The 72,089-nt window shown below is 34.4% G+C and overlaps 4 protein-coding genes and 2 pseudogenes across 17 annotated transcripts; 3 read left to right on the forward strand and 3 right to left on the reverse strand.

The window, feature by feature from the left end:
• Positions 1-17,457: 17,457 nt before the first annotated feature.
• On the reverse strand, positions 17,458-21,134 carry LOC120156498 (ricin-like). The gene is made up of 2 exons (XM_039167809.1): positions 21,009-21,134; positions 17,458-17,925 (listed from the first exon to the last, which is right to left on the reverse strand). Exons 1-2 carry the CDS (start codon positions 21,132-21,134, stop codon positions 17,458-17,460), a joined length of 594 nt encoding a protein of 197 aa, XP_039023740.1.
• Positions 21,135-27,856: 6,722 nt separating this feature from the next.
• LOC120156412 lies at positions 27,857-28,462 on the forward strand (annotated as a pseudogene).
• Positions 28,463-39,564: 11,102 nt separating this feature from the next.
• LOC120156440 (RNA-binding KH domain-containing protein RCF3-like) lies at positions 39,565-43,442 on the reverse strand. Of its 13 annotated transcripts, none has more exons than XR_005519066.1 (8): positions 43,339-43,442; positions 42,494-43,134; positions 41,620-41,982; positions 41,270-41,524; positions 40,897-41,159; positions 40,629-40,678; positions 40,466-40,533; positions 39,838-40,273 (listed from the first exon to the last, which is right to left on the reverse strand). XR_005519066.1 is itself a non-coding variant. In XM_039167759.1 (8 exons), exons 2-7 carry the CDS (start codon positions 43,082-43,084, stop codon positions 40,488-40,490), a joined length of 1,560 nt encoding a protein of 519 aa, XP_039023690.1. In that variant the 5' UTR covers positions 43,085-43,134; positions 43,339-43,442; the 3' UTR covers positions 39,838-40,360; positions 40,466-40,487. The 13 variants fall into 13 exon arrangements, 10 of the variants coding, with proteins under 10 accessions (XP_039023696.1, XP_039023690.1, XP_039023691.1 ...); XR_005519065.1 differs by having other exon boundaries at positions 39,838-40,383; XR_005519064.1 differs by having other exon boundaries at positions 39,838-40,391.
• Positions 43,443-44,794: 1,352 nt separating this feature from the next.
• On the forward strand, positions 44,795-48,730 carry LOC120156441. 2 transcript variants are annotated; one of them, XM_039167766.1, is made up of 4 exons: positions 44,795-44,863; positions 45,425-46,092; positions 47,545-47,585; positions 47,669-48,730. In XM_039167766.1, exons 2-4 carry the CDS (start codon positions 45,705-45,707, stop codon positions 48,539-48,541), a joined length of 1,302 nt encoding a protein of 433 aa, XP_039023697.1. In that variant the 5' UTR covers positions 44,795-44,863; positions 45,425-45,704; the 3' UTR covers positions 48,542-48,730. The 2 variants fall into 2 exon arrangements, with proteins under 2 accessions (XP_039023697.1, XP_039023698.1); XM_039167767.1 differs by lacking the exon at positions 44,795-44,863 and having other exon boundaries at positions 45,177-46,092.
• Positions 48,731-62,120: 13,390 nt separating this feature from the next.
• LOC120156404 (expansin-A10) lies at positions 62,121-63,129 on the forward strand. The gene is made up of 3 exons (XM_039167715.1): positions 62,121-62,289; positions 62,378-62,690; positions 62,796-63,129. Exons 1-3 carry the CDS (start codon positions 62,163-62,165, stop codon positions 63,100-63,102), a joined length of 747 nt encoding a protein of 248 aa, XP_039023646.1. The 5' UTR covers positions 62,121-62,162; the 3' UTR covers positions 63,103-63,129.
• Positions 63,130-64,776: 1,647 nt separating this feature from the next.
• LOC120156411 lies at positions 64,777-68,199 on the reverse strand (annotated as a pseudogene).
• Positions 68,200-72,089: the final 3,890 nt, after the last annotated feature.

The raw sequence follows: 72,089 nt of genomic DNA on the forward strand, positions 1-72,089 counted from the left end.
TCAAAGGTTTGGCATTTGATGCTCAAAGGTTTGGCATTTGATGCTCATAGGTTTGGCATTTGATGCTCAACGGTTTGATGGGGTAGGTTGCATGCTCCTCTACTGGAAGTGTTCTCTGACTCCCAACCTTCGTGATCACACTCGGGTTGTGTGATGACGTATCAAGGAATTTGTGTGAACGCCTCAGTTGCACAATTTTTATATTCGAGCCGCCTTTTCAGGTTTTCAACTCGAACCCTCCTTTGGTTTCAAGACGTTATTCAAGATTTACGTCTTGAACCCCCCTTTGTTATTTTTCTCTTCCATGCATTAATTACATTGTTTTTTACAAACAAAGATTAATCCTGATGGGCGGGATGAAATCTGAAGATAGTCTCTTCTATTTAGAAATTCATGTATGATTAGAAGAGACTTTTAAGGCACGTAATGTAGGCCAGGGTTCATGGTTATGAAAGAAAATGATAAATAGGCCCAAACAAGTGTTTTAGGGTGTTAAACCAAGGATCAATTCATTCTGATGCCTTCAATCATGTCTTGCTCAAAAATGTCTCTCTTTTGATGCTCTATGATCTTCGAGTGAAGTGATTCAGTGATTCGGGAATGTTTTTGCTTTATCAATCTCATAGTTTGAAGCTTGATGTGCCATTTGTCTTTAGGGAATCTTTGCATGTGCTTTTTGTCCCTTTTTCTTTTTGATTTTTGTTCTTTCTTTTTTTCTTTTGTTTCTCTTTTTTCTTTTTTTTTCTTCTTTTGCTTCTTTTCTTTTTTTTCTTGATTGGATCTTCGCACTTGCCATTTGGTCCACCTTTGGATCGATGTCTTCACTCATGTGAGCAGATTTCTTCTACCTTGCCCCCCAGTGTGGAGGGTGATCCTTGGTTAGGGTTGAATCAGAAGAAAAAAAATACTATAGGCTCAAAATGGGACACAAGGGATATATATTTTCTCCTGTTGTGAAGGGATAAAGAAAGAAAGCCATTCATCATTTCATACATGTAAGTCTTCACAGAAGAGGTATCCCCAGGGGGATAGATTTTCAGGATTAGTTCTATTCACATGAAAACAATGTAGTTAATGCATGATAGAATTATTTCGGATGAATTATTTCAGATGAATTCTTCTTCTTTTTTTTCCCCAGATGTCTCAATGTTCAAGCTCCCCGCGAGATGCCCCAAGTTGTGTCTTTAGAATAACGCTCATGTTCAGATGAACAACTCAATGCCTTGGGTTTTAATGGTATTAAAATGTCAATTTTGAGTCCAAAAAGACAGTGGTGTGATTTTATTGACTCAAAGAAAGGTATGGGTGTATCGAAAAGATAAAGGCAATGTTCAAGAATTTGGTCTTTTTGGTAATGACCATGAGTTATTTTGGGTAAAGAATCGATGTATTTTATTCTGGTGTTTGAGACAGGGTAAGAAAGGTCTAATATTGTCATATGCCAAAAATCTGTAATTCTTGAAGAATTAAAAGAATCCTTAATTCATTTAATATTCGAAGGACTAAAGATTAAAATTTGTTAAATTTCTCCACCTTAGAAAGTAGCATAAATTCAATCCTTTAAAAGATTAAGCAAACATGAAAGATCAAAGCCGTGTTCAAACAAAGCAATCCTCTAAGTGCAAATGGTATATGTTATGCCCCCTTCTTCGGCAAGCGCCTTACAATTTTCAGATGAATGTTTGGGGTTTCTTATGTGGCAACTACAAACAGCTTCAACATCGTAGTCCTTAGGATATGGGAATTCTTTTCTTAGATCATCCTGGCAGACTTTGTCCTGAATCAGCTGATCAGGCTCCCACTGTATTGTTTTCAGTTTTTTTTCTTTTGATGTTACAATCTTGCTTCTTTGTGGTGTTATCGAATCCTCCGTGAAGAAATTTCATGTTTATGAAAATGCTTAAAATGAATGTAGATGCAAAATGCAAAATGCAAAAATGCATGAGATGTTCGAGGCATTGATCCAAGAAATGTGCCTGTTATTATGAATAATCCTTATTAGGGACAAAAATGTTTTATCTTTTAAGAGATAAAAATATCCTAACAGTTTCTGATATGTTGACTAGTCTTCTGCTTTCGTCTTTCACCGGTTGAATAACCCGTCGAACCGCTCCGGCCTCTCTAGATGAACCGTGAAAATGTTGAGTTATTTTTTGTACTGGTCCAAGAAGTCTCGAATGACCGTATCTCAAGCATTTACTTTTGTTGAGCCTGTTCCTAACGAATTCTTCATTGGAGCCCTTAACTGATATAAACTATGTGAAGTTCATTAGTCTGTTTCTTGAATTCGCCAACAATGGTCTCCAATTTCAGCTATCATTTTGCCATTTTCGTGTTTAAAGGGACTTCCAAGATACATAACCTTCATCTTGTCCCTGCAACCTCTGCCAGTCAGTTCTTCAAAGATAAGCTTTCATTGTGATTGATGTAAACTGGGTTCATTCTGAATCCTTTATAATGCAGCAAAGTGATACACTCTTCAATTGTGGGCACCACGTCTTTTGGATTGAATGTGACACATAGTCGCCTTGTAGACTATCCTTTGTATTTTCATCTCTTGTATTACAACCCCTTTGTCCATTAATACAAATTATTCGTGTTTAACAAACACGTTTTTGGTGAATCAACACCTCTTTTAAATGATGAAAGTGATGAAAATAAAATAAAATAAAGATGAAAAGAGTTAGTGAGGTGAAAAATAATCAAAAACGATCATAAAAATGAAAATCCTACCCCACATGATATCTACCCGAACATGCTTAGTATTCATACTCGGACATGATCTCTATCTTGCATGCTAATTTCAAACAAATCCTAACCGCATATTTGTCTAGTTTGCATGCTTTGAACAGAAAGTAAAGCATGAAATAATTCTGGCATCCTAGGATTTAAAATGAGGTTTTGGGGTATGCTCTAATTCTTCAAAGTCTCCCGGTTTAGGTGCTAAAAAAATGTACCCGAGTTCTCCTTGCTGGTGCCCCCTTGGGCTTGCCAGACCTTTAGTCCTAAACCCATCACAGGCTTGTGTGGACTAAGTTAAACTCGAGAGGACACATTCCCTTATGTCTATGCGGAGAATAAATTCACACGAAGACATAAGGTATATGAATCCCGAAGGCTACTTGCTAGGCATATGCGGTGAATAAATTCACACGAATGTGTCACTTTCACCCCCACTTAAAACGGGTTCGGAGCTCGGGTTTAGAGCCTTATATGAAAAAAGACTTTAAGGGCTGAAATCATTGAGAAAACGGTTAGTACAACTATTTACTCGAAAAAATATAATCAAAAGTAAGCAATAAGGATCGAAATGTTACCTTAAAATTTAAACTTACCCTTTTTGTTAAAAAGACAACTAAAAAATTACCTTAGCCTGACTCACTTGAGAATCCCCAGTGGAGTCGCCAAGCTGTCGCAACCGTCTTTTTTGGGTCCTGGAATTGGGCTTCGACGTGAAAAATAGATTGGGAGTCGCCACCGATCATTTATTTAAAAATAAATGGGTTGATCGGATACCCTATTTCTTACCTGATCTGCGTCTTACCAGAAATATGTCGGGCTCAGGAGTCGGTTACGGTCAAGGAAGGATTAGCACCCTTGAACCGCACTTTCGGTACTACGTAATTTCCAGTTGTCTTAATTAAGAAAATTGTAATTTTAAATTAAAAGGTAAATTTTGATCATGAATTACTTACCTCTGATTAATTGACAAAAATACCCTTAAAAAGTCATAAGATGTGTTAGAGGAAAAAATGAAAAAATGAAAAAAATGAAGAATAAAAATAAGTAAAATAAATAAAAGGAAAAATAAATAAATAAATAAAATATTAAAATATATATATATATATATATAAATGAGTAAAATAGAAAAATAATAATCATAACAATAATAATAGTAATATGAAAATATAATATAATATAAAAAAACTAAAAACAAAAATAAATAAATATATAAACCAAATATAAAAGTATACATATAATGATAATTGGCTTATAAATAAACTATTAAAAACATACATATATACGTATAATGATAAAATGAAAAAAAAACTAAATAAAGATAATTACAATATATATATATAGTAATAATACGCTTATAAGTAAAATATTTAAAAAAAGAGTATATATATATATATATAAATAATAAATATAGTATTAAAAAATAATCAAATGAATATAAATAAATAAAAAATATATGTATATATAATAATAATATATAGTGTAAAAAAATCAATTGAAAATCATTTAAAAAAACATATGTATATATATTTATATAATGACAATAATGTAAATAATAAATAAATAAAAATATTTATACAATAAATAAAATGACTAATATAAAGAAAAATAAAGATTTGAGCCAAATTTGAAAGACAATTAACGTTGATATTACGCATTAGGGAGATAAAAAATGAACACGACTCAGGGTAGATCTAGGTTCGAAACTTCGAAACCCCACCTATTTTTGGTCATCGGCGCAACCCACGTTTTGGGTTATTCGAACCAAATCTCAAAAAAAAATAGCGTGCACATGCGAGAAATGAATGAATAAAAAAATGCTACATTTTATTTCCTTTTCGAATCGTTTACAATAGCTTTGCCTTTGTATTTTCCGTGTTTTCCTCTGTATTTTTGTCTGTAAATCGTGTGTTACAATAGTGAGTTACAATGGCTATTTATAGTGCTTGTGGATCCTATCTTTAGGAGTTTAAATCATAGTAGAACTCTATCCTATTTTTAGGAGTTTGAATCCTAGCAAAATTCTATCCTATTTTTAGGAGTTTGAATCCTAGTAGGACGAAAAAGTGTGTTGACAATCTCGAAGCTTGTTGTGCCAGTTACGTGGTGCTTGTCGTAGCCCATAGAGCGCCTTCTGTAGTTTACAGATAAGAGGCGTGCCATCAGGATTGTACACCTCAAATCCAGGTGGTTGTGTCATAAACACATCTTCAGTCAGTCCACCGCTGAGAAAAGCGTTGTTAACATCGATTTACCGAAGCAGCCAATTTTTCGAGACAGCCAGTGAAAGGATGATGTTGATCGTAGAGAACCGAACTACAGGGCTAAACGTCTCTTGGAAATCTTGTCCTGGTACCTGTGAGTACCCCTTCGCAACTAGACGTGCTTTGTGCCTTTGAACAGTACCATCAGCATTCATTTTAACTTTGAAGAGCCACTTACATCTTACAGCCTTCCTTCCTACTGGGAGTTGCACTAGAGTCCAGGTACTGTTTTGCTATAGAGCGTTAAACTCATCAAGGACAGCTGCAGACCATTTCTCATATTGAAAAGCTTCATAGACAGTTTCTGGGATGTTCTCATCAAGGTTGCTAAGGAGAACTTTGGGCTTGAAAATACCAACCTTACTGCGTGTGCACATCGGATGCATATTGGTTGTGGTTATCGATTGTGACACCAGAGTTGGCTCAATTACAGGCTGTTCAGGTACAACTGGCTCAGCTACAGGTTGTTTAGATATAACAACCGGCTCAGCTTCAGGCTGTTCAGGTGCACGAGACTCATGACATGTTTCTTCATCAGGAGTCAGGGTTGTAGAAGGAGACATTGATGCTTGTGAAGGAGAGGCATGTTGGTTTTCAGTTGATTGTAGACTCGACCCAGTAGGCATGACGAGATCACGAGAAGCAGTGGGGGTCAATGTAATCCCAGGAGAGGTGTTTGCATGTGAAGAAGCCATAGGTACACGTAACCGTCTCGGCTGCAGAATTACATCTAAAGCAGGCAAATTCTTCTTGGCTGAACCACGAGAGAATTGAAATTCTGCAAAAGGAAATGTTAGTTCATCAAACTTAATATGGCGAGATATGTAAACTCGTCCATCCGCTGCCAGTCACTGGTAGCCTTTATGCTAAGGGCTGTAGCCTAGGAAGGTACACTGCTGGGAACGAAACATGAACTTGTGTTTTTGAAACAACCGGAGAAGTGGAAAGCACTTACAGCCAAACACCTTCATAAAATTATAATCAGGTTGCCTGTTAAACAATCTTTCAAATGGTGAAGTACCTTGCAATACTCGAGTGGGAAGTCTATTAATAAGATAGACTGTCGTGGTCGCAACATAAGACCATAATTTCAATGGTAATGTAGCCTGAGCAAGAAGAACAAGGGCGAGCTCGATCAAATGTTGATGTTTTCGCTCCAGAACCCCATTTTTCTCAGAGGTATATGGGCATGTTACTCGATGCATAATCCCTTCTTTGGCCAGAAGGGTATTTAGGGGTCTGTACTCACCACCCCAATCGCTTTGAATGGCTTTAATAGAGAGGTTAAATTGTGTAGCCACCATACTCCTAAACAACTGGAACGCAGTTAGAAGTTGAGACTTATCTTTTAGCAAGTAGAGCCAAGAATGGCGAGTGCATGCGTCTACAAAGGCAACGTAATATCGAAAACTGTTTGAAGGAGTAGGCGCGGGACCCCACAAATCAGAGAACACAAGTTGAAAGGGTTCAAAATATACAGTCTGCGAGTGTTCAAATGGCAATTTATGGCTTTTCCCAATACAACAAGCCGAGCAAACTTTATTGGTATTAGTTGAAATTTTTACATGTAACTTATTACAAACATCTTTTAGTGTTTGAAGAGAGGGATGCCCCAAGCGTTTGTGCCACAAATCAAGCGCCTCGGAGGTAGTAGCTAAGCTAACACTAGCTTGGTTATTAACCGGATGCCTGCCGTCAGCCAGCTCGAACGAGTAAAGGCCCTCGTTCTGTTTTCCTCGAAGTAGAACACTGCCAGTAATTTCATCTCGAACACAGCAATCGTTGGCATGAAATTCAAGAAAGACTCGATTGTCCCTAGCAAGCTTGGATACCGAAAGTAGATTTTTAGTTATCTCAGGCACATGTAAGATATTGGTTAACTTTAGTGCTTGTGACCGAGAAAAGACTAAAGTGTTACCAACGGTTTCAACATGAAGAGAAGCACCATTGCCAACAAGAAGGTTACCTGGTCCCCTATAGTCAAATGGTTGAGCTAGCTTGGCAACATCTGGCGTCACATGATGCGTGGCACCTGAATCGACTACCCAATGCTCACGCAAAGAAGAGGTTGCATTGGCTTGAGGGAGCTCAGTGGCTCTTCCTTCACTGTAGGAGTCATACTGTGTGCTGTCAGCAAAACTAACACTGCTAGAGTTAGCTTTATATTGCTGTGCATCACTGCCATCACCAAGGAAATCACGATCAAACCGGTACCAGCATTGTTGAACTAAGTGCCCAGTCTTACCGCACAATTGACACTACACTCGGGGACGACCTCGACCACGACCACCTGATCGACCACCCGAGTAAGATTTGCAATTACCTTCTTGGTTGGTTCTTGAACCAGAAATGAATCGATTGGCAGCCTGTGCTACATGTGCACTCATTGGAAGGTTGTCTGCTGAAAACTCAAATCCAGCCAATTGAGTTTCAGCATCAATTAACATGTTACTGATAACATCGAGAGTAGGTTTCTCATGCATGGTGGTTATAACCGCCATAAAGGACTGGTATTCATGAGGTAGTCCTTTAAGCACACTTACAATCTGCTCAACTGGTGCAACAGGACTTCCACAAGATTCCAGCGCATCGCACACTTCTTTAACACGTGTGAGATATACACGCATATTGTCATCTCCTTTCTTGAGAGATTGAAGTTTGTATAGCATATTCATTACTGTTGTGGTAGAGCGATTAGCAAAGAACTACGTGACCTTGTTCCATACGGCAACTGTTGTCTCAGTACCAACGAATTGAGGTAATAGCTGTGGACTGATGGTGGACAGTAACCAGGATGCGAGTGCACTGTCATGGGCCATGAAGTCTTCAAAAGCTTCATTTAGCACAACCTCACCATTCTGATCGACCACAGTCTCTGGTGGTGCCACCATCGAGCCAGTCAACATCCTTTCCAAGCGATGACTTCGAACTGTGAGCAGCACTTGCTGTTTCCACAGTAAGAAGTTCATCTCATCCAAGACGACGTTCACTTTCTTGTTAGTGAACACAAGCGAGCGCACCAACGAACCTCCTCCAGATATTGAGGAGACATTCGGACTGTCAAGTGCCATTACCGCATTCGGAGCTTAGAATCCAAGACCTTTGGCGAAAGATACCATATTGAAATGTTATCTAAGATAGTAAACTGCTGTAAAGAATGCTTTTGAATGAAATTGATAATCTGATTTTACAAAGTATAGTTCTTGCTTTATATACATTACACTCATGCTGCAACCAACTAACTGCCTAACGTTCTAGCCGTTGTTACAACCAATTATAACAGCCTACTAAACAACCTGAGTGCTAACTATCCTCTGCTGCAACCTTCCTTGGCATATGCATCACACTCAACATCTTCTATGTTCAATACTATACTTCTTGGTTCTTCAAGGTTGCTTGGGGGATTGTTAGCAAGGATTTTATAGGGGTTGTAAGGTATTTCTTTCAAACATCCTCCCTATTACCTGCTTTTAATGCCACCACCATTGTCTTAGTGCCTAAGTCCTTAAATGCATGTATAGCTAAGGAATTTAGGCTCATTTCTTGTTGCTCTGTGGTTTATAAGACAATCACTAGAATATTAGTCACTAGATTAGCTGTGTTCTTCCCTGGCATGATTTCTTTAAATCAGTCAGCATTTGTCAAGGGTAGAAACATTGCTGACAATACCTTACTTGCCCAAGAAGTAGTTAGGGGGCACTCTAGGAAGAATCTTTCTCCTAGATGTACTATTAAGGTTGACCTGCTGAAGGCTTTTGACTCAATATGCTGGGAATTTTTTATGAATGTTCTTGAGGTTTTGGGGTTGCCTGAGGTGTTTTATGGTTGGATTAAAGCATGTATTACCATACCTATATATTTTATCTCTATGAATGGTAGTCTAGTGGGGTATTTTAAGGGGGCTAGGGGGTTAGACAAGGTGATCCCCTATCCCCTTATCTTTTTGTGATTGTGATGAATGTTATATCTTCCTTGCTGGATATTGTTGCCAAGAATGGGGTTTTCAGATTTCATCCTAAATGCAAAAAAATCCCTCTCACGCACCTCTGTTTTGCTGATGACCTCCTTTTGTTCTGCCATGGGTCATTAGATTCTGTTATGTGGGTTGTAAATATTTTGGATATGTTTTATGAACTTTCGGGCTTAAGATTGAATGCCATGAAGACAAAAAATAATTTCTTGTGGGATGGCATCAGATAAAGTTGCACTGATCCATGGAGCTACTAGTTTCAGGATCAGCAAACTCCCTGTTAGATACCTAGGGGTGCCCTTGGTTACTCGTAAGCTCACTAGCAGGGATTGCTCGGCTTTGCTTGTGAAAATTAGAGACAGAATCGGCAAGTGGTCCAGTAGGAGACTTAGCTATGGTGGCAGACTGCAACTTGTGAGGTCTGTCCTGTTCAACTTGTTTGGTTATTGGAGTAGGCAGCTTCTATTGCCTAAGGGTGTCATTAGGGATGTTGAGAAGCTTTGTATAAGGTTATTTTGGAGGGGCAATGATTCCTCTGCTAGGGGTGCTAGAGTGAGCTGGAACCAGGTGTGCTCACCAAAATCTGAGGGAGGGTTGAGCTTAAGGAAGCTAGCTGATTGGAGCAAAGCTTGTTGTTTAATGCTTATTAAGAGCATCCTTGCTGGAGAAGGGTCTTTATGGATTGCTTGGATCAAGGTTTACTGTTTTAAGTCAGCTGACTTTTGGATTGTTGTTAGTAAATCACATTTCAGCTGGATTCTAAACAAATTGATTAAAATGAGGGAGGAGGCTAGTGTTCTCTTCAGTCCTGTGACTGCCTTATCTCAGATCAAGGGCAGGTGGATATGGGATCATCCGAATCAATAGAGAAAAAGTTGCATGGCATAGACTCATCTGGTTCCCTGCACATGTCCCTAAGTTCTCCCTTATTGCTTGGATGGTTCTACTTGATAGGTTGCCTACTAAAGACAGACTTATCAGGTTTGGAATTGCGGTTGTAAACAATGTGTGTGTGTGTTGTGTGGGGTTGGTCATGAATCTCGCAATCATCTCTTCCTTGAATGTCCCTTTTGCGTGTGAGATATGGCAAGCTATTATGCGTACTTGTGATTTGCAACATCAATTGCTGGAGTGTTGGGATGATGAGGTCTGCTGGATGGTTCATCATTTTAAAGGGAAGTCCCTTTTAGTTCATATCCTCAAGCTTGCTTTGACCAGATTTGTTTACTCTTTTTGGGAAGAACGTAATCGTAGGAGTTTTAGGGGTGAGATGCTTTATGTTGATTCAATTGTAAATACTATACGGGAGGTAGTTAGAACAAAGTTGTATAGGAGTCACATTAATAGGGTTGATGCTACAAATATGCGACTGTGCCTAAATTGGGGACTGGTTTAGTGTTTGTATATGTTTCTTGTAGCAGCTTTACTGCTCTCTTTGGATGAATAAACTTTATTTATCCAAAAAAAACATAAATAATTTTTTTAAAACCGACCAACATACATCCACTAACATTCTTAACAACCCAAAAGTCAAGAGCAGAAAGAAGAACAGTCACCACAAAAATGATCACAAAGCTGTTGAACAAGAGAGCAGAAAGGATGTAAAAGGCCAATGCTGCAGCCTGCAGGAAACAAGAACCAAGCATCAACACCGAAAAAAGGGCATATAAATCCGATTCACCAGATCAAGATAATTAGATGCAAAAAACAATTTACCTTGAAGAGAACATGAAAGAAACACGTCCTGGGGTTGGCATAATTTTCAACTGGAGGCTGCACAAAAGGAAAAGTAAAGTCGTTATAAAGCATTAAATCAGTACTCTTAAGCACCAAATAAAAATTTGGGTCTCAAAGTTGTAAAATGTCTATCTAGTTTTCATGCTCCAAATAAGCAATGGGGTTGTTCAATTCACCTTTTTTCTTCAACCAAATCATTGAGGCAACATAAAAGATGAAAAAATTTCACTCCAAAGTTGGATCTTGGGATCTACTTCAAAACAACCTAGTGTTGCTTACCAATCTTTGCTTACAAATTGTCAGATTTCATCCGTTTTATCATCAAACAAACAAAAGGGCGTGCTTCAAAGTCGAAATTTCCAAGGAAAAAAAAAACTCAGATCTACCAGTTAACCAATCCAAGCACAGCATCATGCATAGAACAAGTAGGTACGAAATAAGGGAAATTTGATGAACTAGCAAAAAGTAAAAGGGAGATATTGAAAGAGAGATAGATCTAACTCACCTGAGCGAAGTCCATTATAGGGATAAGCAAGAATTTGATTGGGTTATGAATCTTTTGGAAAATTTACAGGGGTTTTCGCATACTTTTATCGAGACTGTTCTGGTTTTTCTTTGTTTATAGATCCAGCGGAAATGAGGGATATTTACGTGAGTAGGTCCCTAATATTTCAGGAATTACTCGGATTTACCCTTTTCAATTATCCGTTCTTTTATTTACCACCAAATGTTACTGCGGGCAGACTATTAAGAAACTAGAAAACTGATACCACATTGTCCTAGGCGCTCATCTGGTACATGTATTGGGCCGGACCTTGTGCCTGGCCTGTCTGTTGGTTTTAATGTTTATTCTTTAATTGATAAATTATCTATGTAAACGTCAGCATAGATTACAAGGCCATTAGACGTGAGACTTTAAGTGTCGCTCTTCCGGATGTTTGTTTCGGGTTTAATAAGCAGGCGATAAATGGGATAATGGAGAGGAGATCCAGTTTATATAGGATTTTCAGCTCCGGCTCCATGGTTCCAGTTTCCCTCGAGTTCTCCTCATCCAGCTCTATTTATAGCCCAGCAACCTGACTGAATTGACACTAAGAGTCCAAGCAGTCAGTTACCAACGGCTTAACTAACAACGTAATCAATCAACGAACCAAACACCTGCTAAGCTAACCGTCTTGACTTGTCAACACTCTAATATGACAAATAAAGGGAGAACGGATGGGGGGGTAAGCTCATCATGCTGTTGATTATTTGTTATTATGCTGTAATAGTGTCTAGGTATGCCCGTTGATATGTTCTTTGATGATCTTAGTAAGAAGAGTATATTTTGGATTGAATTAATTATGTGCATATTTTGGATTTGACGATATTGGTGAAGTACTAAAATGTGATATAATATGAAACACAATTTGTGGATGCGAAGAATTAGCAATTGTAAGAGAAACACGATAAATGATGAAGCTGTAATAAAGTTGTTGAGAAACAGAGGCAATTGAGAAAGTCATTGTCAAAGGCCAGTCTGGTGATTGTAGTGAGAAGATGAAGAGAGCAATCATAAGTGTTTTATTCGATTAACAGATGGTGTTGGATTACAGGATCCAACACTAATTTATTACATACATATAAAGAAGCTTACATATGCTTCGATGTTCATGGCTGCCCCTGAGACCAAATCTGGCTAGGTTGTTGTTGGTCGTAGTCATTGAGCGTAACCTTTGAATCTTGCACATCCAGCACCTTTCTAGTACCCACATGCAAAATGGTTCCATTATTTTGAAATCTCCATCGTTCTGGAATACCCCCATCGCACCTTTGTACGTTGATCGTGGTCCAACCAGGATTTGCATACATGAGACACCAATTTAGATTATTTTGAGGCCTGATGGTACCGTCTGGGTATAATGCCCATTCATTCTGAGTAACCTTACTCGGACAGTTTCCCAGCTGTTCCGTAATTCCACCGACTCCCAAGCACTGGCCTTAGTAACTTAAAATGGTGGTCACCTGCGACGTTGTATTCGTGCTAAGAGTAAAAGCTTGCTTAGAAGCATTAACATTGAAATCTTGAGCTAGACTAATCTGCTGGACTAAAATACATATTTTTAATGTATATTGTTATCATAAAATATAAACATAAATTAAGTGACAAATTATATTATAAAGTCATATGGTATTAGAAGTCATGAAAATAAAAGTGTAGATATTATTAAAGTTGTATTTATAATTTGATGAGGGACAGAGTTATAAATATAAACAATAACTTATTCTTAAATCAGCTATATAAAAGGATATGGTCATCAAGAAATAGATCATCTCGTATTTTCTTATCTCGTTATCCCCGTCAGAGAGTCTATAATTAAGAGAATTATATCTTTTTGGAAGAGCACAACCAAGACAATCTTCAAGATCTCAACCTTCTAGATAATCTCCAACGATTGATTTAGGTACTCTTCCGCAAATCTAGTATTTTATTCTTGATGATTTGACATGATTAGATTCTAGTTTATTTTCATATTCATTACAGTTTGGTTCTAACAAGTGACATCATCATCTCGTCATGTTGAACTATTTGATTTTAGAATTTATGAAATTAAAACTTTTGTATAAAATTTCAGTATAATTTTTATTAATTATAATAGTATAATTTGGGGGGTTTCTCTTTATATGATTGATATACCAATCGATAAATTGCAATGGATTATACGTTACATTTTTTATGCGACAAATTTCATTTGCCCGTTTAGAAGTAAATGCGATGAATCCCATAATTGGGATTCACGCCTGAGAATATTATGAAGCAATATGCTGCATTGGATTAGTTAATTAATTTTAGTTTTATAATCCATTAATCTTATTTTGAAGAGAATCACTTTCCATTGAATATTTTATTTGTGATTGGTTATCGAATCAGATATCATTTTAAGGTGAATATTTTATCTATAGATGAAATATTACTGGAGTATATGATATCTAGAGATGAGGTTTAAGGTTATTCAAATTTAATATTATTTTGGTTATTTTTTACTTAAATGATAAAATTAAGAGAATTTGATAATATTTATATGATTTTATTTATATTGTTAATGTAATATATGTATATATTCAATTCAATTTGATCAAAATTTAAGTTTTGATTTTTTGTTATTAGAATATATATATTGAGACAAATTAATTCATATTTTGGCTAGGTCTAATATTTTGGTAAATTAGTTGAAACAAAATGCCGCCAAAATGACCTCTTTTGTGTAGACTGATTTATTCGAAATATCAAAATGATTTTGTGTTTATTATAATTCATGCGTTTATTAATTGGCCTAAATGAAAGTTAATATTTGGTCGGATTTCAAGCGACACCTGTGACAATTATAAGGTATTTTATGTGAGCATTACACTAGTCCAAAGATTAGTCTATTGTTCGACATAGCTTATTATCAATGTCTGATTACTACAACAAGAGTACCGTTTACTGTTAATATTATTGTCCAAAGACTTGATATTGATGTAGTGTTTGGTATCTTGTGATGGAAATTAGTTGTTATTTTGAATTTATTCGTTTACTTAAGAATATTAATGTGAGCTTCAGATTTATTTCATTCTATATTCAACTAATTATTTATTTATTGCTATCACAATATATGCTATTATAAATTTCATGCTCATGCTTTGGAAAATGAATCTCAAGGAATGAAAAGATGCACTTACATAAGGTTTTGGTTGTATGAACATAGACTTTGCTCTAAGGAAATAACAATTTGCCCATCTCATGGGGATAACATCCTTAATTGGTATAAGGATTTTGAGAGGTGAAATTTGTTCAAATTGAATGAGTCTAATGGTCATGAAGCAACAACATTTTTGAAGTATTTAGGGGCAAAAAATCTGAAAAGATTACTTAGGCCAATGGTTTCCTTGACGAAATTGAGAAATGTTTTCCTAAAAACAATAAGGTTTACACGACATCATTTTTTTACTTCTTTGATGTAAAGTAAAAAGGTCAAGGAAATATTGGGAGTACATTATGGATATGTTTCATATTGCTTCAAAACTTAAGGCACTTAAAATCGAGTTTTTCTGAAGAAATATTTGTTCTTGTGATTTTAGTATCGCTTCTTATAGAGTTTAATCAACTGAAAGGGAGAAATGAACTCTAAATGAGCTCATTTTTCATTGTGTGCAAGAGGAAGAAAGGTTGAAGTATAATAAGTTTGAAAGTACTCATTTGAAAAGTGTATAAAGATAAGGGCAAAAATAAAATCAGAATGTAGTTGTTAAAGGTCCAACTCAAAAGAGACAACATTATGTTATAAATGGGTTGTTCTCTGTTTTAGATAAGTTAGGACATATGAGAAGAAATTAAATTCTAAAACAGTAAGCAACTACTTTGGTTATTCTGAGCGATCCAGGGGTTATAAGTTTTATGATCTCATAATTAGGAATATTTTTAAGATGAAATCTATAACATTATTTTTTAGGATGTTGAGTTTGGAGGGAGAAATAAGGTTTAAGGAATTGCTTTTGAGGGTGAATTGAATTATAACTCAATTCCTATTATCACTTTTGATGATATCTATGTGTTCATACATGTCGTTAATCAAGAAGTGAATCTAGAACTTCAATCAGATAATATTGAATAACTCTCCATTCAATATTAGAAAATGTTACGGAGAACAAACTCAACAACCTTAAAAAACAAGTGTTATTTTGAAGACCCACAAGATGAGAGAAATATTATTTTATATTATTATGTTTCTAAAAGAAATAAGGATGGCAGTGGAATGATAGAAGATGATCTAATCAACTTTCGTCATGTCATAAAAGTTCTGACTCTCAAAAGTGGATTAATGTTATGTAAGAAGAGTATAAGGTTTATACAAGATAATAAAGTTTGAGAACTCGTCTCATTACTCAGAAAGAATGTATTAATTTTGTAGAGACATTCTTGTTTGGTTTCATTGAAAGACTCTTCCAGGATAAGCATGATACTTGTTGCTCATATTTGATTTTGAGTCATATAAGTTGGATTTCAAAATTGCATTTTTCAATGGTAACATTGATGAGAGATGGTTTATACGATGCAATTAGAAAATTGTGTCTAACGATACAAAATTAATGATATGAAAATTAAGGAAATCTATTTATGAATGTAAGTATGACTCCCGTTAATTGTATAACAAATTTCATCAAGTGATTATCTCGTTTAGTTTTGGAATAAATTTGGTTGACTATTGTATATACTACAAGTTTAGTGGGAGTAAGCTAAGTGATACCCCTTATTGCTAAAGGAAACAAGTTTAATCTTGATCGGTGCCTTAAGAATGGTTTTGAAACTAAGGAAATGCAAAAAGGTTCCTTATACTTAATAAATAAATGAAGAGTTTAATGTATACTCAGATTTGTACACATTTAATTGTAGCGTATGATTTTGAGATATTAAGTAGATATTTAAGCAATTTGGGTATGGATCGTTGGATAGCATCCAAATTGATTCATATGATACATTTAAGAACAAAATATTACATGCTCACATATCGGAGGTCTAGTAAGTAAGACATCATCAAGTTTATGGACTCCAACTTATTGGAATATAGATGCAAAATTTTGTCACATGAACTACTAATTATGGATTGATAAGAAATGTCACTTGAGTTATTTTGTGACAATAAAGTTGCAATCCTTTATTCCATATACAACAAAAACATCTTAAAATCTAAGCATATAGACATTATGTTTCTGATTGTTAAAGAAAAATACAAAGTGTTATGTGTTTATAGAGCATATTGGTACAAACTCATTATTGCGTGCTTATTAAGAAACTGTCACCCTAGGTCTTTCATGAGCACACTACTCATGTGGGTGTAATATCATTTAAGAATATTCAGTTTTAGTGGGAGCTTGTAATTTAAATGTTCGTTGGTTATAAACACAATTTCAGTAACTTCAATTTAAGGATATTTATTTTAAGGTTATTTTCTGCAGAAATAAAGTTTGTTTTGGTTTATCCACACTATGGTTTTGGTAAAAATTTGATCTCACTAAAGAGGACCGGTTGTAAAAAGACATGTATGGTTCACATTACATGTAATTTTCATGCTACGCTCCATGATTGGTCTATGTCATTTGAATGTGTTTGTATACGTGACCATTGATGGGTCTAGTCATGATTGATATGACAAAAGTCGCTTTGATCCTATATGGATATAGTTGATGGACGAGACTGTTATAGAATACTTATTGCATGATAACAATTTCAAGCTCATAAGGTTATACATTTATCAGGAAATATATGTTGTCCAAGTGGGAGATTATTGGATTAAAATTCATAATTATGAGCACATATTTTTAATGTATATTGTTATCATAAAATATGACATAAATTGACCAATTATTTTATAAAGTCATAAGGTATTAGAAGTTTCATGGAAATAAAAGTGTAGATATTATTAAAGTTGTATTTATATTTTGATGAGGGGCAGAGTTATAAATACAGACAATAATTGATTCTTAAATTAGTTATATAAAGGGGTTATGGTTCCCAAGAACTAAATCACCTCGTATTTTCTCTTACGCCCGTCAGACAGTTTATACTTAAGAGAACTCTATCTTCTTGGAAGATCACAACCAAGACAATCTTAAAGATCTCAACATTCTAGATAATATCCAACAATAAATTCATATACGTTTCTACAAATCTAGTATTTTATTCTTAATGGTTTAATATAATTATATCTTAGTTTGTTTTCATATTTATTATAGTTTAGTTCTAAGCCCCGGAGTAAATTGAAATCCCGTCAAGACCTGCCCGGATTTAATATTTCTTATAGTTCCACCACTGAGGATTTCCCATTTGGTGGCATCAGAGTCAGCCTTGTCACAATCATAGATTATCACATCGGCTTGGGAGAAGTATCCAAAAGTGGTTAAGCATTTTCCGTTGCATCGAATTGTATTATCGTCTGATTCCGATATCCACAATTGATTGGTTGAATGTCCACATGTCCACAAGACTACTGGGTTTCCATCCTTGTAGTTTCCCTTGTATAAGTCGGCACACAGACCATTTTGTCGGATGATGTTCGTGCTTGGATCTGTAGAAGCCATAGAGTTTTGACTAGTGGCAGCCATAATATTGAACATGGCTGTCGGTGGTTGGGCAATGGACATGGAACATCCACATAACACTTCCACTGCTAACACAACCCACACATACATTGTTTGCTGATACAACGAAACCCTAAACCATCATTAATTAAAAATCTTACTCTTAATTCAACTTAATTGGTTTTCTTTTATCTACACGAGATGGCAAAAAATTCTATCTCTACATGAATTTTAATGGTTCTAAGATAGATGTGCCATTTTAATAAATTTGCTAAACATTGGCTTTTATTTTAGAGAATGTCCATTGGGTATTAAAAGAAGATAGGTTTTGCGAAACTCATTAAATGATTTCAATAGTTATTGATATGAGTTGTTCAAGAATGAGCATTTGCATTAAATGTCAAATTTCTTATTGATGATTTTTCATCTGAAATCTTAGATGAAAAGATGTAAAGGTTCAATAAAAATTCTTTTGTTTGATATTTTATGACTATTTGAATTCATCAAATGATATTAGTGATAAAAAGGAACTTATTTTCTCAAAGGTTATGAGTTCATCTATGAGATGTACGTACGTTTCAATTGATTAAGAAGACTTTAAACATATACTACTTGTAATCACCCTAAACTATTTATATATATTTCATGATTCTTTGATTTTTAATTAGCTATAATTGTTTTAAGGCTTAATAGTCACGGTTGCTCTTGTAGTAAACTCAATTTATCAATTTGGCCTCTATCATTTTTTTTACATTAATTTAGCCCTCGAAGTTGTTTAGGATATTCATCTTAGCCATTGAAGTTCGTTGACCATTTTAACTGAAAGTATTGTGAGGCTTTTGCGTCTTTGCATTATGTAGTTATATTAAAATATTTTATTAAACACAATGATTATAACAAATTCTCAAAAATTTATTATTTATTTCGGTGAGATTAAGGGGTTATGTTAAATTTTTGGAGATTTTTTCTAACTGTTGTATTTAGTAAGTATTTTATTTTGTATTTATTTAATACATGTCACATCATCATCAAATCACATTTATAATATTGACTTATTTGAAAATAATTGGTGTTGATAAACGCAAAAAACTAAAAACGGACTTCGATTGCTAAGATAAACACCCTAAATAACTTTGAGGACTAAAAAAGAGAATGACAAAATTGATAAATTGAGTTTACTACATGGATAATATTGACCCTTAAGCCTTATTTTAATTAACTTGTTTTCTAATTTCATATGATATGGTAAAAGATTTGATCTCTACATTAATTTAATTGGTGTCTAAATAAATGTGCCATTTTAATAAATTTACTAAACATTGGTTTTCATTTAAAAGAAAGCAAAGAAAGGTTGTTATACAATGATATTTTAATAGTGGCAATGGCACATTTATAATGCATGACTTCACTATCATTTCTCACCACTTCTACCACTATAACTGTTCTCGTTAGAAGTGTATAAAAACATTGATCCGAATAACTAAATTCAAAATTTTAAATATTTATTTTAAATTTTAAATAATTAAAATCAAATATTTAAAAAATTTAAATAATCAAATTAAATATGAATCATAATATTTTAATTTAAATTATTCAAAAATTTAAAAAAATAATGGATATTTGACTATTTTAGATAGTGAAAATAATAATAATATATAACTGAGGCTTTCAAATATGATGATGATGCGAAGAAAATGATAATAACATATCATACATTTTTCATACAATTAATAAGTCTTTTGAATATGATGAAAAGATTTTCGAACTAGTAAACTTTTTGAATATGATGAAAAATACTAGAATATCAGTAAATCTTTTAAGTATGATATTAAGATTTTTCAGATAATATACAAGACCTCCAAATACAATATTATTTTAATGATATTAAAATATAGGTGTCATTATAATAAATATTGTAGAACATATTAAGTAGTTTCTGTGGTTAAGGAAAATGTTATTCTTCTTAAAAATTTTAGATTCGAATAATAATGTCTGTAGCATATAATTATATAATTGTTCTCACTAACAGACGTTTCAAATAGTATAATCTAATGTGATGCTGTAAATTATTTTATATGAAAAAAATAACTGTTATAGCTAGCAAGACTGTTAGACAATGATATTTTAATAATGCTGGAATCCTGTCAAAGAGGATCTTAAGGGTGCGTTTGGTTCACGGAATGTAAGATTACCAGTGGGAATAAAAGATTACTAGGGAATAGAATTACTGGGAATGTTGTATTTTGTGTTTGGTTGGTTTAGCAGGAATGTAAGATTATCGTGTTTGGTTAAAAGAATAAAAGATTTTTGGAATGTATATTTGACCAAATTGTCCTTATTATATATTTGTATAATATTACAAATTGTAAAATATTTATATATTTTCTTTAAAAAAATTAAATTCATAATATTTATATAATTTTTTTTACAAAATTAAAAATATAAAAAAGGTTTAATGAAAGGGTAAAATTTTTTTAACCCCTGAACTTCATATAAAATTTTAAGTATAGACTTTTTTTTGTAAATCTAAAATAATTTAAGGATAAATTTGTAATTTAACCTTCGTAGAATTTTTATTATTCAATGACAGAAGAATTATATTTTTGAAAAAAAATAAAAATTTAAGGGCATTTTAGTCCAAAATGCCGGTAATGTTACAATACCTAAGGGAAGGGAGGTAATGACATTCCCGGTAATATACCCAAAAAAATCTACTATTGGTAATAAAATATTGCCGGGAATGAGATTCCCGGCCAACCAAACATGGGAATGTGGAATTCTCATCCCATGAGAATCCCACAATCCTTGAACCAAACACCCCCTAATAATTTGATGGATAGTTCTTTAGAACCACGAAATTGGAAAAAAAGAATATGATGGATTAGTAATTTGTTTCGTAGTTCTGTAGTTCTAGTTTCTCGGTTTAGTTCTACGCAGTTGCTCTCATGTTTGATAATTCGAGATTATGATGAACTGGAAGGAAAAAAAACTTTTATTCGGATTGCTAAACGGCGGTGAGTTACAAGATCCAGCACTTTTTTATTTATTGAGTACATATATATATATATATGCTAGTGCATATATGCTTGAACAGTGAACTACATCTGGCTAAGTGCTTCATCGATAACCTCATCGAGAATGGTGGTAGCAGAATATGATGTCTTTGTCTATTTTTGCAGTATTGCAATAACGGGACGCACAGATGCCACATCGCTGTAAACAAGCTGACCAGAAACAACAGTGACACTTGTTTTAAAGGTTCCAACGGGTCTTGCATCTTGGACGGCTTCACGGAGTTGTCCCCATTTGGTTTCATACGCCTTCATTATTGTTGAAATGTCAAAGTTTGAAAAATTGGTTCAAGTTAAGCATCTAATATTGTAATGTCAAAATTAGGTGCAATAATGTTTGAAAATTAAATGGGTAAATTATAAACTTTAGTCACTAAACTTTAGGGTATTTATAAGATTAGTCCTTAAGTTTCAACTATAAATACCCTAGCTCATTTAGCTTCAAAACCATCTCAAAGCATTCTAGCTTTCTTCCAATACTAGAGAGATTTTAGAGAGTTTCTTGAGCGTTGTTTTCTCCTTTTTATCTAGAGAGAATTATCATTGTTTTCTCCTTGGTAGATCGAGAGAGGTTGTAATTCTTATTTTCTCATAGTGAAATTCTTCTATCGTTGCCCGTGGTTTTTACCCTATATTTTTAGGGGTTTTCCACGTAAATTTTGTGTCTCTTTTATCTTCATTTTTATTTTCTCAAATTATTAGTTGCGATTTTACTCTATCCGATAGTCGTCTTCCGCAACAATTGGTATCAGAGCTAGATTAGAGTGTGTAATATCTGCTTATTGTCTTTGTGGTTGCCACCAAAAGGTGGATCCTCTAACATAAGAAAGTAAGAAGTTATTACTCATTCTTTAAAGGTTCCAGAGAACTATTCACGATAGTGAAATAGTGGGAGTTATCCGTAAACGAAGCAATGGCAACGAAATTTGATATTGAAAAGTTCAATGGGAGAAATTTCTCATTGTGGAAATTGAAGATGAATGCCATCCTGAGGAAAGACGGTTGTCTAGCAGCTATCAGCAAAAGGCCAGTAGATTTCACATACGACAACAAATGGATCGAAATGAACGGAAATGTTATGGCAAACTTTCATCTAGCATTAGCAGATGAAGTATTGTCAAGTATCGAGGAGAAGAAGACAGCTAAGGAGATATGGGATCATCTCACCAAACTGTACGAGGTCACATCGTTGCACAATAAAATTTTCCTTAATAGAAAATTGTACACTCTCCGTATGCCAGAATCTACTTCAGTGACGGAGCACTTAAATACACTGAACACTTTATTTTCTCAGCTTACATCCTTAAGCTGTAAAATAGGAGAACAAGAACATGTTGAACTTCTACTTCAAAGTCTACCGGATTCATATGATCAACTCATCATCAACTTGACAAACAGTAATGTCACCAGTCTAGTCTTTGATGACGTTGCTGCTGTTGTTCTACAAGAAGAAAATTAGAGCAAGAACAAGGAAGACAGACAAGTAAATCTGCAACAAGCAGAAGCGTTGACAATGATGACAACGATGAGAGGGAGATCAACAGAACGTGGCCAAAGCAATAGTCACAAACATGGTAGATCGAAGTCGAGAAGCAATAAGAATTTAAAGTGTTACAACTGTGGAAAGAAATGTCACTTGAAGAAGGATTGTTGGAGTCTAAATAAAAACTCCAATCCACAAGGCAATACCGCAAACACTTCAGATGATGGAGATGCTCTATGTTGTGAAGCGTCAACCACCGTGGAAGGAAGAAAACGATTTGCAGATATATGGTCATTGATTCGGGAGCAACATATCACATGACCTCAAGAAGAGAATGGTTCCATCATTATGAACCTGTCTCAGGAGGATCTGTGTATAGTTGCAATGATCATGCCTTAGAGATTGTTGGCGTGGGAACCATCAAATTGAAGATGTATGATGGAACAATTAAAGTTGTTCGAGATGTGCGGCACGTGAAAGGTCTGAAGAAAAATTTATTATCCTACGGATTGTTGGATAATAATGCTAGCAAGATTGAAACACGGAAAGGAATCATGAAGGTGTTCCGTGGAGCGCTTGTGGTGCTAAAAGGCGAAAAGATAGCAGCAAACTTGTACATGCTGAAGGGAGAGACTTTGCTAGAAGTAGAAGCCTCTGTTGCCTCATGTAGTTCAGATTCGGCAATGCTATGGCATCAGAAACTTGGACACATGTCAGAACAAGGAATGAAAGTCCTTGTGGAGCAAAAGCTACTTCCAGACTTAACAAAGGTATCACTTTCTTTGTGTGAGCATTGCATAACAAGTAAGCAGCACCGGTTGAAATTCAACACATCAAATTCTAGAGGCAAAAGTGTTCTAGAATTGGTTCACTCTGACATATGGCAAGCACCAGTAACGTCCCTAGGTGGAGCAAAATATTTTGTCTCATTTATTGATGACTACTCCAGGAGATGTTGGGTGCACCCTATTAAGAAGAAGTCAGACGTGTTTTCAACTTTCAAAAACTTCAAAGCGCGGGTGGAACTTGATTCTGGAAATAAGATCAAATGTTTCAGAACAGATAATGGAGGAGAATACACAAGCGAAGAATTTGATGACTTTTGCAGGAAAGAATGCATCAAAAGACAGTTCACAGTGGCAAACACTCCTTAACAAAATGAAGAGGCAGAGCGGATGAACAGAACCTTGTTAGAAAGAACAAGAGCAATGTTGAGGGACGCAGGCCTAGAAAAATCATTCTGGGCAGAAGCAGTCAATACCGCCTGTTATTTGGTGAATCGAGCTACATCAATTGCAATAGAGCTGAAGACACCAATGGAGATGTGGACTGGTAAACCAGTTGATTATTCAAACCTCCATATATTTGGAAGTATAGTGTACGTGATGTACAACGCCCAAGAAATTTCAAAGTTGGATCCAAAATCCAGGAAATGCAAATTCTTGGGGTATGCTGGTGGAGTAAAGGGGTATCGCTTGTGGGATCCCACTGCCCGCAAAGTGATCATTAGTAGAGATGTTATCTTTGTAGAAGATAAACTACAAAGAAAAGGAGACGATGATAGCACTGAAAAGTCAGAGACTACTCAGATACATGTGGAAAAAGAGTTTGAAGAAGGAGATTCTTCTGAAGCAGAACCAGCACATTATGAACAAGAACCAGAGAATTCTGAAGCTCCAACAACTCGTCAATCAGATCGTGTGAGAAGACGTCCCAATTGGCACTCAGATTATGTTATAGAAGGTAATATTGCATATTGCCTTTTAACAGAGGACGGTGAGCCATCAACATACCAGGAGGCAATAAACAGCTCAGATGCTTCACTGTGGATGATGGCGATGCAAGAAGAAATCGAAGCCCTTCATAAAAATAATACATGGGACCTTGTGCCACTACCACAAGGAAGGAAACCAATTGGTAACAAATGGGTTTTCAAAATCAAGCGAAATGGTGACGATCAAGTTGAGAGGTATCGTGCAAGACTGGTGGTCAATGGATATGCTCAAAAAGAAGGTATTGATTTTAATGAAATATTTTCTCTTGTGGTTCGACTGACAACAGTTCGTGTAGTTTTGGCAATGTGTGCTACATTGAACTTACATCTAGAGCAGCTAGATGTTAAAACATCTTTTCTTCATGGAAATCTTGAAGAAGAAATTTATATGCTCCAACCTGAAGGTTTTGAAGAAAAAGAAAAGAAGAACTTGGTTTGTAGGTTGAACAAATCTCTGTACGGTCTAAAGCAAGCGCCGAGGTGTTGGTATAAGAGATTTGATTCTTTCATTATGTGCCTTGGATACAACAGACTTAATGCAGACCCTTGTGCTTATTTCAAGAGGTCTGATGATAACGATTTTGTTATTTTGTTATTGTATGTGGATGACATGTTGGTTGCAGGACCCAACAAAGATCATATTGAAGAATTGAAGGCACAACTGGCTAGGGAATTTGAAATGAAGGACTTGGGATCAGCAAACAAGATTCTAGGGATGCAAATTCACCGAGACAGAAGTAATAGGAAGATTTGGCTTTCACAAAAGAATTACTTGAAGAAGATCTTGTCACGATTCAACATGTAAGATTGTAAGCCAATTTCTACCCATCTTCCTATTAACTTCAAATTATCCTCCAGTATGAGTCCTAACAGTGAAGAAGAGAGGATGGAGATGTCTCGAGTACCGTATGCATCAGCAGTGGGAAGTTTGATGTTCGCTATGATATGCACAAGACCAGACATTGCACAAGCAATGGGAGTGGTTAGTCGGTACATGGCGAATCCAGGCAAAGAGCATTGGAATACAGTAAAGAGGATCCTAAGATACATCAAAGGGACCTCAAATATTGCATTATGTTACGGAGGATCAAACTTACTAATTAATGGGTATGTAGATTCTGACTATGCAGGGGATTTGGATAAAAGCAAATCTACTACAGGATATGTGTTCAAAGTTGCTGGTGGAGCTGTAAGATGGGTTTCAAAATTGCAGTCAGTTGTGGCTACGTCCACAACAGAGGCAGAATATGTAGCAGCTACACAAGCCAGTAAAGAAGAAATTTGGTTGAAGATGCTATTAGAGGAGCTTGGGCACAATCAAGAGTATGTCTCTCTGTTTTGTGACAGTCAAAGCGCCTTGCATCTAGCAAGGAATCCAGCATTTCATTCAAGGACTAAGCACATACGAGTTCAGTACCATTTCATTTGTGAAAAGGTGGAAGAAGGAACGGTAGATATACAGAAGATCCATACCAAAGACAACATAGCAGATTTCATGACGAAGGCGATCAACGCTGATAAATTTACCTGGTGTCGATCCTCTTGTGGCCTGCCAGAGACATAAGCAACATGATGGTACAAGGTAGAAAGAATTGTGTGAAGATATGATTGTTCCAATCAAATCTTCAATTGGGAGATTGTTGAAATGTCAAAGCTTGGAAAATTGGTTCAAGTTAGGCACCTAATATTGCAATGTCAAAATTAGATTGCAATATTATTAGGTGCAACAATGTCAAAATTAGGTGCAATAATGTTTGAAAATTAAATGGGTAAATTATAAATTTTAGTCACTAAACTTTAGGGTATTTATAAGATTAGTCTTTAAGTTTCAACTATAAATACCCTAGCTCATTTAGCTTCAAAACCATCCCAAAGCATTCTAGTTTTCTTCTAATACTAGAGAGATTTTAGAGAGTTTCTTGAGAGTTTGTTTTCTCCTTTTTATCTAGAGAGAATTATCATTGTTTTCTCCTTGGTAGATCGAGAGAGGTTGTAATTCCTATTTTCTCATAGTGAAATTCTTCTATCGTTGCCCGTGATTTTTACCCTATATTTTTAGGGGTTTTCCACGTAAATTTTGTGTCTCTTTTATCTTCATTTTTATTTTCTCAAATTATCAGTTGCGATTTTACTCTATCCGATAGCCGTCTTCCGCAACAATTACACCATTCGGATACAACGTTTTATCAGGTCCACCCGGAACAAGCGGCGCCAGTGCAGCTATCTGTTGCTGGATGACTATCAGTCGCGCGGCTTCCGAAACCATCTGGACACAAACTATAAGTGCTTTCGCAACTTGCCATTGAAACCAAGATTAACTCTTGTAGTGCCCTGGAAGAAAAAGATTTTGTACGGCCGGGGGTATATCCTTAAACCAGTGGGACGATGTGCCGCCTCCTGGTCGGTGCGCCGTGACAGAATCGAGAACTAGCGACACTTTTTTGGCGCTGCTGATGAGTTCAACCACAACATATCGGCGGAGATCAGTGGCTGACATAGTCCTAGGGGGGCAACACGGGTAACCCTTGCAATGCACTTCCATGGACTATCAATGAGTTTATCAGATCTTTTAATAAACACGTCGTACATACTTTGGTGGCAGATTTAGCAGTGAATGTGACCTTGTAAATTGGGGGTTGTGGTTCCACTGTGGATACCAAACTAGCCCATAGCACTGCCACTGCCAACACCTTCATTGTTTGAGCAACTTTCATTTTTATGGAATTGGAGAGTGGAGATTGTTTTGCCTTCCAAATGGAACGAGGACACTGGTTTTTTATAATACTTTTTAGTACCCAACACGTGTCGAATTTTGACTGGTTGCTTGCCTAATTATAATCTAATGTTTGTCTTACATGAAGTGGCAATCTAACAACTTTAGGATTTGTATATTATGTATTTCCACGTGTATAAATTGTTTTTTTATCAATATTAAGTGACAATGCTAGAGGAGTGTCACATGGCCTACTAATTGCACAGAAACCATAGTCTACAAGTTGGCTCCGGTAATAGGATAAACATCCATATTTTTAGTGTATCAAGGTGTTTATATTTTCTAAGTTGTTTTGTTTAAAAATAATAATATTAAGATTAAAATTATAAATAAAAATATTTTTATTAAAATATAATTTTTATAAATGAGGATAACCAATTAGACTAATCACATTTTTAATATAAATTTATATATTTATATTTTACACACCAAATTATTAATCATCTAAAACTCAAATGGTCTACCTAAGGTGAAAGATTAATTCTAACGCGCCATCAAACTAAACATTAGGTTTATATTTGTTAATTGAGTTTGTAGAATCACTATTATGTGCAAAATAACGAAAGTGTTATATTTAAAGTATAACTCTCTGCGTTTAATGTTGTGAGTTCTTGTCCAATTGATTTTAAATTTTAAATTTGATATTTTCAACTTTTTATTTTAAATTAAGTTGTTAAAATGTTCTAAAAGAGAAAGATTGGGATGATTTGTATTATAAAAATAGAGAATAAATTGTAGTAACAAAATTAAAGTAGAGATTAAATTCTAAATTTCATTAAATAGAAGGACAAAATCCATAGTAAGACCATAAATATCACTGAGACAATTCATAACGGAGGTCTTTCACGGATGCTGCTCTCAACCTGGCGTTAGGGGCAGCCTACTATCCTACCTCCCCTTATCCCATACCTATGGGAATAGGGTCAGCTAATTATTATCCAAAAATCATGAGCTCCTTCATTAGTTCTACATTTTCCATCCATGTCAACCAGAACTTCGTCACACCCTCACCATTGCAGCAAACTCTACCTCCTCGTAATTCGAGAATCGATTCCACCCCAACAAAACAATGTGATCATTGGCAACCGGAGAAAACTCGTAACAACGTTTGTTGCTGCCTCACTAGCAGCACTAGGACTGCAAGGCACACCGGTAGCAGTGGCGGAGAATTGGGGCACGCATTCGTTTCTCAGGGAACGGTTTTTCGAGCCCGGTTTGTCACCAGAAGAAGAGGTATGTCATGTTTTATATCCGACTGAAGCAGGCTTATCTTTCTCAGGATTTGAAGAACGCCATGAATACATTGCCCCAAGGCCGTAAAGATGTACACGTGAAAACGACAAATGAACTGGTGGATAACATGGCTGAGGTACGTATGTTCACAGATTATGAATTAGCTGAAATGGCCAACATTTCTAAATAATTCTTGTTTTTTTCCTCTGATTTTCGTAGATTATTACGTCCGTACCCCAAAAGTATACGAATCGTACTTGTACTATGAGAAATCCATAGATGATTTAGTGGCATTATTGGGGTAGAACACAGGCGCCGGTGCCTGCAGCGAAGATATACATAAGCAATTGGCAATTTGCTTCAATGTGACCATAATTGTGTTTCACAGTCAGTAAGATCAGGGGAATGTTGAGTTTCAATCAACACTTAAGAAGACAATTATTTGTTCTTTCGTAGCTGATGTTCATACAATTATATAAGAAATGCTGAAGCTTCAGTACAGAGAATAGTTTCAGATTTTGTAATGAAAATGAGGTTGAAGTGCTGTGTTATTTCTTATGACATGAAACTCACGGATTTTTCTCACTGCATCTGAGAAATCACATACTGCAACTTGATCACCAGCAGGAAAATTTAGACCGACATTTCCCACGAGAATCTTTTCATTTCTGGACTCCAAGTCCTACAACTTCCATAACCAAGAACATGACATGCTACAGTAATGCGTGGTTGCATCTTGCATACAACAAAGACTCACATTTTTTCGAAGATGATAAGGGGACTCAGAGAAAAGGGTCATATGCAATATTGACATGTAAACATGCTAAAATGAATGACTCTCCATATAATTAGATGACACCAGGATAGAAACTTACTTGATAACGTGATCCGACTCTTCAGCATATGGATTGAACCCTCTCCATTACTGATATGTGAAAGTGCTTGGTATTCAGCACTTGCAGTTTTACTATCATCATAGATATAATATGTGAAAATGAGAAAGAAGTGTAGCCAAGGACAACTTGCCGGATAATTAGTTTGAGTCATAAGGTAAGTATGGTATATGGAGGAGAGATCCTAGCCGGCAAATCATCCTTGGCTGCACTACTTCACCTCATTCCCACATGCTAGACCTTAGATGAAGAAATCAGGCAATGGATAAACAAGTGAGAAAAGTGGAGGTTTTTGTGGGTGCATATAACCAATAGTGGCAGGTGATATATATACGTGAAGGCCATGTGTCTTGGAGTCAGCACACGCAAACCCTAAAAAGTTGATCTCAATCAACCCACGTTACCATTACCAACTCATGTCTCTGATCTTTCTTGGAGGATTAAACACTGAATATGGTTTGTAATGACATCTTGTTTGACATGTCGTAATCTTAGAGATATGAATGAGAGGGATGGAGAGGATAGAGATTGGTTATGGTTTGTATGTAAATAGGAAAAGGAGAGTGATGGAAGAGTATGGGTCGGGGATAACATTTTCTCTGAAATCACCGCCCACCACCCATTGCTCTTTTCCTGCCTACTTTTCAGCTACAACTTGTACATTCACTCCCACTCGAGGATGCATCACATTCAATTATATTATTCAATTTCTGAATTTTTTAATATTCTACCTACTATCCCAAATCAACTTAAATTAATACTCCATTTACATTATCCAAATCAACTCTACATTCAAATTTTAATAACTAAATCCATTTTCACTTTAGTTATTAATTTTGTATTTCATTTTTTTTAAACTTATTCAATGTTAATATAATAATTACATGTTGTAACAAATAAAATTTGATTTCACTCAAAAAAAATATTTCTTTTACTTTAAATTATTTGAATCAATTCAGTTTTTTAACAAATTAAGCTTAAATCAAATTTAAATTTGTTAAATTAAAAAAATTATTTTAAATTATTTTTTCAAATTTAAATTATTATAAAATATATGTATAAATTCAATTCTTTTTTTAATAAGATTTTTATATCTTTTAAATTTTATATGTAATTTAATTTTTAACTATAAGTCTTTACAAATTCCTATTGCATATTATTATCAACTCTTTTATATTCTTATTAATACTTTATCCTCACATTTTTGTCTTCAAATATTTATGAATATATTATATAATTTTAATTTATAGATTAATTATAAATCTTATTTATATACAAAAGTATTCAATTCAATTCAAATCCAATTTAAAAAATAAAATACTACTCATAAACTTAAATAACTTAATTTATATCCTACCAAACATTACCCCTTGCACATAATAACAAAATTTGAGGATATCCTATCTTCTACCATCTAATGATCAAAGTGGTTGTAAAGATGAGGATCGATTCTAATTTCAAACAGCAGCATCAAAGCTCCATTACGTCATTTATCTCTACTTTTATCCTTTCGACTGTTATTCAGTACATGATCGCTCAGCAATGTTTTATTTTTCCCGATGAGCAAAGCAGCATATCAGAAAAGGCAGCTTTTAAAGCAATTAAAGGAGATAATGTTTAGTCACAGCAACTTCAATCCCCCCTTTCTCCAAACAATAAATATGATTTGTCTAATAGCAAACTGCACCTTGGATAGAATAGAGCAACCTGTTAGCCATCAGTGCAAAAACCCGGGAAAAATGAGAGCTCTAAATAGGGGCTTCTCCAGAAATTTAAAGGCTTGTCGGGTCATTCTTGATCCCTGTATAAAGTGCTATGGTTGCTATAAAACTCCAACGAATTCTCATATATTCATACAAGTCGGTAAGCCTACATGAATTTCTGAATATCCATACAGATTGGTTTGTGCATGGAAGACACGTATAATCGAAAGATAGAAATAGGAACGATTAATCGACATGTATAAATCAGTATCAAAGCAAACATATAGCAATGGGAACATTAATTGTAACATTTAAATACCAGATAGATCAGGATTCACTTTTTTATGTTATAGCGGTGTAATATTTATTTTTTGTTCGGACTCTAAACTTATCTGAATATAAGAGAGTCCGTTCGCATTAATTATGGTGAAAATAAAAGTGTTATCATATCAGAGAATATCCCAGAAAATCTTATCATTTTCAATGTGATCTCCTGTCAATGGAAAATAATATGTTAATTGATGTTATTAGATTATATTATATGTTATTTCCTTATATAAAAAGATCTTGTATCATTTAGGTACATATTAGCCGTCGATTATAAATAAGTTAAACCATTAGATATTTGGAGATTCAACTATAAATAGTGATATTCTCCGTCTCATTAGGTACAATGAGAAAAAGAGGAAAAGAGAGTAAAATAAACAAAAAAGAAGAGAGAATTACCGAAAACGTTGTAATTTGAGAAACAAGAGCAATAAAAGAAAACATTTACTTGAAGGTAATTCTTATTCTTATTTTTTTCTTGAGTTTATTTTAGTCTATTTCGACATTATTTTTTTTCAAAAACCATCGAGAGAGAAGGCCAATACACAAGAGGTTGAGATCTTTCTTAGATCTAGCTCACTTCGGGACTCTCCAATGAAACTTGTTGGAGGATAATATCATTTTAACATTTTTTTTCCTTTTTCTAAACTTGTTTAATTTTTATTTTAACCCCTTTTTTTATTATGGATGGTTATTTCCTTTCTTGATTTTAATTGAATGATCCAATGACCTGATTTAGATTCCTATGAGATCCATGTGGGTAGGAGATAATTCTTTCCAAAATCCATCCATATGTTTTAAAAAAATTAATTGGATCCTTTTATCTTAATTTATTTCAACCTTCTTTCTCTTTTAATTAATTTATGTTTATTTTTTTTAGAAAAGAAATCATCAAACCTGTCCTATACCATTTTCTTTTTAAATTCTTGACTTATTTTGATTATTTTCCATTATTTTCTATTTTTGTTATAATCGGTTTATTGTTAAGATTTTATTTTATTCACATCAATTTGATTTTCTTTCCTTTTTAAAAAAAAAAACTAACATACTAATAAATATTTTTTTTAACTTTTTTTGTTTATTTTATATTTTTAAAGCACTTCGTATCCATGTCTTATTTATTTATTATTACATTCCTTGTAAATTTTCCTTTTTATTTTAATTTCAGTATTAACATATCTTTTCATGTATATTTTATATATATGTTTTCATTTAGTGTGGTGCCTATAACTTTTTTTTCACTTTTGCATATTTGACCTAAATCATTCATTTTTATTTTTAAATTATTTTTATAACTTTAATTTATTGTATTTTACAGTAACATAATTCAAAGGTAAATAATTTGGATCTTTTCTACTAATTTTGGCTCTAACTTCAATTTTCAGTATTAAGATAACTTGTAATCATGTTGGTACCAAAAGGGTAACGTGGAGGTGTTCATCATTCCCCACATCTCCCGAACCATTCCAAGTGAATCTCTAGTAAGCTGTAGATCCGATTAAAGGTAAAATTTAGGTAACCGACCTTACCTAATCCAAAAAGGTTGGCGACGACTCCAAAAAGGTAAAATTCACTTTTAGTCGAAACATGATCCTAAGACCACCTGAAGGACCGTTGCGACATCTTAGCGGCTCCGTTGGGACATGAAGAGAGTCAAGCCATAATTGGTTATTCATTGTCTTTTAAAGAGAAAAGTGTAAGTTTGAGTCTTTATTTAATTTTTAGATCCTTTTAAATTTACATTTGAGATTATTTTTATTTTTGTAAATAGTTATACTGATGTGTATTTCAGTGATTTCAGATTTTTTTTTTTAAAAAAAAACCATTACATCTCTTAAGCTCTATACTCGAGATTCGTCCCTATTTAGGTTGGGGTGAAAGTGACGCCTTCGTGAAAATTTATTCTCCGCACAGGTCTAGTAAGTAACCTTCAGGGTTCATATACCTTATGTTTTCGTGAGGATTTATTCTTCGTACAGGCATAGGTGAATGAATCCTCTCAAATTTAACTTAATTCACACGAGCTTGTGATGGGTTTAGAACCGAGGGTCTTGTAGTCCTAATGGGGCACCAACAAGGAAAACTTGGGTCCCTTTTTTATAACCAAACTATGTTGCTGCGAGAAATTAGAGCCCACCCTGAAGCCACATTCAAAACCTAGGATGAATTATCTATTTTCTTGCTTTAAATTCACTGTTCAAAGCATGCGAACTAGAAATATATGCGGTTAGGATTTATTCAATCAAAAAACATGTGGGATAGAAACCATGTTCGAGTATGAACAAAAGCATGTGGGGTAGGAATTATTATTTGATTTTAATTATTAATTTTCCTTACTAACTTTTTCCTTTTGTTTTTTATTTCTTATCATTTGCACCATCACATAGAGGTGTTGAGTCGCGAAGTGTTTTTCAAATCTGAATAGTTTTCATTAATGGAGAAATGGGTTGTGACTCAAGAGGTTAAAAACAAAAAGGTAAGACTATGGTCTAAAAAGACTCGGAAAGATAAATGGAACAATCTGCAAGACGGATACGTGTCAAATTTGGTTGGCTACGCTTCAATCAGCCTCAAGAAGAATGATGTCCAGGAGCTGTGAAGAATGTGGAGCAAGTAGAAGCATGAGAATAAGCAGAAGTTCTATAAATGTTTTAGTGACATTACACATATGCTCTATATCAAAGTAAATGAGGCTTTAATCTGAGCCTTGATTTAGTTTTGGAATCAGGGATACATTTGCTTCAACTTTAACAAGGAAGAATATGACACCCACTATCGAGAAATGCACGATTTTTTTGCACTTTAAAAGAGTCTAGACATATCAAATTCATTTCAAACCTGAAAAGGATTACGTGAGTAGATCAAGTCAAATAAAAGTTTATGAGATTAAAGAGGTCTCCCCAAAAGTATAATGAACAAGGAAGCATTGAACATGAAACCTTTAGAACATCATGGAAAGATAAAAGAGAAAGGTAAGTAAGCTCCAAATAATCCCTGTAGTGGAGGTCTACAGTGGTAGTGTCCTTAAGAAAAGGCCAAATGTAAAGTGAAAGCAAGATATTTCATTCGTGAATTCTTAGATCATGTTCACAGGACGATCATCACATGTATGATTTAGCAAAATAAGTTGAGGTAATGAAACAAGGTATTCAACCAGTGACAAACGAAGAAAGAATGCATGTTAACATGTTACAAGTTGTCCAGTGTTTAAAAGATTTAGCTCAAGTATACCTTTAAAATATTTTTGGTCTCATTGTAATAACACTTTTGTCCCAATGAAGGCTATTTATTATGACAAACACTTTTGGATCAATACCTCGAATTTTCATGCATATATCATTTTGCATTTTTTTAAAAATTTTGCATTAATATGCATTCATTGTTAAAATAAAATCGACTAATAGAGAATATTTTTTTGATAAAAGGAACAAGTCACATCCTCATAAAACCCCCTTAAAAAAAATAGAAGCAAGACTTGCTCAGCTTGAAAACAACATGTTGAAATTACAAAATGAGCTGGAAGAATAGATAAGTTAGAATCATCATAATACTTTGAACACCATCACCAAAAATCAAGACTCTCTAGTTGACCAAATCGTGACAAGACTGACAGGGTTGAACTTAACAAACATCCCAAGAGCGGGGGCATCTGAAGAAGAGGTTGTACAACCCATTCTAAATTTAGTGATCACACTTGGAAATCTGCTAGGATACCAAGGGATTCATTTTGCTACAAAAGTACAAACTTCAATAACGAATCCCCAAAATAATCCCAAGGATTATCGCATTCCAGACTTTGATGAAGAGGACAAGATGAGAAAGATAGAAGAGAATATCAAACATCTTGAAGACCAGATGAGATGAATGATGATAGTGAAATGATAGTGAAACAAATCCATTCATCATTTCATACATAAAAATTTTGTGAAAGAGGTTCAGAATTAATCTTTTATTCACTAAAAACAAGTCATTAATCCATTGATGTCCCCATTTGAGCCTGAAATATTTTTCTTTGGATTTAATCCTAATCAAAGATCACTCCCCACATTGAGACCAATGAGAAAGAAAATTTTGCTCACATCCGTGAAGACAATCAACAATAAAACACCGCAAGGTTGACCAGGTATAACATGTTTGAAGATTAAAATCAAATCAATAATGATAAAAAATATTTCAAACACGAGAGTAACTTGTGCTTAAATCAAATTGAGGTCCCAAATTCAACAAATAAAAAGAAAAGATGTGGCACATACAAAGATTTATCGAACCACAATGTTGGTCAACAAAAGCTGATTAAAAGATCCATATTGTTACAATAAGAAAGTCGCTAACATTGGAAAAGGAAATGACCTCTAGGGTGAAAATCCCACAAGTGGGCAGTCTAGAGACATCTAAAAGAAGAAGAGGAAAAAACACGATGAAGCAGATTTAAGCAAAAGAGGAATGAATGCATTGGACTTTGGTTCAATCACCCTTGAACAGGTGTTTGGGCCTATTTATCTATTTATTTCATAACCGTGAGTCATGGCATATGTTACGTTCCTAAAAAGTCATTTCTAATCATACATAAATTTCTAAGTGAAAGATTATGTTCTGCACATCAAGATTAATCTTTTATTTCCATTTTTTTAAACTTTAATGCATGATTTGGAAAAATGAAAAGAAAAAAGCAAGAAATAAGGGTTCAAGATGAAAATCCGTAAAGGGTGTCTTGAAACCAAAGAATATCTCAAGTTGAAAACCCAAAGAGACGACTTAAGTGACGATTCAGATTCACACACGGAAAGGTCTTGAGTCAATATGACATTATCAGTAAAGGCATCTTATTGAAGATTTAATGCACAAAAGACTTAATTGATTCAGGAGGAATTTTGCATCCTTCATGCATTGTCACAACCTTCGAGGTCCTCTAGACAGAAGCTACACTCGAGTCGTTCTAGGAGTGCCAGTTCAAAGGAGTCCACGTCATTGATATCTGGGGCACCTATTTGATTTTTACTCTTCTTTCAAATGTTTACCATGTACTTTCCAAAAACTTTTTCAGTCATATAAATAAAAAGGAACATTTCCTTTAGAGACCAATTTTATTAGCATCTTGCATTGAATTTAAATACAAATAGTTTATTCACTTTATAAAATATCATTGTGTATTACTGTACAAAAATTTTCTGAAAAGTATAGGTACTCAGAGGAATGGCTCAGATATCATTTCGAAGTCTTTTCTCCAACTTTTGAAAGAAAAGAAATGCATTGATTGAAGTCAGTCGCGAGAATTCAGAAGGTTCAAAGATAGAAAAAAGATCAAGATTGGCATAAGAATATCGAAACTTCTCTTTAAGACAAAAAAATTCCATTTTATGTATACATAAGAACATCATATTCATATATTACACACATGTGTACAATTTTGCATATTTTTAGGAGTCAATTTCAACTTCACAATGAAGGATATTGAACTCGAAGAACAATCGATATTGACTTAACACAGCCTATCCAAGTTAGATTTTAACTTCACGACGAAGAATATCGGGCTCAGAGAATATTCAACATTGACTTAATTTCACGACGAAATAGTCATCCACAACATAGCTCAACTTAACAGTGATGAGTTATTTTCAAACCAAGGTCTTCAAGTTAAATTTCAACTTCACGATGAGGATATTGGACTAGAAGAAAACCCAAAATCAATTGTGATTTAGCTTTAACTCAACAATGAAGAGCTACTATCCAGCTTAGATTTCGAGCTAGATTTCAACTTCACGATGAAGGATATCATGCTCAAGTCATCCGAGATCGACTCAACTTTGAGAAGAATGAGTCATCCATGATTTGAACTTCATGACGAAGGATATCGTGCTCAAGTCATACGAGATCTACTCAACTTCATGACAAATGAGTCATCCAAAATTTAGCTTAACTCAACAATGAAAAGTTATTTTTCAACCAAGGTCTTCAACTCGAATTTCAACTTCACGACGAATGATATTGGACTAAAAGAAGACTCAAAATCAACTACGATCTACCTTAAGTCAAAAACGAGGAGCTATTTCCCATTCCATATTTTGAGCTAATTTCTACTTCACGACAAAGGACATCATGCTCAAGTCATCCAAGATTGACTCGACTTCACGATGAAGAAGCCAACCATAATTTAGCTTAACTCAACAACAAGGAGTTATTTTCAGCTTAGATTTCGAGCTAGATTTCAACTTCACGATGAAGGATATCAAGCTCAAGTCATCCAAGATCGACTCAACTTCATGGCGAAAAAGTCATCCACAACATAGCTTAACTTAAAAGTGAGGAGTTATTTTCATCTAACTTAACCAGCAGAGGGTTTGCATATTTTTCTTGAGTCAAATTTTAACTTCACGAAGATTGATATTGAACTCAAAAAGCATATTCATAGACATACTAACCAATGGTTATGTTGACTTTTGCTGATTCAATTACTTTGAGACCAAGACAAACTAGACTAATATTTTCAAACCCAGTTACTTGAAGATGTAGAAGATGGAGATAAGCCCTTAAAATGGACTCAAAATGGCCCATCCTTCTTGAAGATTCTAAAAAAATGAAAGAGCATATCAATCAAAGGTTAAAAGAAAGTGAGAACACCAAGGAACGAAGTTACATCAACATGACAAAAATTGGTCATTTTTTATCTTTGCTCTATTCACGTTACACACTAATGGGCAAAGAGGGACAGTTGTAATAACCAATTTTTGTCTGGACCCTAGACTTATATGATTGCAAGAGAGCCCGTTCACATTGACCATGGTGAAAAAAAAGTGCCATTGTATCAGAGTATATCCTAGAGGAATCTTGTCATATTCAGTGTGGTCTCATATCATTGGAAAATAATATGCTAATTGATTTGAATAGATGATATTAGATATTATTTCCTTAGATAAGAAGATCTTGTATTATTTAGGCACATCTTAGCCGTCGATGTAAATAATCTATACCATTGGATGTTTGGAGGCTCGACTATAAGTAGTGGCCTTCTCTGTCTCATTAGGCACAGTGAGAAAGAGAGAAAGAGAGGGGAAAAAAAGAGATAAAAAGATAGTAGAATAAAGAAAAGAAAAGAGAGATGAGAGAATCACCGAAAGTGTTGTAATTTGAGAAACAAGAGCAATAAAAGAGAACATTTACTTCAAGGTAATTCTTATTCTTATTTTTTTCTTGAGTTTATTTTAGTCGATTTCGAAATTATTTTTATTCAAAAATCACCGAGAAAGAAGGTCGATGAACAAGAGGTGATTATCTTTCTTAGATCTAGCTCACTTCGAGTCTCTCCAATGAAACTCGTTGAAGGATAATGCCATTTTAACATTTTTTTCCTTTTTGTAAACTTGTTTAATTTTTGTTTTAACCTTTTTTTATTATGGATGGTTATTTCCTTTCTTGATTTTAATTGAATGATCCAATGACCTGATTCGGATTCCTATGAGATCCACATGGGTAGGAGATAATTCTTTCTAAAATTCATCCATATTTTCCACACAAAAATTAACTAGATCCTTTTATCTTAATTTATTTTAATCTTCTTTTTTTTAATTTATTTAAATTGATTTTTTAGAAAAAAAATCATCAAACCTATCGTATACCAGTTTAAAAAAAATTGACTTATTATGATTATTTTCTATTTTTTTATACTCAATTTATTGTTAAGATTTTATTTTATTCACATCAATTTGATTTTCTCTCCTTTATTTAAAAAAATCACACATACTAATAAATATTTTTTAACTTTTTTATTTATTTTATATTTTTGAATCACTTCATATCTATGTCTTAATTATTTATTCTTACATTTCTTGTACATTTTCCTTTTTATTTTAATTTCAGTATTAACATATCTTTTCATGTATATTTTATATTGTTTCCCTTATTGTGGTGTATGTAAGCTCTTTTTTTTACTTTTGCATATTTGACCCATATCATTCATTTTTATTTTTTTAATTATTTTGATAACTATAATTTATTATATTTTATAGTAAAAAACTCAAAAGTAAATAATTTGGATATGTTCTTTAAATTTTGGCTCTAACCTCAATTTTCACAACAACTAGTAACCGTGTTGTACCGAAAGGGTAACGTAGGGATGCTCATCTTTCCTCACATGTAATCGACTCTCGAACCCTTTCAAAAGAATCTATGGTAAGATGTAAATCCGGTTAAAGGTAACATTTAGGTATTCAACCTTACCTAATCCAAAAATATTGGTGACGACTTCAAAAAGGTAAAATTCACATTAAGTCGAGACGCGATCCCCATACCACCTGAAGGAGCGTTGCGAAAAGCGGACCAACTGTATTTTGTGTATTAACAAAAACAGAAACAGATTGTAATCGACTACAAAAGTCACTTACCAGTTAGTATAGTACATACAACTAACCAGCTCCCAACCAGTGGAAGTCAATGATATAAACCACCTGCCAAAGTAACAAAATAACTGAAGCTGCTTACACAGGATAAGAGAATGAGGAAGCAGTACCAAGAATATACCTACCCCTTCAATCGATTCCATTTCAGGTTACCTTATCTCCCTTTCTAGCTTTTTCTGTGCTTTAGTGATTTACAAGTTCATACCACTCGTATATCACTTCCACATTTTATGCAAAGCTCAAATCTCAGATCATTATATTAAGGAATAATTTTTAAAAGCACTTTGTTCAACAGAAACATGGTCTCTCCTCTTCAAGAGAAGAAAAGGGACCAGTACACCCAGAAAAGCACCAGCCAGTTTAGCTACACGTAAAAATGTAATCAAGAAACCAAAATGTGGTGGCATTTACACCAACAAAATGTCTGCTAAATTTATACTGGTCTTAGGACTACAGCAACATAAACTTCCATATCTGATGCAATTCACAAACCACATGCATACACGAAAAATCCTGATCAATTAGACGCTACCTTAACTTCGTTATAAAATATAAAAACCACTTCATCAGCCAAAGTGCCAAAAGTCAAACAAGTCTAAGGGTTTTTACATGGAAAGCAAATTATTGGGAATTACAGAGCCTGAAAATCATGAAGTCCAGGCCAAAAATGATTGAATGGTGATTTGCATCATCAAATAATCTTATTCTTGGTCATCCAAGACACGCACAATGGCGGCCAAAGTAGAACTAAGTTTCCCAAACCCAATTAGTCTGGTCTTCTGGTCTAGGCTGGCTTCATTGAAAAGGGGAAAGGTCTGGCTTCAAAATCTGCGACAACTTTAAGATTGGGGAGAGAAGGCAACAAGTGGGAAAGGTACAATAGAATCCTTGGCAGAGGACGGCTGGCAGTGTTTAAGATGTCATTCTTCATATCTTCATGCAAAAGAATCAAAAGAACTGCCATATATACGCACAAAGTAAATAAATGAAATGAGACACATATTTACCTGTGGAGTCTAGAACCCAGGACTAATACCCATGCTTCCTATGTGAAACTTGGTTTACACTGGACAACCTGGTGACAGCTAAAAATCAGGCAAGGTCGTAACAATTGACATTAGAGAAAATCACAGGTGATCAAAATTTTCTAACTAGATAGGTAAACATTACCCCCGACCAGAATTGCGACCACCATGATTTCTATAGATGTCACCTCCACTCTGGAAAATGATAACATAAAACATTCAAGGAAGTAATGAAATCAACACATGTAATCAAAATTATGCATGGATACATAAATACGTAACGGGATGGATAGTTCTCACATGCAGACGTTGTACTTTAGAAAACACCTGGCTGCAAAAACCAGATGCATCCAATAATAACAAGCTTCTGCATCTTTGAAGGGAAATGTTAAAGGAGGAATTTGATAAAAGACAAGCTTACATAAGTTCCTTTATTGTCACTTGCAGACAAATCACTAGGGCTGTATCCCTTCATGTAAGAAGAGTATGAACGATTATGTGGTTGACCATCTTTGTTACCAAACTTGGGACCATCCGACATATCTAATGACATAGGATTGTAGGGAAGGGCAGGCAAAAAAGTGGAAGCTGCTCGTTCTCTTTCAAATATATTGGCTCTCAGGCGCAACAGTACTTGTGAAAAAGCATTGCTAGCAACATCAAGACTTCCAGTAATCTGTAACCCGTTAGAAGATAAAATTCCATAGATTAGAAAAGTCTGATCATGATATTGAGTGAACGATGCAGGAAGAGTGCATGTGCACACCAAAAAGTACAACTATTCACCTGCACCATCTCTTCATCTTCATATGCAACTTTGGGAAGGTTTTCCTTAGATAGTATGCGAATACTAGCCCTAGTAGCATTCCTCATCCCAGATATTATTGCCCCATTTTTACCAATAAGACATCCAACCTGTGAGCTTGGAACTAGTAGACGGGTGGTGATTACAGAATCTCCTGATTGTCTTTCTGTTTTTTCACTGCATCGTGATTGCAAAAGCAGAGCGGCATTGATAGTGGGGGATGGGTCTCCAATAAACTGCAGAAATAAATAATTTGGCATGACATATAAATTTCTTGATATAAAATTCCCAATGATAATGTAGCTAATTTTAAGAATTAATGTATTCTTACCTCCTTTGTTGATATGAATATAATGCAATCATCTCCTTCTGCTGCGGAGCTATCCACTTTTATAGATGCCCCAGACTCCTGTCTGATCTGTCTGATAACACCACCACCTTTTCCAATCACACCCCCAATATTTCCAGCTGGGCATACCAAACGAAGAGAAAATTCCTTTGCAGAGCCATCATCTCCTCTGGAAGAATAATTGCCATAAGAACCCATAAGGGGAGCATTCATGTACATCCCACCAGGTGGATTCATATTAGATAGAGAGGAGAGAAGCAAGTGCTGGGATCTTGAAGGATTATCATGAAGGCGAGATGCAACATGATAAAGAGCCTTCCTCACGACTGAGGGCTCTCCAACTATCTGAAATCCCCACAGAGAAATTGAATGAGTACACAAAAAGGCCATGAGATGATTCAAAATCCCCTAATAAGCATACAACTCATACATTATTAATGAGTATATCAATATACAGTTACAACATGAGGACAAATTTTAAGGTAAGAACTGCCTAGTCAGAACAGAAGCCTCATGAAGATCAATCTACAGATCTTCCAAATCCCACCATTAACAACAGAATAACATACAAATTTAGGAATAAAACTCTTTCTTTTCTGGGAAGACAAGCCGAAATTGTGGGCGCAATGTATCATCAAGATACGGCTGATTTCCTTTTAAAGAAGTCACATTCAAACACTTCTCATGACTCATACCCATACATCACCATAATTCGGTTAAGTCTAGCCATATTGATTACAAAATCAAATCTACAAGGGATAAAATTCAGTTAAACAACTAACATCCTTTCTCCTATTTATTAAAATGACGCATAAAACGCATAGTATATCTTTTCACATAAGGAAAACAACTTTACCTGAAGAAGCTCATCAGAACTCAAAGCACAGGGAGGCAAATGCTCATTACTTAAAACCCGAATTTGAGCATGTGTTTCGCTCCTTATAGTTTGAATCACTTGTCCTCCTTTCCCAATAACACAGCCAATCTGATCAGATGCCACAAGCATTCTCACAGTAACCACGTGTGTTTGTTCTTCGAAATCCTCATCGGCAGGCAACTCTTCAGCAACAACCCTATCATGTACCCTAAACAAAGCATCCTGAGCAGGCGAAACAAGCTCATCGTCACCGTCACCGAGGGGATTTGTTTCCTCACTAGAGCTATAAATCATAACCACCCTCTCCTCGCAACCTGGCATAGCTTCGCAAATCCTAATGTTTGACCTACTATCTGACCTTAACTGTTTCACAATCTCACCACCTCTTCCTATAATACTACCAATCCTTTTGACATGACATAAATAACGGTAAACGGTGTCTTCAGGCCCAATCCCATGATGTTCATTTTCCTCGCCTTCGTTCCTCCTTTTACTCCCTCCTCCTCCATTTCCAGCATATTCAGGCTGAAAATGGGATCTTTTACCGTAATCATTTCTTTGACCAGCCATTACAATCGCCTTAAGTTCAAATTCTCGATCTTTATAACAACTTAAATTAACTGCAGCATGCCAAAACCAAAAATTGGATAAAAAAATAAAAATGAATAAATTCCTAAACTTTCTTAAACACATAAATCGTAACATGATAATTATAACAATAAAAAGAATAAAAAAAACTGAACGAACAAGTAATAACTAGAAATAAGCATATCGAATATGTAGAAGGAAAAAGAAATTAAGTAAAGAAGTTGAAGGGAAATTACGGAGAAACAGAGGAACGGAACGAACGTCGGATTCTGTATCGGGAAATATAATGTATGCTCTTTCAGAAATATCTGCGGTTGGTGAATGATCTTTTTAGGGTTCGAAGCGGTTACCGCGCGTTCACGTGACCGACAGATACTTTTCCTTTTAAACAACACGATTCGTTTCGACTCCTAAAACGTTGACTTTTTAATTAGATTGTTTGATGCACTACTGTTGTTAAAGATGGGCTGATCTAAGTCCTTGTGCTCCATCCCACCTTCAACCAATAATTTTGCAGCAGCACTGTCCTTGTGCATGCTTCCTGCTCGAGAAATGTCATCTGCTGTGCTACTGCCACCAAAGTTCAGTAAGCAGTAGGCATATACGACTTCAAATTTTACGATAATAAAGTAAATTTATAATATTTTAAGAGATAAATTTAGGATTAAAACAAATTGTTAATAAAATTTTAAATTTTTAAAAGAAAAACCGTCTTATTAGTCTCATTGGTCCATTACTACCTAGAGGCTACATAGTCATGTTCTTGAAGATGGAGATGTATGCTCCAACAGCGGCGAAGGCGGTTTGTTTACTGGCCAGGAATTTTCATTTTTGTGGAAGCTGTGAGTTTAATCAATGGCAATAAGTGATGAGAAATTGATGCCTTTCTATGTAAACGGAGACTAATAAACAATATGCTGCATTTATACAGGTTGAAGAGTTTGTTCCACTCAGGTCAAATACATTATCTTATATTAGAAGGTGAATTTATAAAATTCTAAAATAACGAAAACATATTATCAATTAAAAGTACATAAAAAATTCTAAAATATATATTAATTTAAAATTTTTAAGAGATGGTGATTGCTTCCGTCCATCCCTTGCGATCCGTCCCTTGTTCCCCTAGGTGATTCTTTTATTGATGCTGTCGTCGGATCACTTGTCTTATGTTCTGTCAAAGATGTTAACACGGTTAGTTCTAAAGTCAAGTATAATTAGATATGTTCCAATGCTTGTCTTGCAGTGGGCATATTCGAAAAATTAGAACTTTTGGAGGGCAAAAAGTTGGACAGATAAAACATGTAGGATCATTTTGCAAATGAGTCGAATTGTTGCCATTAAATTGATAATGGTTGCCAGCCAGTGCAAAGAATATGATTAGGTAGGTATGAATTTATTTCAATTTTTAATTAAGCTGCTCTTAATTAATCAATCATTGTAAACATATCATATATTATCAATAATTAAGTATAATCAATAAGCGTAAATGAGGTATTGATTTAATTAGTTACATAAATTGATATTATTCATATTCGTTTTATGTTTACGTTCGAAATTTACGATTGTTTATCGTCTAAGCTACGTTCTCTCCCAGTGAGTAAAAGTTGTAGGAAAAAAAAGCCACTTGGGATAGTTTTATAAATACACAAAGAAAGGAGGTCCTAATTTGAAAATAGAAAAAACACATTAAATTAGGGTTGTTCTCCTTTATCTAAAATCACCACGCATTCCTTCCCGATTGCAGTTCGTCTCCTTGAAATCGTAAGTTCCCACACTCACTTTGTTCTTTTAGTTTTTTTATGGTTTTTTTTTTCTAGCTTTCTCATTAATGTTAGTTGATTTAAAATTTTGGTTTTAATTACTTGCATAATCACAGCTCCCAATCTCTATGAACTGTTCTTTAAAGTTGTTCAATTATCTTTCATTTTTTGGCTTCTTTGCTACATTTTGTTACCTCTACTTGGTTTCCATTTAGGTTTTTCAATTTCCCGAAGTTCATAAATTATGAAAAATTTGCATTTTTAAGCTGTTAGGTTCTTTTCTTTATGACTATGTGAAGTTTAAATATCGATTTTTTTTTATATAGTTACTTGACAATAACTTTGCTTAGTTCGTCTGAAAGTATTAAAATTTACTGCTGCCATTTCTATTTTTGGATTAACTGCAAGGAAGTTGGATAGTGGATGTTTGGCAAATAATATGATGAAAGTCTGTTTGATCATTAACTTAGAAGGACATTTTCGCTCCTCATTCATTTTAAATTTCAGTTGCTTAGAGGCATGGTTTTTACATCTAATTGTGCTTTTTACTTTTTCCTGCCAGATTTCTGTTTTGATGGTAGTGACCAACTCTCAGAAGGAATCGATGAGAAGCTTAACATGCTTGCAATGAAATGCATGCTTTTAACATACTTCACTGATGAAGTTGGTGTGTTCTTTGATTCTTATATTTACTGAAGTTTGGGTCTTAACACCAAAATGGTTGCAGAGAACGCAACATATTTCGAGGATGTTGTGATTCTTTGAGTTAGTTGTTGGAATGCTTTATAAAAGTTGAAAGCTTGTTGAACTAAAACTTGTGAGGTTTACAAAAAATAGCTAAGATGGGGTCGCTGTGTTGTGTGGCTGCAAGGCCGCATGGGCCTAATGCAGCCAGTAGAGAGTGGTCCATAGGCCCTCAGGAGCCATATTGGCGAACTAATACCAGTTTCTCGCCACCTCCTTCGAGATGGGATTTCCATTTTGAACCTGATGGATTGTCATATAGTTCATATGATGGGAGTCAATTGTATGGATCTTCTACATCTCCAAACAGCAAAGAAAGTAGGGGCTGGGTGAGGAGAAACCTTCTTTACAATCATCAATATTCTGCATCTGATGGTGCTGGGACCTTTTTAAGTAATCCATCTGACATTTCTCTGGGTCCACAGTGGACACCTCCAGTAATACAAGAAATCACTCTCGATGATTATGAAACTGCAACGAGAATAGGTAAGCTAGTTAAGAGTGTCACTTTCATTGTTAAATTTGTATCAGTATTGTCTAAGGTTTGATTCACTTCCACCCTTCCATTTTCCTTCGCTGAACATATTTTGTCTGAAATTGGATGGGAAATCGGGTTATTATTTTCAGTACTCCCCCCCCCCCCGGTTTTGTAACTTATAATTCTCAAGTGAAACAACGAAGTTGAGGCTTATAAATAAATAGACTTGTCATTTATGATTCTCAAGTGAAACAATGAAGTAGAGGCTTATAAATAAATAGATTTGTAAAAAGGATGTTAGCTTGTTCACAAACATTCAAATGATATGATCTCTTCCTATGACGAGGACAAGCTGTGCTCCTCTTAGTCCCTTTAGATGAAGAGCGGGTATGTCTGGTTTCTATCTAGCTTTAGTAATTCAGTTAGTAGGTTTCTGTGATTAGTTGAATTATTCATTGTTATCTCCCACTCCTTGTTGTATTTGATATTCTTATTTAATACTTCCGGTCCTTGTCCGGTGTCACCCCCTTTCCTATCAGAACACTGTCATTCAAATATAGGTTGCATTGAAATAAGTGTTAAAAGAAAATGCAACTGAATTTCCTGCCTAAGCACCTGAAATAGCCATTTCATGCCTTCTGATTCATTACCATGCATTTGATTTGCATTTTCTTTCATTGTCCAATCATGAATATTAGCTGTGACCTTAGTGTGGAAATGTCGAACGAAAGTTGGAGTGATAAACTCAGAGACATCTTCCTCGATGTTCCTCATAAGATTACAAACTATTGAACCTAATATTGTATCATTGAGGAAATTGGAAGACTTGCTTTTATTATGTCTTGGTTTTCATTCTACATTTAGCCGTCAAAACTTTCTTCAATTGCCTTAATATATTTTCTTTGTTCCTTTATTGCTTTTTATATATCTGAAGCCTTGTAGACATAATTTTATAATTGTCTGTCATTTTTCCTCAGATGCATTAGATTCAGAAAATCATTATGTGAAAGATAAAAGGCTTTGGTTTCTTTTATAGTTATAGATTGTAATGGTGTCTATTGCCTTCTCATTACTTTTCAGTTAAATAACTGTGATGTCCAACAGCCAAATCAGTTCCGTACCCATTGATAATTCTAATGTACTGTAGGCTTATCTTGTCTTTGATGGAGTTAGAATTACAAGACTAAAACATTCTTTACTGATTTTAGTCCTAGACCTAATTTCTAAGCTAAACTGAACCTATAGAGCAATGAGATTCGCAATAATATTAAGGTGCTCTGCATAGTCATTTCTCAAGGCATTTCTGTCAGCTACTGTACCTAGGGTGGGACACGGTTGGAAATACTCTTTTAATGCACTTAAATTTTAAAAATTGAATTTTGGAGGCATATTTGAAAAAAGTTCGAATTATTTCCATCAGCTTTGACTGAACCAACTTATTGTTGTCTTTTCCATGTTAGATCAAGTTGGTGAGCAATTACCCTTCACTTCTATTGTTGAGGTACCTTATTCTCATCTTCACACTGTTGTTAAGTTGATAATGTTTCCCTAGAATTTATTCCTTAGGTTGATGGAATTTTGCAGGGGACTTCAACAAATGCAGATAGTGGAGTCTCCACTTCATCTTATTCGGACAGTAGTGAGTCTGAGCCCATGGTCAGGCAATGCTTGTCATCTCATCGCAATATTTCAAGTCGGTATTGCTTTATGTCCAAGCCTATTCACCCCTTGTCCTTTCCCACGGAGACTCCTTCCACAGAAGCCTTGGAGTCTACAGTTGCAGGGCTTTCAGATGATACAGCCACACCACAGAGAGATGCCCATAACTGGAGCAGTGCTAGCAGCAGCAATGATATTGCAGATATTTCTGAGCAATTTGAACCTTTGGTGTTCAGCCGATCATGTGTCCCATCTAGTGGTTTTAAATGTGGTTTGTGCGAGAGATATCTCTCACAGAGATCGCCTTGGAGTGCTCGTAGGATTGTAAGAAGTAGTGACATGCCTGTTGCCGGGGTTCTTTCATGCGGGCACACTTTCCATGTAGAATGTTTGGAGCAGGCAACACAAAAGACTCGTATAAGTGACCCTCCTTGTCCTGTATGTTTCAAACTCGAAGAGCAAAATTCTCCAGAGAACCGAGTCTTATCTAGGTTTAGGAATAGCATCTCAAGGCTTAGACCATTTTCTGAGGATGGGCCATCAAGATCTTGGAGCTGTGCACAGGTGGGAGATTGTGTTCAAGGGGCTTTGCAGCCTCCCCCACGGAGTACCATGCTATTGCTTAACCAGAGTCGCATGAAGAAAAATATCTTTGTGAAGGTTAATTCGAGTAAAGAATTTCCCGGTGAACTGAGGAAAAGTGGTTCGGCGTCTTTGCAACTTTTTAGTGGGAAGTCAATTGATCAAGGTGCAGTCGGGTGCTCAAAGACAATTGCGGGTCCAAGTATGAAGAGTTGAAACTTGGCATATCTATGAAGGTTGAATGGATGCTGAATGACATTTAATCGAGTGAAAATGGGAGTGGAAAATAGTTGTTGTATAGATATTAATTTGTGGAAAACTAGGGTTGAAATCTGTCAATTTCGGTTGTGTTATACTATTTACTTATGATGACGGAAGTGCTGAATGTGTAAACCAAATTTCTTCTGCTCAATCGTGGAAGCCGCATTAAACTCACAATACCATACTCACTACGTCTCTCTTGCATAAATAAAATAGGATAATGTCACATTTGGTACCTGCATTTTTGACTAGTATGATACTTTGAAAAAATGTCTACTGTGGTATATATTTAATGGTGGGTTCGCCCATGTTATTTGTTGCAAAACTTGCAAGAAAGGGAAGAGTTCGCATCACCCCTTGGCAATTGTGGGTGCAAAAACATACATCATTTATGAACCCAACTTGTATCCCATGTGGTGTGGGGACTTTTAAAACGAGAAGCCACTAAATTTGTTTTACTGTGCTCTATTCTTGGGAACCATTCGCTCATGGGGTCTGTTGGTAATACCTCAGACAACTGCATATGGTTTCATGGTTGGTCCTTATTCGACTTTCGCCATCCTTTTTTCAAGGCCGTGACCCTTCTTTTGCAATTTGGGCCATGTTGGTTGGGGATAGCCCCTTTCCCACTAGCCCCATTAACCCCTTTGTCACCTTCTGTCAAATTGCCAAAATCACACAAACTCCTGGAATTGTTAAAGACTCAAAGATGACGCTACAAATTGGAAATCATACACTTATGACTTGGTATATTATATTTTAATCTTGACCAATCCACCCATTAGTGGATTTGGAACAAGGGAAAAAGCATATTTATGAGTCAAAAGGTATGATTTATTCATGTCAACCTGACAAGAGAGAACATATCCAATACCAAGTTTGAATTCAAACGGCTTATCCCACACATTTAGGATTAGATGTGGGACTTCAACTTGAGAGCTTTCGCATCTACCATTGATCTTTATATTATTATTTTCTTTTCTAATTTTAACTTTTCAACAAATAAGTCACACCACAAAATTTTCAAATCGAATCGAACGAAATTTGAATCGCAAAATCCAACAATAATTAAAATTAATTCATTTAATTTGTAGCTAAAGGTGTCTCAGAGTATAGATTAGGGTTGTTAAAACTGAACTATTTTGAAGTGCTTTACAACATCATATGCCATTAAAACACATCAACTCATTGAAAGAAGTAACGAGTTGGATAAAAAAAATATAAATTAGAGGATCTAAAACCCTTATCAATGACGGATAATGACTATTTTAACAAATATAACAGAGTTTTTAAAATAATTATGAAATAAAATGTTAATCGCCTATCAGATCATCTAATTCTGATTAAACAAATGGAGTCGAGTATAATTCTAGGAACCTAACCAATTAGATATAACATCAATTCCTTTTTCCTTTATAACCATGTTTCTTCTAACATTGTCAAACTGTTATATCACTTTCATGTACAAAAATTGACCAAACCTTTAACATCACATTAATCACAAAAAACTTTATCAAATTACAAATAGGTACATCAGATATAAATAATAATGCACTTTTACCCACTTTTGCTATATAGAGTAGGGTTGAGCGCTCGATCGAGTCGAGTTGAGTCAAATAAAAAAAATCGAGTTATTCAAGAATTCGAACTTCACTTGAAATTTTTTCGAGTTGAGTCATGTTTTTGAGTTTCTGTTTAAATTTATTTGTAAATATTTATAATATTGTGATATTATTTTATTCTAATTTAAATGGTTTTTATAACCATATACAATACATATACATTTTTCATTTTTTCATATGTGATATACATATATCAAACAGGTCGAGGAACTTGAATCAAATTTGAAAATCAATCCAATAATTACTAAAAACTTTGAGTTAATTGAGTTGTATTTTATATCTTGATTTGAACTTGAAATTTTTTCGAGTCGAGTTTATGAAATTACAACTCAAAGTCAATTCGAATCGAGTTTATGAGTCGAATCAAGTCAAAAAATTAATTTTTTGAGTCGAGTCGAATTTTGCTGCTACTAATATTATAGAGCTTATCCCTTGATCTTCATTAACTTGGCTATATGTCTGATGAGAAAGCAGTGGACCACTTTGGTTAGCCATAGGATAAGAAGATAGGAGTGGCTGTGTGATAGGCAGCAAACATTCAACCCAACTCGTCGTGAAATGGGCCTTAGATTAATCTGATCCACTCTTTACTGCATTGCACCTGTTTTTCAAATGTTACCTATTAATTCGGATTGGATTTTACATAAATTTATTATAAAAACGGTCTTTTTAATTTAATTTTTTATTTATAATATTAAAATTCAAATTTTTAATATTTACTTAAAAGATTTTACGTTTAATCTCACTAAATTAAAACTATTTCTCTCTAATAATGAATTTTCATACGAAACATTGTTATTAAGGCATAAAGAGCAATTGATTAAAACGTGAAACCTAAACAAAATTGTAATAACTTCAAATTATTGAAAAAGAATTATCCAACTTAGGCCTGTAAACGAACCGAACGCACACGAACGGAGGTATGTTTATGTTCGTTCATTTAATAAATAAACGAACATAAACGAACACGAACATAAACGAACAAATTTTTTTTGTTCATGTTCGTTTATTAAGGAATATAAATTGTTCATGTTCGTTCATTTAATAAATAAACGAACATAAACGAACACGAACATAAATGAACACGAACATAAACGTTGGAGACCCTACCTTCCATTATTCTTTCATGAAAAATAGTCGACAATACAAATCAATCAAATCTACGTTATTCTAATAAATTCGCCGGTTAAAAGTTTTGTGACATCAATGTCAGACTTTAGTGAGGTTTGTTAATAATGGTCATTTCCGTTGGCATAGTATAAAATTTAACAGCATGAAGATTTCGAACGGTACAAATTGGACTACAAGGCAATAACATAGATCCAAAATCCCTTCGATGCTACATATCGTAACTGATATTATTGTTAAACCACCATTCAAAATTTTAACGTACCTAAAGTCTACTCCACAACTAAAGGTCGCACAAGAATTATGAAAACAAAAGTTTATTGTCAAAATGTATTTTCTACTTATTAATGGGTTCTTCCTGAAAAACTCATTACTTTCGCTATTACACTCTTTTTCAGAAATTGCATAGAAACCTTTGTTTTGTTTTCTGACTAATTCTATTAGATTTTTCTCTTTACTGATGTTCATATACTTCCGATTGTTACCTTTATCTTCTCATCTATTTCTAGAAAAGAAGTATGATGTTTTCTTGAGTTTTAGATGTGAAGATACTCGCAATAACTTTGCATATCAACTATTAAGTCAAATAAAATAGAGAAAGAGATGAAACCAGACCTATAAACTTCAGATTGCACTATAATATAACTTGTTTTGAAGCTTTCAGCGATCGTCTCTATTCTTCAGTGAATATTAGGGTTTGGGAAAAAAAAAGGGAAAATGAATATAGGTGTGAGGTGCCTCACGGGTTAACATATTGAATTTAATCTTCAAATAAAATTAGGTTAATTATGGAGTTGGTCATCAGAATATCAGATTAATTAATATTTTTAAGATACTTACAAATTGGTCACCAAAATTGATTTAAGAAGATTGGGTTAAACATAAATGAATGAACATAAACGAACATAACCAAACGAACATAAACGAACATAACCGAACGTTCACGAACGTAAATGAACGAACGAGACCTATGCTCATGTTCGTTCATTTAATTAAACGAACACAAAATCTTGTTCATGTTCGTTCATTTAATAAATAAACGCATATAAACGAACTTCCCGCCGCACGGTTCATGAACGGTTCGCTGAACGTTCAGTTCATTTACAGGCCTAATCCAACTTAATCATGGGTTGGACTACACTAGTTTGGTCATGAATATCAATTATATTGTTTGTTATAAATAGAAAATAAGAGATTATAAGGTAATTAGACAAGTAATTAGCTGGCTGATTAATGTTTCAAGCCACAATCCACGGCTACAACTCAAAATTAATGGCCATTCATGGCAGACAATATCTACTTTTACCACTTTATGGGAAGATTGCACTTTTTCCCGTAAAGAAAATTTCTTTTATATAATTCAAGTTGGCTATTTAGATGATATCAAGGAATGTGTAATTCTGCGTTGTGGTTGAAAATATAACTAATGATTAATAAGCATCTAAGCAAGATTGAGTCTATTTAAACCCATTTTACCAACTACTTTGGTTCATTAAAAACTAACCTATCTCCCAGCTAAGCTAAGATTGTATATTTCTCCAAACAAACTGATGTAGAATGCTCACCCTCGCAAACTGCATTTGCCAATGGAGCAAACGGGGTTAGGAGGGTCGCTCTTACCTCTACAGTATCCGATTTAGATTAATCGATCAATAGATTAAATAAATAGATGAAATACCAGTGATTAATTCAAAAAAAAAATCTTCATTTGCTCTAACAGTGACGGGTCTTTTCCATGTTGGACGCTACAATATCAAAACTCCTTTATTCACATATTATATATAATACATTAACATATCTATAAATTTTACTATATTATCATTAAATCAGATAATAATATATTTTAACAGAATAACAAAATTAGAAATATATACTGACGATACATAATTTTATACCTTATAAATAAACAGTAAGATGATATATCTATAAAAATACATTTTGGGAGAGCAAATCACCATTTCATTTCTCCACACATGTCTAAACCACATAAATGGAATCCAAGATAATAACTCAAATTTTTGTGGACAGCAACAATTAAAGGCGGAAACGAAAAGTGAAACAAAAATCTGGGTTTCATGCATTTAACCTTTAAAGTTACAGTAATCATGGTGATAGTGGGATTTGTTGACTTGTAAATTTAAAATTTAAAGTAAAACCCTAGTCTAGTACACGATAACTTGCACATTTCTTATCAATGTTGCTTTTACAGCACGAACGTAAATTTAAAAATCAAATGGTGGACTGTGAAAAGGGAGGAAACACAAAAGTAAATTGCATGGAAAGAAATCCTTAGCAACGTTGATGGTGTCGGCAGGCACATTCTTCAAAAGTAATCCACGGAAAACACAATGGTGGACTTAATTATCCAACGTTTTCACATAATCCCTCAACAACCTTAGCTATATTCTTCATCCTACGGATGAATAGAAAATATAAATCTTTGGAGCCCTCTTGACCTAATTATTACAGACCATGAGTTCTGAAATATGATTAAAGGGCCATAATTTAGTTAGGTTATCTGCCATTAATGGCAGTTAAAAGAGTTTAAGACATTGTTGTGAAAGCCTGTTGGCGTTATTCATTTTTCAGTGTTGTTGCCTGATTCTCCACAGCTTTTTGCATGGCGGGGTCTGTTTTACCTTTTTCTTACATTAAACTATTCTAACACTTTATTGTCTGTGTTAAAAAATTTTAATATTATCCATTGAAAAGGACAGCTCTAAGAATCAAACAGTCTTAGATTAGATTATAGGTGGAATAAGGTATTATGAAATTACATTCCATTATATATTTTATATAATTTTAAATTATTATTTATTTCTAATATTTACAAACCAAATTTTATTCTAAAATATTTTATATTTTTTTAAATATTTATTAGATTGAATGATATAGAATTCTTTGTCTCTTAAGTAAAATTTTGAACTTAAAAAAATTATAAATAAAGAAAACAATACGAACAAAAATTGTTTCATTTTATTTAAAAATTTAAGTCAATTTAATTATGAATTAACCGAATTCAGTATAATTATTGTGTACAAAATAAGAAAAAGATTATCGAAGTTGAAAAGCAAAGGCAAATTGCAATTTGGTATATCTTGGAATGTGTTTAGGGGCAGGGTCATAATAAGATATAATTAGGAAAACATAACATGTCACATGTGTGTTGAAAAGACATGTAAAATCAATGACAAAGGTGAGAAAAAAGGGGGAATTGTTTGTCTAGGAATATTCGATTTTACATTTACTTTAATTCTCCAACCAAGAAAGATTTGATTTGATGTGAGGTTCAAGTCTCCATTAAACATGATGGGAATGTAGAACTTTTGGATGTTGGTTAGAATTATATTAATATTCGGTGATCTTAAATCCAAACAACAATCCATATCACAAATTTGAAGAAAAAAACATACAATTAATATGTTGATGAATTTACAAATAAGAGTTGATTCAAGTGGTAAATAATTTTATATAGCTTAAGCAATATTTTGAGTTAAAGTATTTATGTATGCAAAAAATCCTTGCTCGGAAATTTATCCGACAAAATCGAGTGTATAACGTAGATCGGTCCAGATTAATCAAGACGAAACTTTAAAATTTGAAGGCAACAAAAAAAATAAAAAATAAGTGGATGAATTTAATTCAATATAACGCTGATTTTCAATAATATGATTTTATAGAAGGAAAGGTAAAATAAAAATAAAAGGGTAAATTATATAGCTGATTTTTTGTTATAATATATTTTATAATTATTTTCGGGTTATGAAAGATTATAAAATAATCATCTTAATTAATAAAGTTACAAGTTTATCATATTTATTAAAAATAACAAAAAATAGTATGATAAATAATAAATTTGATATAATAACAAATATAATACTTAAACTTTATACATTATTATAAAATGATCATAATTAAAAAAATTAACACTTAACATTTAAATATAACAACAATTTAAACTTTCTTCTAACTCGTTTTCTTTTCTTTTTTTCTCCATCGTTCAGCCTTTCCCACAACAATCTTTGATGGATACAATTTGATTTTCTTTGGTTGCCCCTTGGGGGTAATCAAATGACATCTGTTGATGATTATTGTGGCGATTGTTTAGCCAGTTTAGATGAAAAATAAAAGAGAAATAGAAGCTGGTAAATGATGATGGTGTAAAAAATAAGAGTTGAAAAAGATGAAAGATTACACCAGTGTCATAGTTGAATCTTGAGGATTAAGATTTTAAAAGTAGAATTAAATTATAATAATGTGTAAAGGTTAAGAGCTAATTTTAAAGTTTTCCTTTCCACTAATTTCTCATAAATCCTTAAATCTCTAAGTTTATAAAAAAAAACCCTAAAATCTTTAAGGAATTTATGGATTATGGATTTAGGAATTTGATTTATGTATTCTATGAATTATGTAAATGAAACATTATGTACCTGCTTTCACTAAAAACATTTTAGATTATCATATCATCAAGTTATTTTTTTATGAAATAGAGCATTAACATATAGTTTTTTATTATTTTAAATAATGATTTTATAATTTTTCGATTATCGCAATAAAAGATATCCTTTAGGCAGAAAACTATATGCGTAGTTTATCGAAAATAAAAAGGTAAAAAATATGATGGAAGACTAAAGAGTTTTGAATTGGCAAGGAAAGAGTCAAAAGTATTGCATGTACCGAGCCGGATTGCTCGATTTGGGTTACATTTGAGTTTATTTTTAATTAACTATAGTTAATTATTAAATAATAATTCGGATATTTATAATAAACAATCACCGGTAATTTTTTCAATGCATGTTTTGCAAGAACCCATTACTGGATTAATTAAATAAATAGACTTGAGATCCCTTCAAGAAGCTCGCAAACACCCTAATATTAATTGTTTCATTTCGACCAAACTCAAACCACTCCCATTTACTTTGAGGACACAGATTTGAGAAATTAAAAAAAAAAACACAGAATGTGCCAAACAGTGATTGATTGAAGAAAAGGGTTTTACGTTTAAAGTGAGAGCCGGAACATGGCGATTCCAGTAAAGTCAAGCTGCATTAGCTTGTGTCTTGATACTTGTACCGACGGCTCTGTCATTTTATTCAACAAACATTATATGCGTACGTAGCGAGAATCACGGCCCTTTCATTTCGCGAGCCAATTAAGAAAATCCAGGTTTCAATCATGTTTTGTCAACATGCAAAGATCGTATCTTGGTACAAGAAGATCATGATTTGCCTAATCATCCACCGAAGTACCATTTTCTCTAAACTTCTGTCTTCCACTTATATCTCTTTCACGTGATTTCAAGGTCGAGTAACAAAGGGTCTAGTATCTACTGAATAAAGTATTGAATTTTAATTTTATATATTAAAAATAATATTTTTAAAAGTATGACTAATGCTTGAAGATCTTTACTTAAAAATATTAATTTTCATTAAAAGTGTTGTTATTCCTTGTAAAATTTAATTTGCAAGGAAGAAATTGACATGGGATTTAAGTCGCAATCAGTTGAGGGGTAGCGCTCAAAAGAAGTTCCAGCAACCCACGTGTAGTTAACCTGAGCCACTCGCCACTTTAAATCTGTTTCTCCATTTCTATTTTATATATAATTTTTTGGTTATCGGTTGATTTAGTAAAATGAAGAATTATAATATTTTGGTAAATTTTAAATTTAATTTTAGTTTTAGTTAGAAGGGAGGAAAAGGGAGAACTCTAAGATAAAGAAGAAAAGTACTCTTAATAGACCTAGAATCTACGACTCAAGTGAATATAAGAGAATCAATATGAGTAATTTGATCAACTGGCCAAATATATTTACTTGTAAATCAATTTTTTAATCTAATAGAATAAAAAATTAAATTTATTAAGTACATTTAAAATTTAAATTTCAGAGCAACAACAGGAATTAACAGCAGCCATCAGAAGACTAGGTGAAAATAAACACGGATAGCGTAGTTTCATGCGATGACAAAACTGTAACAAATGTGTGATTTTAAGGATGATGGCTTTTTTATTTTTGAAGGGAGTAAGAAAATGTTCTATACTACTATCAGAACTTTGAACTCTCCATGAAGCCCTCAAACATGCTGGGTGATTAAATTTCAGAAAAATTATTATTGAGATGCATAATGTTAAAGTTGTTCGGATGGTACATGAAAATTTAAATACATTGCGCGATCGCGTTATAGTGGACACGATTCACATGATGATTTAAAGAGATTAGGTGCTACAAATCCAATCTGTTTCTTGAGAGCGGAATCACATACCAGATGTTTTGACAAAGTTATATCGAGGACAACCTTTAGTTGAGATGTTATTCGATATTCCCCGCCTACAGTAATTGTAGCCCTCACTGTCACTCATGAAGCACATGTAGAAGATTTCTAATTAATGTTTTGTTTAATCAAAAATATAAAATTCTAGAGTAATAAATAGAATAAATTAGATTCAGAGAGACTGTTTGTAATAAATCTTTTAAGGTTTGATTTAGATTAAACGATCAATGGATAAAATATAAAGAATGAGATATCAATAGTTATATAAAAAATACTTAAAATAATTATTTTATAGGAAGATTGTTTAAAATATGCTCTAAATCTTTATACTATTTTTATATTTGAAATTTAATCCCTATACCCTTTCTTTTAGATATTTAATCCTTACACCTTTCAGATTAAAAACGCAAGTCTATATGTTAATTAGGGGTGTAAACGAGCCAAGTCAAGCTCGAGTATTACTGAGCTCGACTTGAACTCGAAAACTTTAAACGTAAGCTCGACTCGACTCAAAAACTCGCGAGCTAAAAATTATGAAGCTCAGCTTGAACTCGAAATATATTGTTGAAACTCGACTCGAACTCGAAAAGGCTCGAACTCAAATAAAATTTAGGAGCTCGATTTTAAGCTCGATTCAAGCTCGAACTCGATTCAAGCTCGAACTCAAACTCGAATTTGAACCTACAAAAATCTTATATTGCATTTAAAATATATAAATAATTTTCCTTTAATCAACCATCACCAATACATTATAATATGAATGTATGAACTATAAAAAATCTAAAAAAATAAAAATACAATTACAAGAAATTTAGGATTTTTTTTTTTGAAATTCAATCCAAAATCCAAATTAAATGTCTGGAGTCCCTTTACATCAAACCCAAATTAAATTAAAACACTAGTCCCCACGTGAAGCACGACAACCAAGCAACAACTCCCATACACTGCTGCCCAAGCACCACCCATGAGCAGACAAAGGCTCGGCTCCCCATCCCGTCTCCCATCCTCCCACGTGAAGAACACCAGCAACTAATTAATTGAGCTGCATTGGTCTTGCCAATTCCAACACCCCAAGCAAGACCCACACCGTGCCCATATCTTCCCATGCCTTGCTCTACAAGACCCCATGCCATACTGTCGGCCACGAAGAGGAGACCGATGCACTGTTAGTACCCTCCATGCTCAGGGGGATGGAAACCAGAATCAACAATAGAAAAAATCAACAGCAAATAAGGGCATCAACGATTAGCAAGAAAACACTTGCTCGGTTCTTTTTTCTAATCTCCAGTTACCCATTCAAGTTCCATTTCAGTAAGCCTCAAATAACTAATATAATGTCAAGGCAATTTCTCACAGAAGAAACAACCATGTGAGATCAAAACCAAGTGATAATAAGCATACCCAATATAATATTTAAACCTTTATCATTTCCAATCTTGTGAAGCAAAATGTCAAAATTACTTTGAGAAATGTGGATATATAACCATGTCTGAAATTTCAATTATTAGAAATTTGGTGTAGACAGCAGGAGGACGACGACACCGCAATGAACACACAACGCATCAATATCAAACAAAAAGAGAACATATAGAAGAACAATCATACAAAGAACTAAATCACAATGAAAATTGTGTGGTCAAAGAAAATTTGCAGACATATCCGACGGGGCGAAAATTAAACAAATCAAAGATTACCGTCGAAAAATTCAAATCCCCAAAGGAAACTGTCAAAATCATACCTCTGCAAAGAGAAGAAGATTGATGAATCGATCTTTTCCCGAGTTACACGCTTCCTGTTTAACTCAGAATCCGCCCTTTAGACTTAACTAGTTCTTTTTTGGGTCCAAAGCAAACTCAACTTGTTTGTAGAGGCTTCTTGTTCGAGCCTCACTGTCAAAATAAAGGGTTGTGTTAGTCAAAAATAAGGTCATTATAAAATAAGAAGAGGTGGGTCTTGATAGTTTACCGTACAGTGCGTCGGAGTTTAGAGTCGAACTCATCAACCTTAGAAGTTGGGGGTCGTTGTATGTAGCTTTAGTGTTTGGGGGTTTTATAATAGTGAAGATAAGAGAGTTTAGGGTCGGGTAAGGCTTGTGTTTGGGTTAATCAGCCGTTGCTAATGGCGATCGGAGTGCTTGGTTCTGAGTTTTCACAGCGGCGTTGCTAGTGACGGGGAGAGGGTTCTGTTTTCATGGTGGCTGACGGCTGTGGGTTTTGAGAGGGTCACGACGACGGTCAAAGTGTAGAACTCCGTTGAAGAAAGGCAAGAGGAGCGACAACTGCGACACTGTTTTCTGGTTATGGGTCGTGGGTGAGAATGAGAGGGGGAGAGTTGGAGAAGTTGAGGGCGTGAGGCTTGAGTTGAGTGGCTGAAATGAATATTTAGTTTAGGTTTGTTTTAATTTAGGTTCTAAACTCTAATTAACTTTGGGTTAATTATCGTTTAGCCACAGTAACCTTAGGGGTAAATTAGCTTTAGGCTCTCTATATTTATGCGTTTTGTACAAAACAGTCCCTCAATTGTTTAAATTTTAGCTTAAATTAGTCATCACATTTAGGTTTTTCTTAATTTAATCCCTGTTTAGGATTGTTTTCTTTAATTAGTTGTGTATTTTTTTTTTTTGCATGTTGATATGTTTATGTATAAGTATGTGAATGATTTATTTAGGAGTCACATAACATCATTTTGCATAATTTGTATGTTAGTTTCATGTGCATAACTTAAACCCTAAACCCTAAACCTTACCACATAATTAGAAGGAATGAGATGGCTTAGTGAAAGGAGAGAGAGTAGACTTGTTTTTCTTTCTTAATTCTTTATAAAAATCGGTTACACTCTATTTTGATATATATTTTTAAATTATTAATATTTAAATTGAATCATATTTTTTTATTATATTATATTTATTGTCAAATAAAAAATTAGTTATGAGGTAAGTACAATATAATATCTTGATATTAAATGCTCAAACCCTTGATATTAAATGCTCAAACTCTTGATATTTATGATATTTGAACCCGAAACCTCAAAATATAACAACAATTTAAAAAATTAGTTATTAGAAATATTATTATTAGAAATATATTAAATATTTGTCATTAGATAAATAATTTTTTATTAATTTAAAATAAATATAAGAATATTTATTCAAAAATAATTTTTAACCATTTTCAATTCAAGAATATTTATTCATCAATAATGTATTTTTAATATATTTTTAATAATGTAATTTTAAAAAATCTAAAATTATAATATAACATTTTTTCGAGCTGTTCACGAGCTTTTCGAGTCGAATATCGAGTAGCTCGTTTCAGCTCGTTAAGAACTCAAGTCGAGTTTGAGCTCGAGTCGAGTCCATTTGATCCGAGTATTTATCGAGCCAAGATCGAGTCGATCTCGATTAGCTCGCGATCTGTCTCATCTCATTTACAGCCCTAATGTTAATCTCGACCAAATTCTATTATTAAATTTACGTCCATTACTACATTTTGTTCATTATATGATTTTCATATTATTATTTTCTTTATTTTAAAATAGAATATTAATAAATTTAACCAAAAAGTTAATGAAACTAACAATAGTTGGACATGATTTTCAAATTCAAAAACATACAAGGACTAAATTCTTAAAAAATAACAACGGGGGACTAAAATTTAAATATACTAAAGTAAAAGGATTTAGAGTATATTTTAACCAATTGTTATAATATAGTTGGAGCATGCAAGGATTAAATTCAATATGAGAGAATTGAATAGTAGATGATGGTATAATAAAAATATGAATAATGAAGAGAAAATAGGAAGTCAGCGAATGGACTTAGATATATCAAAGAAGGATTTTGAGTATTAAATTCTCCCACCCTGCTTAACGGCCGCAGCCACTGGCAGTAGCTCGGTACCATCAAAACGGCACAAATCAACCATGTTCTGTTGCCAAGAGGACCAGACTCGTGCTGCAAAATTTGAAGGAAACCTAATCATCAAATGATTCTTAATCATTAAAATTATAATAAAAGTTAACTTAAATCTATTGAAATTTGAACTAATTTATAACATGAGATAATAAACTAAATGCATGCAAATGGACAATGCTTGTATGAAATTGGAAGTTTACTATAATTTAGCTAATTTAGAAAGCTACAAAAACCACGCGGTTGCAACTTTCAGTTTTCAGAAAATACATCCTCTCTAACGTATAACATGTCTTTCTTTGTATTGGTTATAATACAATAACAGAATTTTATATAAAATTAGAATTTTGAAGTTTAATATTATAATTTTTTTATTTAAAGATTTGAATAAAGATTACTTTTATTATAAAAGTAACAACTTTTTATATTAAATATTAGTATATTTAAAAAATATGAAACATTAATTAAATTGAAATAGCATATTTCCTTAAAGAAAGCTGACTTGTTCGTTTTGGTCCCAAAGTGGTAGTTAATTTTAGTTTCGAGTTAACGTGTGTACTCCTGCCCAAAAAGTTGTATAAAATGCCACTTTCCTCTCCCCCGTTATCCATCACTTACGCAGCTCATTTTTCAAACCACCGGGAAAAATGGCTCTTGCTGGTGTTTTCTTAATGGCTTTACTTTCAATGGTCTCAGCTGTTCATGGATATGGTGGTGGTTGGACCAATGCTCATGCTACCTTCTATGGTGGCAGCGATGCTTCAGGAACAATGGGTATGCATCCAAAAAAACGAAGCAAATCTACAACAATGGGTCGGTGTGGTTTATTCGACTAATATTCTCTTCTCCTTTTCTTTTGCAGGTGGAGCTTGTGGTTATGGAAATTTGTATAGTCAGGGTTATGGGACCAACACCGCCGCTTTGAGCACTGCTCTGTTCAACAATGGGCTCAGCTGTGGTTCATGCTACGAGATCAAGTGTGTCAACGACGGGAAATGGTGCTTGCCCGGTTCCATTTTGGTTACGGCGACCAATTTCTGCCCTCCGAACAATGCTCTCCCCAACAATGCCGGTGGCTGGTGCAACCCTCCCCTGCAGCACTTTGACCTTTCTCAACCTGTCTTCCAACACATTGCTCAGTACAGAGCTGGAATTGTCCCTGTTTCTTATAGAAGGTGAGTTTGTCTCAATTTTCAACTCATCTTGTCACTTTTAAAGGACTTCAACTTTATCTGATAGGCGGGGGCCGGGTTTTTCAATTTTGTTCATTTGTTTTATAGGGTACCGTGCAGAAGAAAGGGAGGCATAAGGTTCACAATCAATGGTCATTCCTACTTCAACCTGGTCCTCATCACCAACGTCGGTGGCGCCGGCGACGTACACGCTGTGGCCATCAAGGGTTCTAGGACCGGCTGGCAACCCATGTCGAGAAACTGGGGCCAAAACTGGCAGAGCAACAACTATCTCAACGGGCAAAGCCTCTCATTTAAGGTCACAACAAGTGATGGCCGTACTGTGGTGTCCTACAATGTTGCCCCGGCTGGCTGGTCCTTTGGACAGACCTTCTCCGGCGGCCAATTCCGCTAGATAAAAAAAACCTTTCTTCTTTAATCAAATGCCATCTATATATGGATAAAATAAATACTATCTATATACCATCCAAAGTAGTATTAGCTAGTAGATTATACTATGTTAATGTGACCATTCAAAGTGTCATTTTTTCTTCTGCCCCTTACAAAGCAGGGGAATTGGGCAGAGGTGGACTTTTACCACCCGCCGCTAAGCATTGTTTTGGCTTGTAAGGTCCATCACTTTGGCTGAGATTGTTATTTGGCTTTCATTTGTATTAAGAGCAAATTTGTAAATCTGCAATTTCCACTATAATGGAAAAGTAAGCTCTGATTTTGTCAATTAGTTAACCAGTTGGAGGCTGCAAATATGCCAATTGGGTCACTCGAACTTCCAATTTTAGCTCAGAGCTTTTACCCTAAACCTTAAACCATAATTGTGAGACTTGGGAGGGATCAGCAAAAAACTTGCAAGCTGATAACTTTGGGTGGCGTTTCTAGAAGAGAAACAATAAGTTCCAATGACGAAGTTTAATGTGTCTTTTTTCTTTTCTTTTCTTGAAAGTTAAAATCTTTGTCTGGCCTGCTTAAATTCTCAATTACCATACTATTTTCTTGGCATTTTCTAGGGAAAGCGACGTTCATTAAATCGCATCACGTAAAAATCTATGTTTCCAGGCTGCAAAGCCACCAAACTTCATGTTTCAAGCTGCATCAAATCATACCCCTTGAGAAATTCGAATTCAAAAAAATTGTAATCTTGGAAATTGAATATGAATATGGTAAAAACATAAATAATAATAGACTTAAAATAAAAAAGGAAAAAACACTAAACCATGTTTTTTTAACCACAAGTCTTTAAACTATTATTTTGTTATAAATTTACGTTTCATCATCTTTTAATTAATTTTTTTTGACTAATGAGATATTGATAAATCACAAAAAAAATATTTTAGTTATTATGACTCTCATTTTAAATTATTCTTAAAATTTTATATTTTTTTAATATAATTTTAAAATTATAGTTTTTATTTTAAATTGATTTTGAATCATTCCAAATTCAAGCTATAATAATATGAGAACAAAAATTACGAATAACATAAGTTAGTGTTTGTGTGTTGTACTTTGATGGGGGAGTGGATGACATTTCATATCAAACAATTGTTTGTCCCTCAGCTCACCGTCTCTTTCACTAGAGATTTGTTTCCAATGTTCAAATCTTCTGCATAACGTGACTCCAGAAAAAGAGAATCCAGAAATTATTAAATATATTTTTCCATTGTGATTTTCATTAAATCTGGAACATTATAGTAGTGTGAATTTAATATGACAAAAAGTAACATGGCATTCAGCCATATGCTTGAGAGAGCTAAGAAGGAAGCTTGAAGGTGATTGAAAGGTAAACTCTGGTGCTTTCTGTGAGGGTGACTTCACATATAATCTCGAGCCATGTGAATATTCATTGCTTAATTTTATCTCTACTATTCTTCAGACCGTATCTACTACTGCCTACGGATAAACTTCCCTGTCTGTCTTCCCATTTTATGGGGCAACCATACGGTTACGATACGATGTTAGAAAACATTTACGCTTCTGGTCCGGTGTTAGCTTGTTTCGATTAAGACCATTGCATTGCATAGTGTAGCGTGGTTCTGGGGGAAAAATTACATAAATTATTGCTGTCTTTTAACATTTTTTTTGGTTTTGATTTACAATCAACGTCTTTTGCTGTGTTTTATTTACAGCTTAAGCGTGACATTGAGGACGAGAAGGCGGTGATCGCCATTAGTAAACTCTAGTAATCAAAGGGGGAAGATTAAAAGAAAATCTACTACTAAATATATATTAGTATACAGAAATTGTGGTGTGGTGCCTCGTTTGATTGTTGTCAGCAGTTCTTCACGATTAAGACAGGTTGTGCAGTCGAGCTATACATCTCATCCACCGAGTCCCGGTTTTTGCTTGCCGATGAAACCATGGTACTGAGTTCTTCCCTATCCTGCTTATAGGATGCGATGAATGGTAGCATCACTCCTCTGCATCTCAGTTTAGTTGCTGCAAAAGACGATGAACACACGAATTATGTCGATAAAACATTCAATTATAAGAGAGAGACGATGGCAAATTGACTTACTCCGGTATATAACGGCTCATCGAATATGGTAACAGCACAAGGACCAGAAGTGGCAGCCCAACTGCCTTGGTTTGTATCATATCCGGCTCTAGGACCTGCTAGAACTCCATTCACATGATAATCTACAGGAGCTTCTTGAAAGTTCATCTCTGCTGCCGTTGGGAATTTGCGATCATTCAGTATGCTAAGATCGTATGAGAAGGGGAATTGTCCACCTAGTTGCAAATCGTTAAGGATGCCATTTTCTTGTCCAGAACTTGATAGTTCGGAACTCTTAGGAGTGCTGAAGTAACCCGAATAACTACCAAACGAGGAACTTGCGGAACACTCCACATCCCTGGTAATTAAGAAATCAACATCATAATGCATTATGAAAGACCTTAAACATCAACTTTAAGATTTCTAGAAACTCGACTTGACTCGCCTATGGGGTATCAAATTTGGGTCCTCTGGTAATGCCATGGGTCTACTGTCATTGTTAGGCATCCATGCAAGAGATTGGAGCTGTTGCTCGATGCCCATTCTTAATGGTACATGCATTTCATTTTGGAACTGCAAGAAAAGGATGGTTAAGATATTATGTTCCAATAACTTTAAAAGAGCAATACGAGCAGCAAAATATTTCAAGCCCGTCACACATTCTTACCTGACTTGTGCATTCTAATGGTAAAAGCTGCTGCTTTCCTAAAATTTTCCTGCACAAAGAAGGTAGATAAGTTCGAGTCTTGGGTTAAAACCACATCACTTTCGGCTCGGTTTAACTAAGCAAACTACAGCATATGCTCCCTGGTGGAGCAGTCTATCACTTGTTATAAAAGATATAGGCATACCTTATGGGCTCGAATTTGATTTAGAGATTCTTTCAGTGAATCTTCCATTTTCCCCAAATGATCAACATTGTTGATCTTGTCTATGTCAGTCCAACAGCTGAGCAGCCCATATTATTGTTAGCACAAGACCACGATATTACATTCAAGGTTATCACTAACGAAAAGGCAAATTAAAACACCGCATTAGAAACTATGTAGACCTTCACCTCAGTCTCCTCTGTATTTCAGAAAGCCGAGTCTGCAATAACCTTGCTTGGTTGGTCAGGTCCTGCCCATAGTCATCACGGATACACAAAAAGCTTATTAGAATAATAAACACCATGGTCTAGCAATTTTAATTATAATCATAGGTTAATGTACTGGCTCACGGTTCATCATGCAAACATACCTCTATTGTTTGCGAACTGTGAAAAAAAAAGGAAGCAGAAAAGAACAAAAAGGTCGTAAGCCTATCAGAATCTCTTGTACAATATATATTTAAAAAGAAAATACTAGGAGCAATTTTGCCAACGAGAAGAAGATTGTCATGTACCTTGTACCCAGAAATTCATGAATATTTACATCATGGTCCAACTTCTTGAACGTTTTCTTCAGTGCCTAGACTCTCGAAGAGAAAACAAATTATGCAACTGATAAGGGTGACAACTTGTTCGAGACAAACAAACGGAAGATGGTAACATTGATAAAGGATAGATAACCATATGAAAGAACTTACTTCAAGGCTTTCCAACTTCCTGTTCCAAGTAAAACAGAAATGAAAACGTGAGTCAATTCTATTTTGTTAAGTATATCATTGGACTCTTAAAGTATGAACATCAGTAATGCGATTTTTCAAACTCAGAAAATTTGAACACACCTTTTCGCCCGTTCCTGTGGGGTTAGTTGAGCAAACTTTTCAATGATCTCCTCAATGCTGTTGAATCCACACCACAAAATAGAAAATATGAACATTGCCACGGAGGGATAATAGTCTTCTACATAAATCTAACAAACCAAACTGCTTTGACACAAATTCGCATTAGCATTATATAAGAAAACCGAATCAAAATATTTCCTTGACATCGATACCATGTATGGATCTGCATTGCTTCCTTCATTTGATAATGTCTCATAAAATACCTTATCACAAATTGCACCTATCATTTGACTCTCAAATCCACTACTAATAACATCAGTTAGATGTGATTTTGTGCATATGAACATTTCTGAATAACAGCAACAATTCCAAGTTCCCAAATGCAACTTTAGGAGAAACTACAACCTGTCTACCACTTTTGAAAATGGTATTTGTTTCAAATTCTCATAATTAAAACCCCCTAATGCATCAACACATATCAATGACTTATATTTGGATATTGATGGTGCATCCTCTAAATGCACTCTACTAGCCCAATTCAATGCTTAATCAAATCCTGTTTAAAGCTAAAAGTACGGGCAACTCCAAAAATTTCACAAATGAAAATGGCAAACTACATGCTAAAGGAAGAACAAAGAATGGCCTACCTGCGCTTCCCAATGCATAGGGAAGGCTTGTTAGTTGGGGAGAACATAAGAAGGATAATTTCTACATCACATAGGATAGAAAGCTCATTTGCCTTCTTCATTATCCCATGCTTCCTTTTGGCATAAGTCGCCTGGCGGCCATTTGTGTTCTCTAGCTTCTTTATCTTTAGCTTAACCCTTCCCATCCTGGACATTCAAATACACACAATTCAGTTTTGAAAGCACCATAAAAACGCTTTCTTTGGCATAATTAGAAATGGGGTTCCTTGGCAACAATCAAAAGGCGGGTGAAGTATATGAAACAAGGCGTGTACCCAAATGGGCAAAATCAAACGAGGAGTTGAAAGTGCATGACCCAAACGTGTTAAGGAGGGGGAGAGGTTGATTATTGAGCCAAAGAAGAGAACACCAAAGGGCACAGAGAGATAAGATAGAGAGGGAAAAAGAAAACGATAAGAGAGAAGAGGAAAGATGGAGAAAGAGTAGCGTGGTGTGAAAACGATGAAGCATAGAAATAGGATTGCATTTACACGACCGGGTGAGCGGCAAAAGCGGTCGTGGGAAACGAGCTTGAGAATAGGAGATTAATCAAGACAACCGATGACCAACAACTCTCCGCAAACCCCAACCAAAAAACCATACTTTGCGCCATAACAACTATCAAAATTCACGATAATCAAACCTTTCGACTTCACATTAGTTTGGACAAAACTGCTACCGTCTCCACTCTTCACCACGTTATTGTGTCATACTTGACCATTTGGTTAATTAACTTTATATATTATAAAGTTTATTTATTTGAAGATATTTTTTATTCAATCAAACAAAATATAACGAGATTATTATAAAACATATACATTGACGATAGAATACTTTGTTTTCCAAATAAACTTGTTTGACAATACCAAATTCGTATTGTGAAGTTTACTTGCTCCGTGAGCCAGGACTTTGAAGGTTTTTTATTCGAAATTGAATATTTTATCAATCACTTTATGAGATAATCTCTATGAAGAAACTTAATTAAAGAAAACTTACATCTTAAATTCAAAAAAAAAACTTTAAATAGCTATTTAAATATTAGTGTCGAACCCATTGAGTTACTTCAATGATGAAGAAAATTATTATTCTTCTTAAGGTTTTGAATTCGAACATTTATATTTTTAAGATACGTACGCGTTGTCAATAGACTAAAAAATCTGAACAGATTCCACCTAGTTTCGACTAGAACTTTAATTGTATTATTTAAAAGAGAGCTCTATTGTGTCATAAAATATTTATGATCTTTATAACGTGAGAAATAGAAAATATCTATTGATTTGTGCAAATTTTCAATATCTTTGGTACCACCTCCGATGGATGATCATTGTTTATTTGCAAGAAAAGGAACGACCACCTGTATTGATATTCTTTGTAACAATGAAATTACAATGCTCCATATTCTTGTAATGTCAGTGAGAAGGATAAAAGGCCTATTATCCAAACACCAAGGAAAGAGTCAACAGTTGATTTTTAAAGCTGTCATTCTTTGATGATCTCTTCTTCTTTTTTAGTTAGTAATACCTTTCATTTCATTTCCCGTGCGTGCACTCATATAAAGCTTTTGATTTTAGAACCTTTCTTTTCATGCTGCTGTTTGACCATGCATCGCTGATAAACAGACAAGCTTTGATGCATGAAAACGTTGCTCTAATTTCTCCGTTAAGCTAAATGATGATTGCAGAGATTAGTATTTAGTACTACATTATGATAAGTCAGTTTTGAAGCCACGTGAATTCTCTGTTTGCATGAACCTTGTCCTGTTGTTTTTGTCATGAATTCTCTGTTTCTGTTGTAACTGTGCCAATCAACTGTAACAATAGATTTCTTGGCATCCATGAAAACTTTTGTCATCTCTTTCATAGGCCTTTATGTGTGTTGCTTTTGTTTTCGTGTGTCAGGAGAATCTTTGTATAGTTCCAGCCATACATGGCCATGGGGAAGCAGAGCACAAATACATACTGAAAAATAATTGTTGCCTCCACGGCGGGAACTGTCAACCATGAGCAAACAAATGTGTTCATACATTCAGTTCACATCTTTGCTTTCTTTTCACCAGGGTTGAAATGTGAATGTGAGGACTAAACAGTCCCTATGGTACAACACTTCAACCATTCTCAGCCTCAGCCTTAAGGGCCCCAGCGGTAATTAAGGCACTATTCTTTTATGTACTTGCCCAAGGATTAAAGCCAACATCTATATACTGAGCCTTAGCTACAGTCAGCCAAATGCCATCAATAAAGTATCACAACACCATGCACATCACTGCCCAGGCGTGCGAGTGCAGGTTTATTAGTTCTAACTCCACATTTGGCTTGAATTCAAACTAGAATATAAACTTGTTTTTGAAACAAACAATAGGACACGTTGGTTTTATTTTTACCAAGGATGCTATAACATAGTGTACATATCCTTGTCAATGTTACTATGCCAGGCCTGAAAACTAAACAAGGAAGCCAATGGGGACACACAACACACAAGCAAGCCTTTTATTGTACGGTGTCAAACAGACCATGGAACCGTTGGGCCTGCTTTGTTTGTTTGGAACAGCGGGGTCTACGCACGTGGAAAGGTACAATCACTTGTTCAGTGAGGAAGAGAGATAGAGGATAGAGTCTAAACACTGTAGCAAAGAAGTTATGTAACTATTCAAAAACAACTCTCCAGGTACAGACAATTCCCCTTATGTTTAGTAAAGCGTGTCCTCTCTTCCTCAATCAATGAAACAAGATCTCATACAAAATCAAACCCCGTGTCTTTTCTCTTACCCCCCTCAGTCTAGTTGTAAAAACAATTAGTAAATAAGCTAGAAGAAAGAGAAGGGAAAACAAACCTATAATTACTAAATGTAGAATTAATTTCTTGACAATGACTCCGTTTCTTATCTTTTTAAAGCTCTCTCTGTGTTTCAGAAATGCTTACTGACCGTTAAATGGCATAGGGAAGTCCAACTCTATTCCTTTTATCACCTCTTTTCCATGAATTGGATAATCAATTAATCACAGATCAGTCAATAAAAATGAAACCCTATTTAACCCTGCCTTGGCACTGCACACTCCTATCCCTATGCCCTCATCAGTTAATTTCTTCTCTCTCCCTTTTATCCCCACTTTTCCATATTTTTTTTATAATCAATTAATCACAGATCAGTCAATGAAATATTAAACCCTATTTAACCCTACCTTGGCACTGCACACTCCTGTCCCTATGCCCTCATCAGTTAATTTCTTCTGAGTACTGAATGATGACTTCAGCTTGTTCGATACTTTTTTGGTATTTGGTTCAGTTATTTTACTTGTACCTCCACGATTTTGGAACTATAACTACAGTATCTCATTGTATTCGACAACTGTTTATCTTCTGTAGGCTTCGTTTTTAGGGTTCTCCTAATTAGAACTTCGGGTCTACTTGGCTTGATATGTTATGACCGAAGCACAATTGCCATTATTTCTTTAAACCGATGTACAATAATACAATATCTATATGTCATGTTTTGAAATTTGATCCCTTGTGTGCAGGCACGTCTTGATATGTGTTCCTTATGGCAGAAATAGTAGAGTTTCTGAACCCTGAACTGGTTCCTAAGGCCATGCATCCAGTAGGGTGTATGCTTTTACTGAAATCCCAAAATCCAAAGCTAACACAGAAGGGAAGAAAGTCACATCTCTCACATTCACAAAAGGATGGGGGCAAAGGATCCCAAGGTGCTGAAACAGCTGTTTGAGTCCTCTCAGACAAAGTTAACAGACAATCTCCATACTTGATAATCAAACATGTTTAGAAGAAACCCCCCCCCCCAAATCCCCAAGGATATACAATGTCTGCTGCTGTTGTTGACCTTGTTTCCCGCCCCTTTTTTTCTTTTTAGTTAGATTAGTTGTACTGAATTAGTCTCGATTTTACTGATTGGATTCTTGTCATGTTCCCATGGAGAAACAGTAGCACATCTTGGCTTTGTCTCATCAAATGGTTCCAAGGGAACAGCCACAACAGAATCTAATGGATGAGGCCTACTGTTTATATGGTGGGTCATCCATATACCACCAATCTGACCGCTCCTACCTTTTCTTGAATTGAGGGTGGCTCCCCCATCCCTAGCGTATACATATATTAAGAATAGTTTTATGATATAATCTCAAAATTCACCTTAATATATTTATGGTTGCATGGGTCATTTTAAAAACATGTCTCTTCTATGAATCAAAGAGAGGTTGACAAGAGATGTCCTTATTTTTTAAGATTTTAAATTTTATATAATTTAAGTATTTTTTATATTTTATTTTTATCTTTTAAAATATTATAAATTCACTCATAATATAAAATTATGAATCCGTCTATCTTTGAACTCATGTTCGGTACTAACCAAACTGAACCACATGTGCTTGGAGTGCTGACTTCTCCTGTCCCCACCCAAGCCCCTATTAACTTCATCCATCAACAGGTTTTCTTGTTGGTTTGGTTATATCCAGTATATATAGGTTAAAGTATTGTCCAAAGTCTTCA

This window comes from Hibiscus syriacus, unplaced genomic scaffold (genome assembly GCF_006381635.1).
Source record: "Hibiscus syriacus cultivar Baekdansim isolate YM2019G1 unplaced genomic scaffold, ASM638163v2 tig00111220_pilon, whole genome shotgun sequence".
Taxonomy (NCBI): Eukaryota; Viridiplantae; Streptophyta; class Magnoliopsida; order Malvales; family Malvaceae; genus Hibiscus; species Hibiscus syriacus.

Coding starts and splice junctions, on each gene's coding strand:
- LOC120156498 (XM_039167809.1), bottom strand. CDS start 21,134: ATGAAGGCGTATGAAACCAAATGGGGACAACTCCGTGAAGCCGTCCAA. Junction 17,926..21,008: donor TTTACAGCGATGTGGCATCT/GTGCGTCCCGTT, acceptor TCGTTGTATCAG/CAAACAATGTATGTGTGGGT.
- LOC120156404 (XM_039167715.1), top strand. CDS start 62,163: ATGGCTCTTGCTGGTGTTTTCTTAATGGCTTTACTTTCAATGGTCTCA. Junction 62,290..62,377: donor CGATGCTTCAGGAACAATGG/GTATGCATCCAA, acceptor TTTCTTTTGCAG/GTGGAGCTTGTGGTTATGGA. Junction 62,691..62,795: donor GTCCCTGTTTCTTATAGAAG/GTGAGTTTGTCT, acceptor TTTGTTTTATAG/GGTACCGTGCAGAAGAAAGG.
- LOC120156440 (XM_039167757.1), bottom strand. CDS start 43,084: ATGGCTGGTCAAAGAAATGATTACGGTAAAAGATCCCATTTTCAGCCT. Junction 41,525..41,619: donor TATTCATATCAACAAAGGAG/GTAAGAATACAT, acceptor TTATTTCTGCAG/TTTATTGGAGACCCATCCCC. Junction 41,160..41,269: donor AAGATGAAGAGATGGTGCAG/GTGAATAGTTGT, acceptor AACGGGTTACAG/ATTACTGGAAGTCTTGATGT.
- LOC120156441 (XM_039167766.1), top strand. CDS start 45,705: ATGGGGTCGCTGTGTTGTGTGGCTGCAAGGCCGCATGGGCCTAATGCA. Junction 46,093..47,544: donor TGAAACTGCAACGAGAATAG/GTAAGCTAGTTA, acceptor TTTCCATGTTAG/ATCAAGTTGGTGAGCAATTA. Junction 47,586..47,668: donor CCTTCACTTCTATTGTTGAG/GTACCTTATTCT, acceptor GGAATTTTGCAG/GGGACTTCAACAAATGCAGA.